Source organism: Moschus berezovskii, chromosome 4, assembly GCF_049115385.1.
Source record: "Moschus berezovskii isolate FMDL1 chromosome 4, NW_MosBer_1.0, whole genome shotgun sequence".
In the NCBI taxonomy this organism is placed as follows: domain Eukaryota; kingdom Metazoa; phylum Chordata; class Mammalia; order Artiodactyla; family Moschidae; genus Moschus; species Moschus berezovskii.
In genome coordinates this window covers 113,409,451-113,481,539 of record NC_142463.1, presented here as the reverse complement: position 1 = coordinate 113,481,539, position 72,089 = coordinate 113,409,451, and the positions used below count along the sequence as shown (strand labels likewise).

General features: G+C 39.4%; 1 protein-coding gene, 1 long non-coding RNA gene and 1 pseudogene across 2 annotated transcripts; 1 reads left to right on the top strand and 2 right to left on the bottom strand.

Moving 5' to 3' along the window:
* Positions 1–14,049: 14,049 nt before the first annotated feature.
* On the bottom strand, positions 14,050–21,987 carry LOC129541427 (olfactory receptor 10R2). The gene is made up of 2 exons (XM_088834960.1): positions 21,952–21,987; positions 14,050–14,997 (listed from the first exon to the last, which is right to left on the bottom strand). Exons 1-2 carry the CDS (start codon positions 21,973–21,975, stop codon positions 14,050–14,052), a joined length of 972 nt encoding a protein of 323 aa, XP_088691086.1. The 5' UTR covers positions 21,976–21,987.
* Positions 21,988–29,197: 7,210 nt separating this feature from the next.
* Positions 29,198–55,786, bottom strand: LOC148778220 (uncharacterized). The gene is made up of 3 exons (XR_016037331.1): positions 55,605–55,786; positions 54,894–54,941; positions 29,198–31,195 (listed from the first exon to the last, which is right to left on the bottom strand). It is a non-coding gene; the product is annotated as an uncharacterized LOC148778220 (long non-coding RNA).
* On the top strand, positions 55,467–55,567 carry LOC129541860 (U6 spliceosomal RNA; annotated as a pseudogene).
* Positions 55,787–72,089: the final 16,303 nt, after the last annotated feature.

Here is a 72,089-nt window from a genome sequence, read left to right as displayed (position 1 = left end):
TATATTGAAACTCAGGGCTATTTTCCTGTGTTGCTAGAGAATTTGCGTGGTATGTCTTGCTCTGGAACTTGTTGACCCTTGGGTGGTGCTTGGTTTTAGTGTAGGTATGGAGGCGTTTGATGAGCTCCTATCAATTAATGTTCCCTGCAGTCAGGAGTTCTCTGGTGTTCTCAGGATTTGGGCTTAAGCCTCTTGCCTCTGGTTTTTGGTCTTATTCTTGGAGTAGTCTCTAGACTTCTCTATCTGTCATTTCCAAGGTGGTTCCCTCTGTTTTAGCTTCTGTTTGCTGGTCTCTTCAGTGTCTAATTTCCACTCTGATACTAGGGGGCGGGTGGAGACTTTTTAAGGCTCAGTTGTTCAGTCCTGTTCTGGGAAGGGAGAAATGCTGCAGACAAATATCTCTAACCTATGTGGGGAGTGCTCGTAGTGTCTCAGCCACACCGGGTTTGCCCCCGCTCACAGCGCGTGTGTTGTCCCAGTCTACACTGCACAGGCTCTAGGTTGCTCTGCTGGGAACTGTCCGAGGCCGGCACTGGGTTGTATGCACTTCCTAGGCCTGAGCGTCTCAAGTTCAGTTTCTCGGGTACTCCACAAAGGCACAGATTTGGCTGGGTCTTCGTTTTGTGCCTTCCCCTGTCTGAGCAGCTCAGGTGACCAGATGTTTGGTGAGCGGGGTTGCTGTGACTTATATTCCCAGTCCCTGCCACTTGGTTTTCTGGGTGTACAACTGGCTCACCTTCTCAGGCGGATATCGACTGGCCCGAGCCCAAGAAGTCTTGATTAGCAACAAGCCTGCCTGCAGTTTGTATCGGATGCATTTCTGGGGCCGTGGTTTCCCCCTCTGGCTCTGGCTGACCTCCCTACCTGTCTCGGCGGGGGATGGGAGATGGGCCGACTGCAGCCAGCTCGTTCTGCTCAGCCCTTTGTTCTGTGAGTGGGGCTAGCGGAGTCTTAGGTTAGAGCTTTCCGCCTTTTGTGGGGAAGATATCCCAGTCTGCTTTGCTATCCCCTGTTAGATCTCTCAGATTGTTCTCGCGGCATTCAAGCCCAGTCCTTTCTCTAAGCAGTTCAGCCGTCTCCTCCCTGCCCAGCCCCCTCTTGCTAATGGCGTATGCAGGCATCTGCGCTGCTTCTCCACTGGGAGTTACCGCTTGGCAGGTAATCTGTGGGTTTTAATTATTTCTTTCTTTTTTCCTACCAGTTATGTGGCCCTCTGAGGTCCCAAGGCTTGCCACGGACTAGCCAGTGAGAGTGTTTCCTGGTGTTTGGAAATTTCTCTCTTTTTAAAGCCTCCCTTCCTGGGACGGAGCTCCGTCCTTACCTCTTTTGTCTCTCTTTTTATCTTTTATGTTTTTTCCTACCTCCTTTCGAAGACAATGGGCTGCTTTTCTGGGTGCCGGATGTCCTCTGCCAGCATTCAGAGTTTGTTTTGTGGACTTTACTCCACGTTCAAATGTTCTTTTGATGAATTTGTGGGGGAGAGAGTGGTCTCGCCGTCCTATTCCTCCGCCATCTTGTTCCTTCCCCCGCAATGTCTCTGCTTTTTAATATGTTGTCTAGGTTGGTCATAAGTTTCCTTCCAAAGAGTAAGCGTCTTTTCATTTCATGGCTATTTTTAATCACACTGCAGGTACATACATGGCCGAGAAAGCACTCTTACCCTTTTACTCAGTTGAAGTTTCACTCCAGCAATATGCCCAGGACCCCTGTCCTCACTGCCTCATGCTGTGATTAAGGCACTAACACTGCCCAACAGTCGTGGAAACTATTTCCCATATCTTGTCACACACACTCCTGGACACCATGACCCCCTTCCCATGCAATGACATAGAAGCCATTTCTGAGGATGACCTCATAAAGCACCACTGCTTCCTCCTCCCTTGCCACACTGTTTGGGGTCATACAAAGTGAAAATTTGCAAGGAAAGAGGACATGTTTAATGTGTGACCTCTTTGATCTGGAAAATTACTAAGTAAATTACTTTCTTAGTTTGGGCCATGCAATATTCATTGTAAAATAAGGATATGGGTGTCTTCTGCTCTACTAATCTATGTCTTCATTTATAGTAGATAAAGATGAGATTATTTTGGAACAGTATTGAGTAAAGTAGAAAGATAAACAGTTGTGTCATAATTATCTGGCAGTAAGTGATCTTCATAGCTCACTAAACTGCTCCTAAAATCTTTGTTCCTATTGTTCTCTCCACTACTAAATTGATGATGCTCATGGATCTCAATATAAGAAAATTTCAGATCAAATTCCACTCTTCCTTAAAGCTTCAAAAGTTCACAATTTACAACCAGCAAAAGTAGACATTCTGTGCTGGCCTTAAGATCCTCCATGAATGGTCCTCAAATTCTTCTCTTCTAACACCTGCTCCTCCAGTCAAGTTTCTAAATATGCAAAATATATTTATGCCACATTTTCTGTATTAGTTAGCTAGGGCTGCTGTAACAAAGTATTGTAGACCTGGCTAATTAAATAACAGAATTTATTTTTTCACAGCCTGAAAGCTAGAAATCCAATTCAAAATGTCATCAGCTTGGTTTATTCTGTGGCCTCTCTCCTTGACTTGTGGTTAGCTATATTCTCCTTGTGCCTTCAGTCATCTTTCCTCTGTAATTCTGTACTCAAACTTCCTCTTCTTATAGAGATACCAGTCATACTGGATTAGGGTCCACTCTAATGACCAAATTTTAGCTTCACTGCCTATTTAAAAACCTTGTTTTCCCAAAACAGTCATATTCTGAGGTACCAGTAGTTATGACTTCACCAAATGAATTTCAGAGGGACACAATCCAACCTATAACACAATTCTTCATTTTGAAATGTCCCAGGAGTGGGTGGGATGAACTGAGAAAGTAGTATTAAAACATGTACGTTACCGTATGTAAAATTAGATAGCCAGTGGGAATTTGCTGTATGATTCATGGAGCTCATATCCAGTGCTCTGTGACAACATAGAGCCATCAGTTGGGGTGGGAGGTAGGTTCAAGATGGAAGGGACATACATATACCTGTGGCTGATTCATGTTGATGTATGGCAGAAACCAACACAATAAAGCAATTGACTTCCAATTAGAAGAAAATACATTTAAAAAAAATTAAAAAGAGGCTATGAGGTTTGTATATTAAACATATTTCAATAAAAAGTTTCTTGCTAAAAAAATGTTCCCCCAATTCTATTAAACTAATTTTTATTTTTTAGATGCAGTGGAAAACAATACACTTTGCTCTCTTTTCAAAAGCAAATTTCTTAGCGGTTCCTTAGTACTTTTTTATTTAAAATATATTCGGTTGTTTAAATATAAATATCAAACTATCTAAATAACATATGGTCCTCAGAGTAAAATAATATCAATATGTAACAAAGATCCTGAAATGTCCTCTCTTCCTCAACTTTATTTCCTTGAATTTCCACTCTTTATATTTAAACTGATTATGAATATATACACATGCACACACAAAAACACATTACTTAGGGAGAGAAACATGATAGATGATAGGTAGGGAGATATATGATCTACTATCAATCTTTAAATTTTTCTACAATATTTATGAATCTTTTTAAAGCCTGTATTTACGACTGAATCAGACTTTTTTAACTGAGAGATAATTAACATACTATATTATTTCAGTTCAGTTCAGGTCAGTCCTTCAGTCATGTCTGACTCTTTGCGACCCTGTGGACTGCAGCATGCCAGGCCTCCCTGTCCATCAACAACTCCCAGAGTTTATTCAAACTCATGTCCATTGAGTCAGCAATGCCACCCAACCATCTCATCCTCTGTTGTCCCCTTCTCCTCCCACCTTCAATCTTTCCCAGCATCAGGGTCATTTCAAATGAGTCAAACTCTTCGTATCAGGTGGCCAAAGTATTGGAGTTTCAGATTCAACATCAGTCCTTCCAATGAATACTTAGGACTGATTTCCTTTAGGCTGGACTAGTTGGATCTCCTTGCAGTCCAAGGGAGTCTCAAGAGTCTTCTCCAATACCACAGTTCAAAAGCATCAATTCTTCGTTGCTCAGCTTTCTTTGTAGTCCAACTCTCACATCCAAATATGACTACTGGAAAAACCATAGCCTTGACTAGATGGACCTTTGTTGGCAAAATAATGTCTCTTCTTTTACATATGCTGTCTAGGTTGGTCATCGGAGAAGGCAATGGCAAGCCACTCCAGTACTCTTACCTGGAAAATCCCATGGACGTAGGAGCCTGGTAGGCTTCAGTCTATGGGGTCGCTACAAGTCAGACATGACTGAGCGACTTCACTTTCACTTTTCACTTTCACACATTGGAGAAGGAAATGGCAACCCACTCCAGTGTTCTTGCCTGGAGAATCCCAGGAACGGGGGAGCCTGGTGGGCTTCCGTCAATGGGGTCACACAGAGTCGGACACGACTGAAGTGACTTAGCAGCAGCAGGAGCAGCAGGTTGGTCATAACTTTCCTTCCAAGGAGTAAGCGTCTTTTAATTTCATGGCTTCAGTCACCATCTGCCGTGATTTTGGAGCCCCAAAAAATAAAGTCTGACACTGTTTCCACTGTTTCCCCATTTAGTTGCCATGAAGTGATGGGACTGGATTCCATGATCTTCATTTTCTGAATGTTGAGTTTTAAGCCAACTTTTTCACTCTCCTCTTTCACTTTCATCAAGAGGCTTTTGAGTTCCTCTTCACTTTCTGCCATAAAGGTGGTGTCATCTGCATATCTGAGGTTATTGATATTTCTCCCAGCAATCTTGATTCCAGCTTGTGCTTCTTCCAGCCCAGCACTTCTCATGATGTACTCTGCGTATAGGTTAAATAAGCAAAGTGACAATATACAGCCTTGACGTACTCCTGTTCCTATTTGGAATCAGTCTGTTGTTCCATGTCCAGTTCTAACTGTTGCTTCCTGACCTGCGTACAGATTTCTTAACAGGAAAGTCAGGTGGCCTGGTATTCCCATCTCTTTCAGAATTTTCCACAGTTTATTGTGATCCACACAGTCAAAGGCTTTTGCATAGTCAATAAAGCAGAAGTAGATGCTTTTCTGGAACTCTCATGCTTTTTCAATGATCCAGTGTATGTTGGCAATTTAATCTATAATATTTGCTCTTTTTAAATGTAGATTCAATGGATTTTAGTATATTCACAAAATTATGTCACCATCACTAATATTAATTCCAGAACATTTTCATTAGCCTAACAAGAAACCCCATAAGCATTAGCAGTCTCCTCTTCCCCCAGAAACCTCTACTCTACTTATTTGTCTCTATACATTTGCCTATTCTAAGCATGTTATACAAATGGAATTGTACAATATGTGGTCTTTTCTGTATGGGTCTTTTTAATCAGGATAAAGGTCATCTATTTTGTAGCATGTATCAGGGCTTTGTGACTTTTTATGACAACATTTAAGTAGTTCCCAAATTTTGGCTATTATCAAAATGTATGATGACTCTATGAACAATCATGTACAATGTATTGTGTAAACATATGTATTTAATTTTCTTGAGTATGTAATAGGAGTAGAATAACTGGATCATATGGTAATTTTACCTGCAACTTTTTGAGGAACTGTCAAAATTTTCACAACAGCTGCACTAATTTACATCTCCTCTAGAAATGTATGAGAAACCCAATTTCTCCATTTCCTTGCCAACACATGATATTTTCTCCATTATTAGGGTTATTAGTATGAATGCCTTCCTAGTAAATGTGAAGTGATATATTGTGGTTTTGATTTTCATTTCCTCACTCACTACTGCTATTGACTTTTGATTTTTTTCTATACGTAACTAGTGATTTGCATGTATTCTTTGGAGACTGCCTATTTAAATCTTTTACCCATTTTTAAAATTGTGATGTTTCCTTTCTCACACTGATAGCAACATCCCTCAGCTTGCATAAAACCTCTATCCTTTTACTCTCTGCCTTTTAAAATTTTAATCTCAAAATTAATGTTTTTGGATTTTGTATTCGTGAAGAAATTATAGTAGTCATACTCATTCTAATTCTCTTCTCCTTTAGCCTTTATACAACACTTGAATGGTTAACACATCATATTACAAAATTCAAAATTTCCAAATTTGATGATATTTACATTTTCCATTGTGATGTATATTTTCATGTATTTTCATTTCACTAATTATCACCCTTTCATTTCAGCTTTTGTTCAGTCTCTAAATCATGTCCGATTTTTGTGACCCCATGAACTGCAGCATGTCAGGCTTCCATGTCCTTCACCAAGTTTTCACAAACTCACGTTCATTGAGTCAGTGATGACATTCAATCATCTCATCCTCTGTTGCCCCTTCTTCTCTTGCCCTCAACCTTCCCCAGTATCAGGGTCTTTTCCATTGAGTTAGCTCTTCACATTAGGTGGCCAAAGTACTGAAGCTTCAGCTTTAGCATTAGTCCTTCCAATGAACACCAAGGACTGATCTCCTTTAGGATGGACTGGCTGGATCTTCTTGCAGTCCAAGGGACTTTCAAGAGTCTTCTCCAGCACTACAGTTCAAAAACACCAATTTTTTTGATGTCAGTCTTCTTTATGGTCCAATTCTTACATCTGTACCATGACTACTGGAAAAATCATAGCTTTTATTGTACAGACTTTGGTCAGCAATGTGATGTCTCTGCTTTTTAATATGCTGTCTAGGTTTGTCATAGCTTTTCTTCCAAGGAGCAAGCATCTTTTAATTTAATGGCTGCAGTCACCATTTTCAGTGGTTTTGGAGCCCAAGAAAATAAAATCTGTCACTGTTTTCAATTTTTCCACATTTATTTGCCATGAAGTGATGGGACAAGATGCCATAATCTTTGTTTTCTGAATGTTGAGCTTTGAGTCAACTTTTTCACTCTCCTCTTTCACCTTCATCAAGAGGCTCTTTAATTACTCTTCACTTTCTGTCATTAAAGTGGTATCATCTGCATATCTGAGATTATTGATATTCCTCTCAGCAGTCTTGATTCCAGCTTGTGAATCATCCCGCCCAGTAATTTGTATGATACATTCTGCTGCTGCTGATGCTAAGTCACTTCAGTCATGATACACTCTGAATATAAGTTAAATAAGCTGGGTGACAATATATAGGTTTGACATACTCCTTTCCCAATTTAGAATCAGTCCATTGTTCCATGTCTGGTTCTAACTGCTTCTTATCCTGCATACAGGTTTCTCAAGAGACAGGTAAGGTGGTCTGGTATTCCCATCTCTTAAAGAATTTTCCAGTTTGTTTTGAATGACACAAAGGCTTTAGCGTAATCAATGAAGCAGAACTAGATTTAAAAAAAAAAAAAATTCTCTTGGTTTTTCTATGATCCAGTGGATGCTGGCAATTTGTTCTCTTGTTCCTCTGCCTTTTCTAAATCCAACTTGTAGTTCTGGAAGTTCTCGTTCGTGTACTGCTGAAAACTAGCTTGAAAGATTTTGAATATTACCTTGTTAGCATCTGAAATGAGCACAATTGTATGGTAATTTGAACACTCTTTGGCATCACCTTTCTTCAGCTTAAAGAACTTCTTTCAGTATTTCAACATTTTTTGTAAGGCAGATCTAGTGATGATTTATGAACTCCGCCAGCTTCTGTTTATTTGGTAAAATCTTTATTTCACCTTTGTTTCTGAAAAATAACCCTGACAAACTCTTGGTTGGCTTTCTTTCTTTCTTTCTTTCTTTTTTTTTTCTTTTTTAATTCAGCACATTGAACATACCATCTTGCTCTCTTCTGGTCAGTAATTTCTTTTGAGAAATCAACTGATAGTCTAATGGGGGTTATTTTGTAGGTTGAAATCTTTATTTTCTTGCTGCTTTTTGGATTCTCTCTCTGCTTTTGATTTTTTGAAGTTTATTTAATGTGTCTTGCCAACCAAGGTCCATCTATCCAAGGCTATGGTTTTTCCTGTGGCCATATATGGATGTGATAGTTGGACTATGAAGAAAGCTGATCACCAAAGAATTGATGCTTTTGAACTGGTGCTGGAGAAGACTCTTCAGAGTCCCTTGGACTGCAAGGGGATCCAACCAGTCCATTCTAGAGGAGATCAATCCTGGGTGTTCATTGGAAGGACTGATGCTGAAGCTGAAACTCCAATACTTTGGCCACCTCATGCGACGAGTTGACTCACTGGAAAAGAATCTGATGCTAGGAGGGATTGGGGGTGGGAGGAGACAGGGACGACAGAGAATGAGATGGCTGGATGGCATCACCGACTCAATGGACATGACTCTGAGTGAACTCCGGGAGTTGGTGATGGACAGGGAGGCCTGGCGTGCTGTGATTCATGGGGTCGCAAAGAGTCGGATACTACTGAGCGACTGAACGGAACGGAACGGAACGGAACGGAGAGAACAACATTTTGAACTGAAATAATGAGGGGATGTAGCTTCATGAACTTGGGTATCTAAATCTCTTAAGACTTGAGAAGATCTCAGCTATCATTTATTTAAATAAACTTTTTTCCTCTTCCTCATATTCTTTCTAGAAATCCAGTAATTCTGATATTTGTTCTCTTGATGTCCATTAGATCATGCAAGCTTTCTTTGCTCTTTTCATACTTATTTATTTTTTGTTCTCTGACTGACTTATTTCAAAATTCCTATTCTCTTACTCACTGAGTCCATCTTCTGTTTGATCAGCCCTGCTATTGATGTCCTTTATTGCATTTTTAATTTCATTCACTAAATTCCTAAGCACCAGAATTTCTGCATGATTCTTTCTTTTTTAAAAAATTTATTTAATTGGAGGCTAATTACTTTACATTATTGTATTGGTTTTGTCATACATTGACATGAATCTGCCCCGGGTGCACATGTGTTCCCCATCTTGAACCCTCCTCCCACCTCCCTTCCCATCCCATCCCTTTGGTTCATCCCAGTACACCAGCCCCGAGCATCCTGTATCATGCATCAAACCTGGAATGGCGATTCGTTTCACATATGATAATTTGTGAATATATTTCAATGCCATTATCCCAAATCATCCCACCCTTGCCCTCTCCCACAAAGTCCAAAAGACTGTTCTACACATCTGTGTCTCTTTTGCTGTCTCGTATACAGGGTTATTGTTATCATCTTTCTAAATTCCATATATATGCATTAGTATACTGTATTGGTATTTTTCTTTCTGGCTTACTTCACTCTGTATAATAGGCTCCAGTTTCATCCACCTCATTAGAACTGATTCAAATGTATTCTTTTTAATGGCTGAATAATACTCCATTGTGTATATGTACCACAACTTTCTTATCCATTCGTCTGCAGATGGACATCTAGGTTGCTTCCATGTCCTGGTTGTAGCTCATCAAGTTTCTTCAAAAAAGTTATTTTGAATTATTTATTGGACAATTCACATATCTCTGTACCTTTGTGTATCTCTACACAATAATAGAGAATTATTGTGATCATTTGATCAAGTCATGTTTCCTTGACTCTTTGCATATCTTGAGATTGTACATTGCTGCTTTGGTACTTGAAGAAGTTGTCACCTCCCCATTCCTTACTAACTATCTTCAGGTGGAAGATACATTTGTTGGTCCTACTTATACACTGGACTTTCCTGACCTTGCATGGGAACATCTGCTCCATGGTCACTCATGTAGCAGAATTCTTCTTTTAACAGCTTTGTTGATATTTGTTCTCTTGATGTACCGTAAAAGTTGATCATCAAGTCAATGTATAGCAAAACTGATACAATATTGTAAAGTAAATTAAATAAATAAATTAATTTTAAAAAGTCAATCCTTTAAAGAGTCCAATTCAATGGCTTTTAGTATGTTCACATGGTTATACACCCATCACTACAATCAGTTTTAGAACATTTTATTAGCCTAAGAAATTAATCCACATCTTTAGCCTACATGCCCCTGTCTTCCCACCCAACTCTCATTCCTAGGCAATTACTAACCTACTTTCTGTTTCTATAAATTTGCCTATTCTGGACATGTTATATTAATGGAATCATATATGATGTTGTCCTTCATGATTGGCTTCTTTAACTTAGTGTGTTTTCCAGGTTCATCCAATATTGTAGTTTGTATCATCCATTGTGTTCTGTGTAGCAGAATTCTTAATTTTGCATGTCTTCTCTTGATCTTTTAACACATCTGATCAGATATTGGAAATCTTGTTTATTTTCCTGAAGGTGGTGCTATAGCCCAACTTTTTGCTTTCTCCCTTGCCCATAGACTCTGTTTTCTGCTTTCCTTCTCTATTTACCAGAGCTCGCTCTCACAGTCATTTCAGGATCGTTCAAAAGGAGCTGACTGAAAAGTCAGGGGAGATTTGGGCTTGGTACTTGGGTATTTGGGGTACCCTTGGGCCTGTTAGGGGAGATCTTCAAGTGAGGTTTTCCAAAAGCTTGTATGTGGATTTGCTGCTAGAGTCTTGAATACAGTCAATAGAAACCAGATCCCTTAAATGTGCTCTCATATTTGTATCTGCCTTTCCTGATCCCCTCTCTCCATCTTGTCATGAAAGTCTTGCCTGTACCCTGGGTGCTCTAGGAGAGAAAAACTTTCCTCCAGCAGCATCCCATACAGCTGGGGAACCTGGGCACTCAGTCATTTCACTCCCATTTTCCTCAGGAGAGTTGTTGCCAGTTAGTTCAGTTCCAAGCTGTGCCACCTAGAAGAGGGGTGGCACTGAAAAATTTATTCTTATATATTCAATGCAACTATTTTGTGGATTTTCTTTTTTGCTTCAACAGAGTGCTGGCATCTTTCCTCTGTGAATCAGGACTTCTACAAAGGCTCTTTTATCCTTGGCTATATGCCCAAGTCAGTGCTTTGCAGGTGCTCCCCAACTGCAACAAAGAGAGGCAAAAACCAATCCACAGACACCTGCCAGTTCCATAACCCATAATAAGGTTTATCTACCTTTTATCCAGTGCACAGGTGGGAAAAGCTCTCCCTGGGTCCTTTGGTGTGGATCCCCCAACTCCCCGAGAGGTACTTTTGTTCATGGATGGATACTAAATTTTAGCTGATGAAAGGTGACAAAAAGGAGGGACAATTTATGCAGTCATAATGTTCTTCTTCACTTCTTTCATGTATTTGCTTGAATGGCCCCTTCTTAATGAGATCTTCTTGTACACCCTGTTAAAATCATCACCACCAATACCTTTGCTCCCTTGCCTTACGTTTCCCCCATGGAACACAAGATCTTCTAACATACAATTTACTAATATGTCCTGCTTATTGTTTATGTTTCATTGTTCTGCAATAGAATATAAACTCCATGAAGACAAGATCCTTTATTTTTGCTTGCTAATGTATCCTGTAACTAAAATAGTGTCTAACACTTAGTAAGTGTTCAGTACATATTAATTTATTTTATTAAAAATGGATAGTTTTGGAATTATAGAAAGAAAAATATGTCTCCTTATATGCAAACAAATGTGTAACATGCTTGAAAGTCACGCATATTTTTTTGTGTTGTTATTTGATTTTTAATTGATTTGTATTGGAGTATATAGCTTATTCACAATGCTGTATTATATATATATAAATATATATACTATTTTTGCAGTCAAATTTAATGGAAATCTATTAATTTCATTTGTTTAGCATCCCATTTTTAGGGAATTTTGTTTGACTCTATGTAAACCAATTGGGGAAAGGAATTACAGAAAGTTATCCTTTTGACCACAAGTTTGGACTTGTTACCTCACTCAGGCAGACAATTTTCTCTAACTCAGGACTAAAAACATGAGTAAACAGAGAGAACAGAAAATCACTGAATGACAGTTCCCTAAAGAGATGATTTATAAGGTCCTATGGATAAAAGATTTGCAGCTGTTCTAGCTGCTTCAAAAACTCTGATCATCAAATCTTTCTTCATATACATGAAGTGAAGTGAAGTGAAGTCGCTCAGTCGTGTCCGACTCTTTGCGACCCCATGGACTGTAGCCCACCAGGCTCCTCCATCCATGGGATTCTCCAGGCAAGAATACTGGAGTGGGTTGCCATGAGCAGTCCACAAACCTTCCAAAGACTATCATTTTGTTTACTTAAGTTCATTAGATGCGGTGTGAAGAACTGTAAGAATATGAGATTTTGCACTCATTGCAAGCTAAGAAAATAGTCTTCTACAGCTTCAAAGATGATTAGGACTTTAGCCCAAAGACAAAGGATAGTTAATTTCTGGCAATAGCCAGAGTATCAAAATTTCTGTTGACTCTCAGTCCCCACAGGAAAATGTACATAGAGCAGTATGTATTACAAGAGAGGGACCCAGAGCATAGGTGACCAGCACAGGCCTAACTTTGCCTTCAACTCGATTAAACTTCGGGGAGGCTTCTTTCTGCCTCTAGACCCCTGATCTCCATTTTCTTAGAGCATGTGCTTTAAAAAATGTGCAATTGTAAATTACTTTTCTGTCCTTCCAATATATACATATTTTAAAATTCTCTAGTCCATTTTACAAACCAGAAATGTCTTTGTCAAGGACCTGGGAGCAACCATTTGAAATATGATCATTAAGGAAGACATTGTTCTTAATATCCCATTTTGCATGGGATGAAAGGAATCCAACATTGGTGAGTACCTTGCTACAAGCGCAAAATTGCATCTTGTATTAAAGCTATGAGATGCTTATTTTTCCTTTTGATAAAATCAGGTAGTAAACACAGATGGTATAAGGTTCTCCAGTACTTTTCCATTACCTCATCTCAGCCACTGAAAACTTTATCCCTATTGGTTGTGACAGAGTTGCCAAATTCAGACTTAGTTACAGTATTTCTCCATTATCAAAATAATCTTGAATAAAATCTTCCTTGTCTGTTTAATACAATTTTTGACTTGACATAATTTTTGGCACAATTTTTGACTTGACATAAAGAATAAGCAAAAAGCACATTTGTCTCCAGGGCTTCCCTGGTGACTCAATGGTAAAGAATCTTCCCCCAGTGCAGAAGCTGCAAGACCAGACAAGTGTTCAGTTCCTGGATTGGGAAGATCCCCTGCGGGAGGGCATGGCAACCTATTCTAGAATCCTTGCCTAGAGAACCCCATGGACAGAGGAACATGGAAGGCTACAGTCCATAGGATTGCAAAGAGTCAGACAGGACTGAAGCGACTCAGCAAGGCACTCTTGACTCCAAATGAAAACAATTTCTCTCTCGTCTAGAAACACTAAGAAAAAGATGAGTTAAATTTAAAAGTCATTCAGGAGGTCCACACTGAAAAGGATAACAGAAAATTAAACCCATAAAGCAGGATAGATAAAAACTTTTAAAAATCACTTTAGTGTCAGACTACTGCAAACAAAACTCACCCACATTTTATGAAAGTTGATCAAGGCATTAAGTATAAAGTCTACTTCTGGAGTTTTCTATTTAATTGCTGCAACTCCTGGACATATAGAATTTGATTTCCTAACGTCTACATACTCTGTAGTAGATGAGTATATCTATGAGTAGATGCAAGAAAGCCAATTAATTTATCCTGTCACTATTTTCAAATTACAAAACATAAAATCTGTGCCAGAAGGATATAAATAATTTCTCAAACAGGTAAAAAGGAACACTGTAATGTTCAAATGTATAATGTAGAAAGATTAAATGGTAATATAGAGTGAAATGATTTAGATAAGGTTGGCCATGAGCAAAGACTCTCAACGAATTGGGTCTGTGAATGGATTTAGATATGCTACTAACTCCTTAAATTGTAAGTCTTCCCCCACTCATATTCATGAGGTTAATTTCATGTTTGGATATTGCTTTCAAAAATACTGTCTGTTGCAATATGTGGACTAGAATGAGTAATGATTCACTATGGTCATAACACTGATCAGGCCAAATGAATGACTATTTTTACAGTCAGTAACATTCTAAACTCAATAAACGTCAAAGTAACATCTTATTCTAAAAGAAAAAATAGACATTAGTGTCACATAATTAACTCTATCTGAACTTTTCTATATTGCAATTGAGTTACAAAAGCTGAGAGAAGAAAATGTGCCAATTATTCTCAAAAAAACAGAAATGCTCAGTTAAAAAGATATGGAAATACATTCTTTGTTAGAGAGCTATATTTATTACAGAATTGAAATATAATAATATATCAATCAAACAATTTTAGGGATCCTTTTTTCCCCAACACTTTTCTAATAGCGACTTGAACGTCCTTGTTTCTTAGACTGTATACCATGGGGTTTAATAATGGAGTGACAATAGTGTATGTCACTGTTACCAACCTGTCCATGTTGGACACATAGTTTGCTGTTGGTCTCAAGTAGATATAGGATGCACAGCCGTAGTGAACAATGACAACAGTGAGATGAGACACACAGGTGGAAAAGGCCTTCCGTCTGCCTTCAGCAGAGGGAATCTTCAGGATAGTCCTCAGGATGCAGATATAAGAAACACAAATGAATAAAAATGGGACCACGAGTACAAGAACACCACAGATGAATATGACAAGTTCATGAGCATCTGTATTTGTGCAAGACAGACGAATAACTGGTGAGATGTCACAGAAGTAATGGTTGACTTTGTTGGCACTACAGAAAGGGAGGCTGAAAACTAAATATACTACTGTTAGTGAGGTCAAGAACCCACCAATCCCACAGAGGGCTCCCAATTTACCACACATCTGCCAACTCATAAGGACAGGGTAATGTAGAGGGTGACAGATGGCAGCATAACGATCATAGCCCATAACTCCCAATAACAAGCAATTGGTAATAGCAAAACCAAGGAAGAAGAACATTTGGATGGCACAACAGGTGAAGGAGATTGTCCTGGCCACAGAAAAGAGATTGATGAGCATCTTGGGTAGGATGACGAAGGCATAGCAGGTCTCTGATGTTGAGAGAATGCCGAGGAAGAAGTACATTGGCGTGTGGAGGCTTTTGTCCAGGCGGATGACACTAACAATCGTGACATTGCCACTGAGAATGACTAAGTACAGAAAAAGGAAAACCGCAAAGAGAACAAGCTGAATGTCACCAAGACTTGAAAAACCCAGTAAAAGGAACTCGGTGACCATGGTGAGGTTTTCTGCCAAGACCTGAAAACAAAAGGGAAGTAAATGCATTCAGGTACATAAATATACAAATCTAGGGTATGTAGGCTTGTATTCCTTTCTTGAAATGTTGGAAAGATCTTGACTTTTCTAGTTCCTAGGAGCCTCTCGTTCATTATCCTCCTCTCCCTTCTTCAAACCCAGGAAAAATATATCTCTTTTTCCAACTCTGATTCTGTCTTTCACTTTTAAGAACACTGTGTTTACATGGTGAAGTCCAAATAATATAAGCTAATCTCTCTAGCTGAAGGTCACAGGGTTAGCAATGTTAATTTTACCTCTAGCCTAAATCCTCCTTTTTCAAGTAACCTAAATTATTGGTGATAGAAGTGGTGCTGTAAAGAGCAATATTGCATAGGAACCTGGAATGTTAGGTCCATGAATCAAGGCAAATTGGAAATGATCAAACAGGAGATGGCAAGAGTGAACATAGACACTCCAGTAATCAGTGGATTAAAATGGACTGGAATGGGTGAATTTAACTCAGATGACCATTATATCTACTACTGTGAGCAGGAATCCCTTAGAAGAAATGGAGTAGCCATCATGGTCAACAAAAGAGTCCGAAATGCAGTACTTGGATGCAATCTTAAAAATGACAGAATGATTTCTGTTCGTTTCCAAGGCAAACCATTCAATATTACATTAATCCAGGCCTATGCCCCAACCAGTAACGCTGAAGAAGCCGAAGTTGAACGGTTCTATGAAGACCTACAAGACCTTTTAGAACTAACACCCAAAAAAGATGTCCTTTTCATTAAAGGGGACTGGAATGCAAAAGTAGGAAGTCAAGAAACACCTGGAGTAACAGGCAAATTTAGACTTGAAGCACGGAATGAAGCAGGGCAAAGGCTAATAGAGTTTTCTCAAGAGAATGCACTGGTCATAGCAAACACCCTCTTTCAACAACACAAGAGAAGACTCTACACATGGACATCACCAGATGGTCAACACCGAAATCAGATTGATTATATTCTTTGCAGCCAAAGATGGAGAAGCTCTATACAGTTAGCAAAAAGAAGACCAGGAGCTGACTGTGGCTCAGATCATGAACTCCTTATTGCCAAATTCAGACTGAAATTGAAGAAAGTAGGGAAAACCACTAGACCATTCAGATATGACCTAAATCAAATCCCTTATGATTATACAGTGGAAGTGAGAAATAGATTTAAGGGACTAGATCTGACAGATAGAGTGCCTGATGAACTCTGGACAGAGGTTCATGACATTGTACAGGAGACAGGGATCAAGACCATCCCCGAGAAAAGGAAATACAAAAAAGGAAAATGGCTGTCTGAGGAGGCCTTACAAACAGCTTTGAAAAGAAGAGAAGTGAAAAGCAAAGGAGAAAAGGAAAGATATAAGCATCTGAATGCAGAGTTCCAAAGAATAGCAAGGAGAGATAAGAAAGCCTTCCTCAGGGATCAATGCAAAGAAATAGAGGAAAACAACAGAATAGGAAAAACAAGAGATCTCTTCAAGAAAATTAGAGATTCCAAGGGAACATTTCATGCAAAGATGGGCTCGATAAAGGACAGAAATGGTATGGACCTAACAGAAGCAGAAGATATTAAGAAGAGGTGGCAAGAATACACAGAAGAACTGTATGAAAAAGGTCTTCACGACCAAGATAGTCATGATAACGTGATCAGTGACCTAGAGCCAGACATCTTGGAATGTGAAGTCAAGTGGGCCTTAGAAAGCATCACTACGAACAAAGCTAGTGGAGGTGATGGAATTCCAGTTGAGCTATTTCAAATCCTGAAAGATGGTGCTGTGAAAGTGCTGCACTCAATATGCCAGAAAATTTGGAAAACTCAGCGGTGGCCACAGGACTGGAAAAGGTCAGTCTTCATTCCAATCCCAAAGAAAGGGAATGCCAAAGAATGCTCAAACGACCGCACAATTGCACTCATCTCACACGCTAGTAAAGTCATGCTCAAAATTCTCCAAGCCAGGTTTCAGAAATATGTGAACCGTGAACTCCCAGATGTTCAAGCAGGTTTTAGAAAAGGCAGAGGCACCAGAGATCAAATTGCCAACATCCGCTGGATCATGGAGAAAGGAAGAGAGTTCCAGAAAAACATCTATTTCTGCTTCATTGACTATGCCAAAGCCTTTGACTGTGTGGATCACAACAAACTGTGGAAAATTCTGAAAAAGATGGGAATACCAGACCACCTGACTTGCCTCCTGAGAAACCTGTATGCAGATCAGGAAGCAACAGTCAGAACTGTCCATGGACCAACAGACTGGTTCCAAATAGGAAAAGGAGTGCGTCAAGGCTGTATATTGTCACCTTGCTTATTGAACTTCTATGCAGAGTACATCATGAGGAACGCTGGGCTGGAAGAAGCACAAGCTGGAATCAAGATTGCTGGGAGAAATATCAATAACCTCAGATATGCAGATGACACCACCCTTATGGCAGAAAGTGAAGAGGAACTCAAAAGCCTCTTGATGAAAGTGAAAGAGGAGAGTGAAAAGGTTGGCTTGAAGCTCAACATTCAGAAAACAAAGATCATGGCATCTGGCCTCATCACTTCATGGGAAATAGGTGGAAAAACAGTGGAAACAGTGTCAGACTTTATTTTTTTTGGTGGGGGGGCTCCAAAATCACTGCAGATGCTGATTGCAGCCATGAAATTAAAAGACGCTTGCTCCTTGGAAGGAAAGTTATGACCAACCTTGATAGTATATTAAAAAGCAGAGACATTACTTTGCCAACAAAGGTCCGTCTAGTCAAGGCTATGTTTTTTCCTGTGGTCATGTATGGATGTGAGAGTTGGACTGTGAAGAAAGCTGATCGCTGGAGAATTGATGCTTTTGAACTGTGGTGTTGGAGAAGACTCTTGAGAGTCCCTTATACTGCAAGGAGATCCAACCAGTCCATTCTAAAGATCAATCCTGGGTGTTCATTGGAAGGACTGATGCTAAAGCTGATACTGCAATACTTTGGCCACCTCATGCGACGAGTTGACTCACTGGAAAAGACTCTGATGCTGGGAATGGTTGGGGGCGGGAGGGGAAGGAGACAACAGAGAATGAGATGGCTGGATGGCATCACCGACTCTGTGGACATGAGTTTCAGTGAACTCCGGGAGTTGGTGATGGACAGGGAGGCCTAGCGTGCTGTGATTCATGGGGTCGCGGAGAGTCGGACACGACTGAGCGACTGAACTGAACTGAACTGAACTGATTTGCATGTTTCTGGGATTGATACATGGACATCTTTGAAAGGACATTATTCTTCCTCCTACAAGTTGATTACAAACTTACATTATACACCTTACAAACTGCAAATATGAAACAAAGAAAGTAAATCCTTTTTAATGGCATAAAACTAGCATCAAATTTAACAAAAGAGGAGCAACATCTATACACAGAAAAGCATCAAACATTGCTGAGAAAAATTAAAGATCCAAATAAATGAAAAGAAAACCATGTTCATGGATTAGAAAATTCGACATTATGAGATAATTATGAGAACGGTGATCCATATATTCATTACAGACTTTAAAAAATTGACAAAGAAATCACAAAATAAATATGGAAAGGAACTAGAATAACCAAAATAATTGTGAAAATGAACGGCAAAGATAGAAAATTTATACTTTCTGACTGCAAACTTTACCCTAATGATGGAGTAATCAAGAAAGCATGGTACTGGCATATAGATACACATATAGATAATGGTTAGAACTGAGAGCTCACAAATGTACACTTTAAAGGGTACCATTGTGAAAATGAAGAAAACATCGTACAGAAAAAATGCATTCACAAAACATGTATCTGATAAGGGATTTGAATCCAGGATATACATATAACTCTTACAATTAAAATAAGAGAAAGATGCAGTTTAAAAATGGGCAAACTCTTTAAGTAGACATTTCATCAAAGTGTATCAGTGGCTGCTGCTGCTATGTCACTTCAGTCGTGTCCGACTCTGTGTGACCCCATAGACGGAAGCCCACCAGGCTCCCCCGTCCCTGGGATTCTCCAGGCAAGAACACTGGAGTGGGTTGCCATTTCCTTCTCCAATGTGTGAAAGTGAAAAGTAAAAGTGAAAGTGAATTCGTTCAGTTGTGTCCGACCCTTAGCGACCCCTACCAGGCTGCTCCATCCATGGGATTTTCTAGGCAAGAGTACTGGAGTGTCTTGCCATTGCCTTCTCCAGTATCAGTGGCTAGGAGGTATACAAAGATACATTCAGCATCACTCGCCATTAGAGAACTGCAAATTAAAGCCACAAAAGTGATTACTGTTCATATGCACTAGGATGACTGTAATGAAAGCGATAGATACTAAGAGGTGCTGGTAAGGGGGCAGAGAGGCTGGAACCTTCACATTTTGCTGATGGAAGTGTAATATTATGCAGTCACTTTTGAAAAGATTTTCACAGTTTCTTCTAGTGATAAATATAAACTTAGCTAATGACATAGCAATTTTATTCTCAGGAATACAACAGAAGGAAGTCAATACTAACCACATAAATATTTTTTTGTGAGTGTTCTTAGTAGCATTATTGATAATAGCCAAAAGGAGAAAACTATTCAATTTACTGCATCCCAATATACGAAGAAATAAATTTATGGGCAGACAAAATCTGATATACCCATAAAATTGATTATTATATTCAGTAATAAAAGGAAGAACTCTGGTGCATTCCACAGCATAAATATCTTCAAAAATATTACGCTAAATGATAGTTCAGTTCAGTTCAGTTGCTCAGTCATGTCTGACTCTTTGCAACCCCATGAATAACAGCATGCCAGTATGTCTATCACCAACTCCCAGAGTTCACTCAAACTCATGTTCATCAAGTCAGTGATGCCATCCAGCCATCTCATTCTCTGTCATCCCCTTCTCCTCCCACCCCAAGTCCCTCCCAGCATCAGAGTCTTTTCCAGTGAGTCAACTCTTCGCATGAGGTGGGAGTCAAGTACGAAAGACTACACATTGGAAATTCTATGTGTATGAAATGTGTAGGAAAGGAAAATATATATCAGCAGAAAGAAAATTAGTTGTAACCTTGGGATGGGGACAGGATGGAATTTGGCTGCAAACAGATAAGAGGTTATCTTTTGGGATGATGAAAATGTCCTAAAACTTTATTGTGGTGATGACCACACAACTCTACTGATTTGTACAAATATAATAGGTGAATTTCATGGTATATTAAGCTATTTTTAAGACACTATTTTAAAGGAAACTGATATATTGGTGATTTAATTTTTATAAGTATATTTATTTTAATTACTAAATGGAAGCCTTTGGAACATTAGGATCCATTTAATTTTCATTATATGAGTCCTTCTCTGGGATGTTTCAGTGTTTCTGAAACACATTACAGATCTTAAAAAAAAAATCTTGTTAAGTAATTTTAAACATAATTTTTTTACATTTTTAGCAACTTAAATTTTTCCATGATAGTAAATTACCATGTTCAATTTTATCTCCAAACCACAATAAATATACAGTTAAAAAAATACAGAAAAGATGACTGTATACTTGCAATAGATGAGTGGGATAGAGGTTCTACTGCATTCAGTACAGAGGGAATGAGTTAGATTGTGAATTATGACTATTTAACATGCTCTCTCCTTTGAACAATCACAATACAGACATTCATGAAAAATAAGAAAACATTCTCCAGCTGATTCAAACCAATGACACCAAAAGACTCACTGTCTGTATTTATAAACATGATAACTATATTCTTAAGTAACCAGAACTGCTCCTACAAACTTTCATTTTCTTTTCCCTTTCCCTTTACTTCCTTAATAAATAGAAAAAATATTGTGTAAGTGTCCAACTCATACAATTTTCAAAAATTTCTTGTGGCTATTTCAAGAAAAAAAAAAAGCAAAAAAATTTAAAAGATTAGAAAAAAAGTATTATTTGATTGGAAAAAATGGAAAAATTAAGCTCAAAACTAAAAACAGTATATCAGAGAGCAGTAAATAACCAAAAATTTGACTGTATAAAATAAAACACATTGTCAACAAAAGCACAATCAGAAATATCAGAAAACAAATAATAAATTAAAAATTACCAAAATCATTTCAAAATATTAATATTAACAAAAATGTATTACAAACTGATGGAGAAAATAAACTTCTGGCATAGAAAATGGATTTAGTATATGTTTTATGAAAAAGAAATAACATGTATCGAATATATAAAAATTAGTTTTACATTATTTTCAGTGCAAGTTAAACTGAAAGATCATTGATACTCACCAAAGTATCAATAGTGATGTGGATTATATGATTAGTAAAAGTGCTAATGCTAATATGTTTAAAAATAAGCTTTAATTTTATGGAAAGAAGTTGGTCAAAATGTATCAAGGCCCTTGAATATATTCATTTATTTTTCTTCAATAATTCTGTTTGAAATCTATCAAAAATAGAATTTGATGTTTCTTCATCTGAAAAATGGCAAATGTGAGAATTAAATGTATGTGTAAATAAGTATGTGGAAAGTATGTTGAAAGTGCTTAAAATATCATGTACTACATAAGAAGCATGCTACTAATGGTGTGATTTTCTTTGACTATCGCTTTTTTGTTGTTGCTGTCTGGGGGGTTTTGTTTATTTTTCTGGGTTATTTCCTCACTAAATGAATCAGCTGTTCAAAGACAGTGATTTTGAAACTTTATGCTTATCCCATCTCTGAGGTTACAGAATCAAGTTAACGGTCAACACCAGTAGTTTTAATAACCAACAGTATAGATGAGAGAAATGAATGAAAGTATACAATGAATGAGTGACCTTTCTTTAGAGCGAATCTTCTGTTTTAGGCTGTGTGTGTACATGTGCACTTGCATGATAGGTGGGAATTAAAACCTTACAGGGCAAACCATGAGCATAGAATACACAACACAAGGGGCTGAGAGCTTTGTTGGAAAACAAAGTTGTTATTATTATTTTTTTTAACCTTTTCAGGCCCCTTTCTTTCCATATCTGGTGCTTTTTACAGGCCTGATTTTTCTCTAGAGGCAGAAGAGAAATCTGAAGAGAATCAGTGTTTCTGAAAATGAAAAATGTATATCATCATACTCTTTACTTTCAATATAATTTGCCTTTCCTCTCTCATAAAAGGACCCAATGAGGGAAATTAGGGGGAAAAAATCATTCAAGACAAGAACCTATAGCTTTTTACTTCCACCGCTTTTGACCTGAGGACACCAACTGGAACTGAACTTCTTCAAGAGTTACTTGGGCAGCAAGAATATAGGGTCCTGAGTATGGAAAGCAAGGCATTACAGACAGAGAGAAATCTTGGACAGGGTGGCAGGAACATGAGAGTAAACAGGGAAAGTGAGTATTGAAACAGCTCAGCTGGGAAGAAGTGGTGAATGAAGAGAAATTAAATATGTTACCAAGTACCTTTTACCCAAAACTTTATAATGATATGTTCCAATCCTTGGCAAAGATGGGGGGAAGGACTATTGATAAATTCAGTTCTCACTACATTCCAAATTTGTCTCTTCCATCTCCCAGATTCTATCCCAATATTTTTAATCATGTGGACACTGAGTATGCAGTGAGCCATGCTGTATCACATCAATGACTTTTTTAGTTTTGGGCAGATCCTCTGAACTCTCAGGAAAAAGGAAAACATCTCTTCAAGTTTCATTACCATAGCACTTCTTTCAATTTAACAAATATTTATTGAGTATACAGTAAGTCACAGTCACTCTATTAGATATTTGGAATACATCAGTGAATAAAACGATTCCAGCCCTTATTAAATATATATTCTAGAACTTCTCACATTTTAGATAATTATAGATAGTGACCTCACTTGCTCAGGAAAAATCAAGTTCTTAGAAAGCAGACACCATGTTGCTGTTCAGGTGACAAAGTTTATGTGCCAGGAAACATGTATTCACACGCATCCCTCTAACCCATCAGCATCAGAGTTTCTAGTAAATATCAAATATTCAAAATATATGTGGGAGAATAAATGATTAAGCAAATTAAGATATGAATGAATCATCACAGTCGATTCATATATATTTGTCAAGCAGCTGGTAAAAATATTAAATGAGCAAAGAAGCTGGAATAAAATTTATATTGTAAAATACTGTAAAATTTATGTTGCACTGGATATGAAGTAAAAAGGCAGAAATATTGTTCATATTTCAGCATTTTTTAAAGAAATAAGTAAAGTTTCCCAAATCTTTGAAATTTGAAATATTATGAGAATTAATGAACAGAAAAAGTAAAATTTTGCCCAGAATTACACATAAGAAGCCCTTATTAAGTATTTCCTTCTTTCTGAAGATCAATATTACAGATACCTCCTATAAACCTTCTGCAATATCATATCACTAATGTTTTCTTTTCTCCAAACCTCAGCATTCTCTTGTCTACCCATTCAGCAGCTTCCCCTATAACCACTCCCCAATCCTTATCTATCATGTATACAAAGACCATAGTTTTTTTAAAAATCCACATTTCTGAATTGAACATAAGATAAAAAGCACAAGTAGCTATTATCTAGGATCCAGTAGAGTTATATTCTGTAATCTACTTATTAAATAAGGAAGCCCAAGTCATAAATATGAAAGAGCTTCATGTTCTCCAAAATGTGAGTCCTGGGCTGCAGTGGAATGCACTTGTCCTGTTTTTTTATCATGGCCTTAAGAAAATGTCCAGATAATTTGCTGCAAACAGCCATTCCCATATTCCCATACAGATCTTCCTCCCATTCTCTCAAAATTGTTTAAACCAGTAACAAGACTCACCCCCACACTCCCAAGAACAATATCCATTGTGCTCCAACTGAATAGCCCTAACCCAGCTATAACCTGTGTTAGTATTATTAATAGGCATTTTTCTGACTATCAGCACTAGCGTATATTCCTCATTTGATGACTTCACTACTCAGCACCCTAGGGAGTAATTACTGCTTCACTCCTAAAACAGGTCCTGCCTTCCCTTCCTGTGACCCAAGGGGAAAACAGACCTTGAGGCTCTCTTGCCAAAACGTGAACCATGTAATAGTCCAGGAGAATGTGTCAGTCTCCTATTTGAGGCTCCTTAATGTGGTGGTTCCTGGAGAAGGAAATGGCAACCCACTCCAGTGTTCTTGCCTGGAGAATCCCAAGAACGGGGGAGCCTGGTGGGCTGCCGTATATGGGGTTGCACAGAGTCAGACGCGACTGAAGCAACTTAGCAGCAGCAGAAGCAGCAGTATGGTTGTTCATTAGAAATGTGGAGGCTGCTGGACATATTAGCAGAAAAGACCTAATAACTTCCACTCACACACTTGTTTTTCATCCGTTGGTCGGAAGGAAGAATTTCCTAAGCTTTCCATCTTGCCTTCTTGCCTCTTCCTCAAAGACGAGGAGTATTTTATTGAGTTGTATGGGATATATAATATTCTGGATATTAATCCTTTGTCAGTTATTAAAGCCCCTTTCAACAACCCCTTTTCCTGAAAAAAAAAAAATTTCCCTTTTTTTGTTCTTTGGATTTGCCTATGGCCCACCATAATTTCCATATCCCAAATTGCATTTGCTCTGGCTATTTGTGTGTGTGTGTGTATGATGAACTTAGCATCTCAATAAGTTAGTAAATGATTTAATAAATGGTTTAAGGGCAATACACTATTGATTTAATATTAAATTCTGCATTAATTCAAAATATATTCAATGCTGAATATTCATTAGAATATTTGTATCTTTCCAAATGAGTCAGTTCTTCACATCAGGTGGCCAAAGTATTGGAATTTCAGTATCAAACCTTCCAATGAATATTCAGGACAGATTTCCTTTAGGATTGACAGGGTGGATCTCCTGCAGTCCAAGGGACTCTCAAGAGTCTTCTGCAACACCACAGTTCAAAAGCATCAGTGCTTTGACACTCAGCTTTCTTTATGTTCCAAATCTCACATCCATACTTGACTACTGGAAAAACCACAGATTTAACTAGACAGACATTTATTGGCAAAGTAATGTCTCTGCTTTTAAATATGCTATCTAGATTGATCATAGCTTTTCTTTCAAGAAGCAAGTGTCTTTTAATTTCATGGCTGCAGTCACCATCTGCAGTGATTTGGAAGTCCAAAAAAAAAAAAAAAAAAAAAGTCTCTCACTGTTTCCATTGTTTCTCCATCTATTTGTCATGAAGTGGTGGGACCAGATTCCAAGATCTTAGTTTTCTGAATGTTGAGTTTTAAGCCAACTTTTTCAATCTCTTTTCTCACTTTCATCAAGAGGCTCTTTAGTTCTTCTTCACTTTGTGCCATAAGGGTGGTGTTATCTGATTATCTGAGGTTATTGATATTTCTCCTGGCTATCTTGATTCCAGCTTGTGCTTCATCCCACCTGGCATTTTGCATGATGTACTCTGCATAGAAGTTAAATAAACAGGCTGACAATATACAGCCTTGATGTACCCTCTTCCTGATTAGCAACCAGTCTGTTCTTCCATGTCCAGTTTTAACTTTTACTTCTTGACCTGCATACAGATTTCTCAGGAAGCAGATAAGGTCTGGTGTTTCCTTCTCTTGAAGAATTTTCCACAGTGTGCTGTGAGCCACAAGTAAACAGCTTTGGTATAGTCAATAAAGCAGAAGTAGACGTTTTTCTGGAACTCTCTTGCTTTCTCAATAATCCAATGAATGTTGGCAATTTGATCTTTGGTTCTTCTACCTTTTACAAATTCAGCTTGAACATCTGGAAGTTCTTGGTTCATGTACTGTTGAAGCCTGGTTTGGAGAATTTTGAGCATTCCTTTGCTAGAGTGTGAGATGAGTGCAATTGTGAGGTAGATTGAGCATTCTTTGGCATTGCCTTTCTTTGGCTTTGGAATGAAAACTGAGCTTTTCCAGTCCCATGGTCACTGCTGAGTTTTCCAAATTTGCTGGTATATTGAGTGCAGCACTTTCACAACATCATCTTTTAGGATTTGAAATAGTTCAACTGGAATTCCATCACCTCCATTAGCTTTGTTCGTAGTGATGCTTCCTAAAGCCCACTTGACTCTGCATTCCAGGATGTCTGGCTATAGGTGAGTGATCATACCTTTGTGGTTATCTGGGTCATGAATATCTTTTTCATTTAGTTCTTCTTTGTATTCTTGCCACCTCTTCTTAATCTCTTCTGCTTCTGTTAGATCTACACCATTATTGTGTAGATAATGTCCTTTATTGTGTCCATCTTTGCATGAAATATTCCCCTGGTATCTCTAATTTTCTTGAAGAGATCTCCAGTCTTTCCCATTCTACTGTTTTCCTCTATTTCTTTGCACTGACCACTGAGGAAGGCTTTCTTATCTCCTAGCTATTCTTTGGAACTTTGCATTCAAATGGGTATGTCTTTCCTTTTCTCCTTTTTCTTTTACTTCTCTTCTTTTCTCAGCTATTTATAAGGCCTCCTCAGACAACCAATTTGACTTTCTGCATTTCTTTTTCTTTGGGATAATATTGGTCACCTCCTGTACAAAGTCAGGAACCTCTCTCCATAGTTTTTCAGGCACTCTATCAGATCTAATCCCTTGAATCTATTTGTCACTTACACTGTATAATCATAAGGGATTTGATTTAGGTCATACCTGAATGGTCTAGTGGTTTTCCTTACTTTCTTCAATTTAAGTCTGCATTTTGCAATAAGGAGTTCATGATCTGAGCCATAGTCAGCTCCTGGTCTTGTTTTTGCTGATGGTATAGAACTTCTCCATCTTCAGCTGCAAAGAATATAATCAATCTGATTTCAGTATTGACCATCTGGTGATGTTTATGTGTAGAGTCTTTTCTTGTGTTGTTGGAAAATGGTGTTTGCAATGACCAGTGCATTCTCTTGGCAAAACTCTGCTAGCCTTTGACCTGCTTCATTTTGCACTCCAAAGTCAAATTTGCCTGTTGCACCAGGTATCTCTTTACTTCCTACTTTTGCATTCAAGTGACCTATAATGAAAAGACATCTTTTTTGTGTGTTAGTTCTAGAAGGTATTGTAGGTCTTCATAGAACTATTCAACTTCAGCTTCTTCAGCATTACTGGTTGGGGCATGGACATGAATTACTGTGATATTGAATGGTTTGCCTTGGAAACAAACAGATCATTCTGTCATTTTTGAGACTGCATCCAAGTACTGCATTTCAGAATCTTTTGTTGACCATGAGAGCTACTCCATTTCTTCTAAGGGATTCTTGCCCACAGTAGTAGGTGTAATGGTCATCTGAGTTAAATTCACCCATTCTAGTCCAGTTTAGTTCACTGATTCCTAAAACGTCAATATACACTCTTGCCATCTCCTGTTTGACTACTTCCAATTTACCTTGTTTCATTGACCTAATATTGTCTGAGGAGGCAATATTGTTCTTTACTGCATCGAATTTTACTTCCATCACCAGTCACATCCACAGATGGTGGTTGTTCTTTTTTGGCTCCATCCTTTCATTCTTTCTGGAGTTATTTCTTCACTGTTCTCTAGTAGCATATTGGGCCTCTACCGACCTGGGGAGTTCATCTTTCAGTGTCCTATATTTTTGCCTTTTCATATTGTTCATGGGGTTCTCAAGGCAAGAATACTGAAGTGGTTTGTCATTCCCTTCTCCAGTGGACCATGTTTTGTTTTGTCAGAACTCTCCACCATGACCTGTCCAACTTGGGTGGTCCTACATGGCATGGCTCATAGTTTTATTGAGTTAGACAAGGCTGTGGTCAATGTGATCAGTTTGATTAGTTTTCTGTGATTGTGGTTTTCATTTTGTCTGCCCTTTGATGGTTAAGGATAAGAGGCATATGGAAGCTTCCTGATGGGAGAAACTGACTAGGGGGAAAACTGGGTCTTGTTCTGATGGGCTGGGCCATTCTCAGTAAATCTTTAATCCAATTTTCTGTTGAAGGGTGGAGCTGTGTTCCCTCCCTGCTATTTACCTGAGACCAAACTATGGTGGAGGTAATGAAGATGATGGTGATCTCCTTCAAAAGATCCCAGGCATGTACTGCTACACTTACTGCCCCCAACCCTGCAGCAGGTCACTACCTACCCACGCCTCCACTGGAGACTCCTGGACACTCACAGGCAAGTCTGGTGCAGTCTCTTGTGGGGTCACTGCTCCTTTCTCCTGGGTCCTGGTGCACACACAGTTCTGTTTGTGCTCGCCAAGTGTTTGTTTCCTAGTCCTGTGTAAGTTCTGGTGGCTCTGTGGTGTAGTTAATGGAGACCTCCTCCAAGAGGGCTTATTCTATACCCAGGTCTGCTGCATCCAGAGTCCCTGTGGATGCGACAGGCTACTGCTGACCCATACATCCAAAGGAGACACACAAACATTCAAAGGCAGGTCTGGCTCAGTCTCTGTGGGGCTTCCTGGTTCACACAAAGGTTTGTTTGAGCCCTCCGTGCATCTCTGGCAGGCACAGTGTTTGATTCTGAACGTCATTTCGCTCCCCCTACCATCTTGCTGGGGCTTCTCCTTTGCCCCTGGATGTGGGGTATCTTGTTTGGTGGGATCCAACATTCTCCATTGACGGTTGTTCAGCAGCAAGTTACAATTTTGGAGTTCTCACAGGTGAAGATGAGTGTACTCCTTCTACTCTGCTACCTTGCAAGCAACCCACAGTATAGTCCATGGGGTCGCAAAGAGTCAGATACGACTGGACATCTTTCACTTAAGCATCTACATAGAAGGGGAACTCGATATTTGGACACCTCTGAAAAGAAAATCTTCCACTGAAAATCAGGGTAATATAAAAACAACTTTAGTAAGAAGAAGTTTAAACTAATCAATTATCAATCAATGCATTTAGAAAAAGACTTGGAAGTTATATTCACTGTCTTTGTACCACAAATGAGAATAAATTCTGTACCTAAAGAAATTCTCTAGAGAACAATGCTGTGAACATGATCCAGGCCAGAATACGGGAGTGGGTAGCCTTTCCCTTCTCTAGAGGATCGTCCTAACTCAGGGATTGAACCCAGGTCTCTCGTATTGCAGGCAGATTCTTTACTTGCTGAATCATAAGGGAAGCCTGAGAATACTGGAGTGGATAGTCTATTCCTTCTTCAGCGGATCTTCCTGACTCAGGAATCAAACCGGGGTCTCCTGCAATACAGGCGGATTTTTTTTTTTTTTTTTTTTTTTACCAACTGAGCTATCAGGAAAGCCCTGAAAGCAACTACAAACAGAGAAAGAAACAAAAAAGGCACAGAAACAATGACAGGTGATGAAAATTTTAATATGCATTGATTTCCCGATAAACACTTGCTCCAAAGAAAGGTCAGTATAGAAGACTTAGTCAAGAGACTCAGCAGATTTCAGAAACAAGCTCCTCAGAATTACTTTGCCAGTAGATCTGTATTTGCTATAAGAAAGAACCTATATTTCAGAACCAGAGTGTAGACTATATGTTACTTTTTCTTGCCACCTTCTTACACATGGCAACCTTGCCTCCAGTATAGCCCTGGCTTTCCCACTCCTGGGCAGTAGCTGTCAACAACTACTCCCCCAATCTGAGTCTTAAGACTTTTATTTATTATTCAATTAATTATGTGTTCAGTAGACAAAATCAGTGTAGCCATTTCAATCTCTTTTTGCATTTATATTAAGCACTAAAATATAACCGCATCCCCAGCTTCTTTCTATTCTTCAAGGTTTTATTGTTTGCCTTGATCTGCATCCCTCCCACAGAAAGCTTCAGTTTTTTATATCACAATTTTATACAATAGTTATAAAGTTCTATGCAATTTGAACATAAAATGTCAAATTTTCTTATCACTCACTGTACAGAAAGGTATTTTCCTTCTTAAATTTTATGGGAAAAATAATTCCCTTTTATATATATTGTCTGTATTTCCCTGAAACCTCCAGAGTAATGTAGACAGAATGTTGAGAAGACTGTTCCTACCTAGAAAAGAGGAAAATAATTATTTTCATGTTTTATTCTAATATTTATGTAAACCTAGGCTTTTACTAATATGGCATTTTTTATAAAATGTACAAGAAGTTATTGATAAATTAAGTAATTATTAAAAGATAGTAAAGATAAGAAATTGGTTATATCATGGCTTATATAGTATAAAATTTTAATTGAATAAATCATAAGTAAGCACCACTTTTAGTGTCATAATAATACCATTTCAAATTAACTTAAAATTCAGTTTGTAATACTTCGACAATGAACTACCTGGGAGCCAAGGTTTTTCTTTTTTCCCACAAAAATGACTGTATTCAAATTCTATTTCTGATGGAATCAGTATGGGGTTGCCATATAAAATACAGGATACCAAATTAATTTTACATTCAGGTAAACAAAACTGGCAGTTTTACCAAAAGAATGACCTAAATATTGAATGGGACATGCTTAGATTCAGTTCAGTTCAGTTCAGTCGCTCAGTCATGTCCGACTCTTTGAGACCCCATGAACCGCAGCAAATCAGGCCTCCCTGTCCATCACCAACTCCCAGAGTCCACCCAAACCCATGTCCATCGAGTTGATGTTGTCATCCAACCATCTCATCCTCTGTCGTCCCCTTTTCCTCCTGCCCTCAATCTTTCCCAGCATCAGGGTCTTTTCAAATGAATCAGCTCTTCTCATCAGGTGACCAAAGTATTGGAGTTTCAGCTTCAACATCAGTCCTTCCAATGAACACCCAGGAGTTATCTCTTTTAGGATGGACTGGTTGGATCTCCTTGCAGTCCAAGGGACTCTCAAGAGTCTTCTCCAACACCACAGTTCAAAAGCATCAATTCTTCGGTGCTCAGCTTTCTTTATAGTCCAACTCTCACATCCATACATGACTACTGGAAAAACCATAGCCTTGACTAGACGGACCTTTGTTGGCAAAGTAATGTCTTTGCTTTTTAATTTGTTGTCTAGATTGGTCATTACCTTCCTTCTAAGGAGTAAGAGTCTTTTAATTTCATGGCTGCAATCAGCATCTGCAGTGATTTTGGAGCCCAGAAAAATAAAGTCAGCCACTGTTTCCCCATCTATCCGCCATGAGGTGATGGGACCAGATGCCATGATCTTTGTTTTCTGCATGTTGAGCTTTAAGCCAACATTTTGACTCTCCTTTTTCACTTTCATCAAGAGGCTCTTTAGTTCTTCTTCACTTTCTGCCATAAGGGTGTTGTCATCTGTGTGTCTGAGGTTATTGATATTTCTCCTGGCAATCTTGATTCCAGCTTGTGCTTCCTCCAGCCCAGCATTTCTCATGACGTACTCTGCATATGAGTTAAATAAGCAGGGTGACAAAAAATTGTATTTGTAGCTTATCTGGAATTCAGATATACCTGAGCATCACCCTCTGTTCATATTTGTTAAATCTTATAATTCTAGACCACTGATATTCTACTAGTGCAGGGAAGAGTAGAAAACCCAAGTTCCCATGGCCCCATATGGGAAGCTGTCTTTCCTGTAATAACTTGTTCTACAAACTCAGTCAAATAGCCTGTGCATTCTACCGTTAGTGAGAATTCTGTCATGAATTTCAGTCAATAGTGTGAGTATATATGTCTCAATTATGGAATCAGTTAAACACTCCATGACTGACTCCAATATCTAGTTCTGACATGATTGTATTCACATGTTATGATTGAGAACTTAGTAAAGACTTAGTAAAGACACTCAGAGACTGAAAAGAAGGGGACGATGTTTTATGCAAGTAGAAAGAGCAAGACAGTGGAGGTAGCAGCACTCCTATTGAACAAAATAGACTTTGTACTCCTTGAAAAAGTTTAGGGCCAAATTAACCCTCAAACAGAAAGGAAAAGAAAGAGTATCTTAATTCCTGACCCACAACCATGCATACTCTTTCTTAAAACATGAGTGTTTACATAATTTATTGCATGTATCACAGTAAGATGAACACATCTGTCACTGAAATAGCACAGTCCTGATTCATATGCACAGCTATGATCCATAGAAACATTGTTTACGCTGTGTCTCTACATAGTATATTGTATGCACTGCAGTGTGGGAAACAGGCATTCACTTCAGTAACACTGCTGCTGCTGCTTCTAAGTCGCTTCAGTGTGTCCGACGCTGTGTGACCCCTTAGACGGCACCCCCCTGGCTCCCCAATCCCTGGGATTCTCCAGGCAAGAACACTGGAGTGGGTTGCCATTGCCTTCTCCAATGCATGAAAGTGAAAAGTGAAAAGTGAAGTCGTGTCCGACTCTTAGTGACCCCATGTCTGACTCAGGACTGCAGCCTACCGGGCTCCTCTGCCCATGGGATTCTCCAGGCAAGAGTACTGAAGTGGGTTGCCATTTCTTTCTCCATCAATAACACTACTCTGATGAAAACAATAAGCACCTTTAGAAACACCTTTAATGCATGTGTCATTTTTTTAAAACTGTGATAAAAAAAATTCAATAAAATCTAACTTTTGGTAAAGAATCACCTGCCAATGCCGGAGACAAGGGTTTGATCCCTGGGTCAGGAAGATACTGTGAAGAAGGAATTGGAAAATCACTGCAGTATTCTTGCTGGGAAATTCCATGGTCAGAGGAGCCTGGTGGGCTACAGTCCATGGGGTCATAAAGAGACAGACACAACTTAGCAACTAAACAACAATAGTTTTGTTATCTATAAGCACAATGTTACACAACAGATCCCTCCCTAGAAATTTTTGATCTTGCAAAACTAAAACATTCCGCTCATTGAACAGAATTTTCCCATTTCCCCCACCCTCTAGCACCTGACAATCATGATCTTATTTTCTGTTTCTATGAATTTGGGTATTTTAGATATCTCATATAAGTGAAATCATGCAGTATTTGTCCTTATTTTGCTAGTTTATTTCACTTAGTACAGTGTCCTCCAAGTTCATCAGGGTTGTTGCATTCTAGATGATCTATTTATTGTTGGAAGTGGGGTATTGAAGTCTCCTACTATTATCAGTTGCTGTGTGATTTTGCCTTCATATATTAATAATTGATTGATATATTTAGGTGCTTCAATGTTAGGTAAATAAATATCTACAATAGTTATAATCTCTTGATGAATTTTCCAGCTTATTATATAAAGACCTTCTTTATCTCTTGTTCCAATTTTTTTTAAATCTCTTTTGTCTGAAATAAGAAATAGCAACTTCTCCTCTTTCTTTCAAAGATTTTATTTATTTAACCTCAACTGTCATATTTATTGGTATAGTTATTCACAATATTTCCTCATCCTCTTTTTAAAATCTTCATGGAAAATGGAAATGCCGGTTCTTTCATTCTAGATTTCATAATTTGCATATTCTCTCTATAAATTTGACTGGATGTTTATCTGTGTTATTTATCTTTTGAACTCTATTTTGATTTAATTGATTTATATAACTCTTCACATTTTCATTCATTCATTTTTACCCTTTTCTTTAATATTTCCTTCTTTCACCTTCACTGGATTTAATATGCTCTTTCTTTCTACTTTCTTAAGGTGACAGTTTAAATCACTGATTTTAGATGCTCCTCCTTTCTAATAATTATGTAAGCTATAAATTTTCCTTTATGCACTGTTAGCTGCATGCTGCAATCTGCATATGTGTCTTTTCATTTTGTTTAATTCAAAATATTGTCCAATCTTTATTTCAACTTTTCTTTGAGCCATGAATTCTTTAGAAGTATTTCTTATTGCCAAATATATGATGATTTTCTCTCTCTCTCCTTTTTTTTTTTTAATTATTTCCTTGTTGTTAGGGAAATTAAATGGAAATCGTCTTGTTCAGGCTTCAGAGACAAGATAGCAAAGCATGTCTCTGACGTTGCTTATGACCTGCCTGAACACTGTCCTGACTACATGCCTGCTGTGAGTGAAAGCAGAGTGGCTCCATAGATAAGATAAGGGATGGATCTTGGAATTGTTGAGCCCCTGGAGGGGGTTTGTCCAACCACACCTGGACTTAACAACATTTCAAGATTTTCAGGATGTCGACTAAAAAAGATATACCACTTGAGAGTTGTGAATAAGTTTTATTTGGGGCAAAATGAGGACTGCAGCCTGGGAGATAGCTCTGAGAGACTGCTCCAAAGTGGCAGTGGGGAAAAGACAATATATATGGTTTTGGTGAAGGGGGAGTTCAATACCACGAAGCACTCATTTTACAAAAGGTTTTTTGTTAGTCATGAGGATCTGATATCACCGTGAAGCGATTTAGTGCTTCTCTAGATATGAGGAGATGCAAGGATGGAGATCATAAAATCTGTTTCTAAACACATCAGACTATGGTTTTTCCAGTGGTCATGTATGGATGTGAGAGTTGGACTGTGAAGAAAGCTGATCACCGAAGAATTGATGCTTTTGAACTGTGGTGTTGGAGAAGACTCTTGAGAGTCCCTTGGACTGCAAGGAGATCCAACCAGTCCATTCTAAAGGAGATCAATCCTGGGTGTTCATTGGAAGGACTGATGCTAAAACTGAAACTCCAATACTTTGGCCACCTCATGCGACGAGTTGACTCACTGGAAAAGACTCTGATGCTGGGAGGGATTGGGGGCGGGAGGAGAAGGGGACGACAGAGAATGAGATGGCTGGATGACATCACCGACTCAATGGACATGAGTCTGAGTGAACTCCGGGAGTTGGTGATGGACAGGGAGGGCTGGCGTGCTGTGATTCATGGGGTCGCAAAGAGTTGGACACGACTGAGCGACTGAACTGAACTGAACTGAAACACATCCAACTATCTAAAGACCTGCCCCACCAGATTCCCTGGAGCAGAGTGCCTCACTCCACCCTGAACTACCTCAGGGGTTGTTGAAGATCAACAGTTATAGCAGCATGGGGTTCAATCTCCGTAGAGGCAGATGACAAACGTCTTTGTTGTTCAGTCCTTGGCAATGTTCTTGGTAAGTACCAATTTGTAGTTGGCAAAGACAAAACAAATAGCACTGTAAAAAAAATAATAATAATAACTAAAAACCAATCACTCCTAGGAATCCCTAGGAGTGATGCACTACCTGGGACTTTTTCCCAACTGGGACTCCAGATTGCTATTACATGGGGACTTCCCAGTGTTGTTTGAGTCTGGATGTTGTCTACCCAATTTGGTGATGTGTTAATATCTACTGTTGGTTTCCCTGGTGGCTCAGACAGTAAAGAATCTGCCTGCAAAGCAGAGTCTGGCAGGCTATAGCCCATGAGGTTGCAAAGCATCAGACAGGACTGAGTGACTAACATCCCTAAATAATAAGTAATGTGTACTGTAACTCTTTACTGTTTCTATTTCTCTTTTTGTTTAATGATCATACACTGAAAGCAAGTTAGATAATTCTTCATTAAATATTGAAATTGCTTATTTGTGTATAGTAAGTGACTTTTTTTGTTAATGAATACTTTGAACTTGAAGTGAAAGTTAAAACTTTTGGCAAAACACTTGTTTAATTGAACTATGATCACAAACATTTTTCATATAATTTTCAATCATTGTAAATATACAAGATTTCATTTAATGGTCCCGAATTTGTTTTTTCTTGGTGAGTGTGAAAGGTCACGCCGACCGCAGGGAGAAAATACTGGACCGAGAGCGCCAGAGGTCCCCCGCCGGAAGGTCCCGAGGAAGGTCCGGGAGACAGCCATCCACCAATCAACGGCCCATTGTCAGGCAGACTGATGGACACAGAGGCGCCAAAACGCCGGCCAATCAAAAACCTTCACGAGGCCATATAGACCAACCAGCACCTCAGGGTCCGATCCTTACCCTATATGGAAAGGGTCTGCCACGTCCTCAGTCGCCGGGGTATAAAATTGTCGCCTGCCTTCCCGCAAGTTGCAGACTCCCGCTCCTCCCTGCTCGTGCCTGGGAGTTCTGCCCGAGAGCGATTGCCCAATAAAGCCTCTTGATCACCCTTCTGGCACTCTTTCTGTCTTGCCACGGCGCATTCTTACAGAGTGTTCCTTGTGCTCTTGAAAAATATACACTTTCTGCTATTGATGGATGGAATGTATATATCAACCAGGTCAAGTCTGTTGATAGTGTGGTCAAATCTTTCAGACCTCACAGTCTCTTCTTATCTCCTCCTGTAATCCTCTTGCATCTTGTAAAAACATTTGGCACCCTGTTATAAGTTTCTCAGTCATGTCCAACTCTGCAACCCCATGGACTGTAACCTACAGGCTCCTCCGTCCATGGGATTTTTCAGGCAAGAATACTGGAGTGGGTTGCCATTTCCTTCTCCAGGAGATCTATCCAAACCAGGGGTTGAACCCGGGTCTCCCACATTGTAGGCAGACACTTTACCATCTGAACTACCAGGAAAGTCCAGCAACAGCTAAATTATCTGAGCTTAACCCAGTATCTTGTCACTAAAGAGAAGTATATGGCTTCTCCACCACCACAGAAATATCACATACCCATAGATCCTATTTATGTACTCTCAGAAAGGACTTTTGATTTTTGGTTTTTATGCGTTTGTCTTGGTAATATGAAGCTACTATACCAGACGGACTTATTTTTTAAATAAGTAAAGAGTGTCAGAGAACTATGTTTCTAAAACAAAAGCAAGATGAAGCCAATGAGTGTTTCTTTTATTGTAGGTGTTTACTTTTAGTGCAATGTAATTTGGAGAATCTTCCCCCCAAAATTTGACATTAAATATCCCCCCCACACACACAATGTTTTCAAAGTACATTCTATATATAGGTCCACATTTCTGGTATAGGTCAATTCAGACACTTAATAGTTTCAGGCAGACTAATTTGAAAAGGTAACTATTATGTTTTCAGCTTCAGATTGATAGAAAATTTCTCATGAACTTGCAATTCATTTAAAGACTGCTGCTTGTAGTTGAAAGTTTAAATGAGACTCTAAAATTTACTCCCTGAGACACACTTGGGAGAAGGAAATGGCAACACACTCCAGTATTCTTGCCTGGAGAATCCCAGGGACAGAGGAGCCTGGTGAGCTGCCGTCTATGAGGTCGCACAGAGTCAGACACGACTGAAGCTACTTAGCAGTAGCAGCAGACCCAGTCACTGACCTCCCCTTAATTCCATCACAGATAATGCAATTATTGACAAAATTTCAGGCAAGTTTCAAAGAAGTGTGGAGGTAAAATCCATGGAAAGTAACTCTTTAGGTAGATATATTCCTAAGTATTTTGTTCTTTTTGTTGCAATGGTGAATGGAATTATTTCCTTAATTTCTTTTTCAATTTTCTCATTATTAGTGTATAAGAATGCAAGGGATTTCTGTGTGTTGATTTTATATCCTGAAACTTTACTATATTCATTGATTAACTCTAGTAATTTTCTGGTAGAGTCTTTAGGGTTTTCAGTGTAGAGGATCATGTCATCTGCAAACAGTGAGGGTTTTACTTCTTCTTTTCCAATTTGGATTCTTTTTATGTCTTTTTCTGCTCTGATTACCGTGGCCAAAACTTCCAAAACTACGTTGAATAGTAGTGGTGAGAGTGGGCACCCTTGTCTTGTTCCTGACTTTAGGGGAAACGCTTTCATTTTTTCACCGTTGAGGATAATGTTTGCTGTGGGTTTGTCATATATAGCTTTTATTATGTTGAGGAATGTTCCTTCTATTCCTGCCTTCTGGAGGGTTTTTAACATAAATGGATGTTGAATTTTGTCAAAGGCTTTCTCTGCATCTATTGAGATAATCTTATGGTTGTTATTTTTCATTTTGTTAATGTGGTGTATTACATTGATTGATTTGCGGATATTGAAGAATCCTTGCATCCCTGGGATAAAGCCCACTTGGTCATGATGTATGATCTTTTTAATATGTTGTTGGATTCTGATTGCTAGAATTTTGTTAAGGATTTTTGCATCTATGTTCATCAGTGATATTGGTCTGTAGTTTTCTTTTTTTTGTGTCATCTTTGTCAGGTTTTGGGATTAGTGTGATGGTGGCCTCATAGAATGTGTTTGGAAGTTTACCTTCCTCTGCAAATTTCTGGAAGAGTTTGAGTAGGATAGGTGTTAGCTCTTCTCTCAATTTTTGGTAGAATTCAGCTGTGAAGCCATCTGGACCTGGTCTTTTGTTTGCTGGAAGATTTCTGATTACAGTTTCAATTTCCGTGCTTGTGATTGGTCTGTTAAGATTTTCTATTTCTTCCTGGTTCAGTTTTGTCTTGATACATATTGGCTTCTTTTTTGTTTCAATCATGTATCGTTTAACTTCTTACTTAGGTTACATTGTGCTGCTACTGCTGCTGCTAAATCGCTTCAATCATGTCCGACCCTGTGTGACCTCATAGATGGTAGCCCACCAGGCTCCCCTGTCCCTGGGATTCTCCAGGCTCAAGAACACTGGAGTGGGTTGCCATTTCCTTCCCCATTACATTGTGCAGCCAGGGTTAATTTTCTTTCTTTCTTTAATTCTTTCTCAGTGTACACAGTAATCACTGAAAATGTCTCTTTATTGACCCCTTAAATCCACTCTCTACATCAGACCCAGTTAACTTTCCAAAATGAAAACATTATATTTCATCATTACCAAAAACTCTCCTCAGTGTCAAAAAATGAAATAAAATATCCCCAATGTAAGAAATGAATGAACTGGTCTTACGTTTATTTGTACACCATGCCATACATATACTGTTTAGGCTAAATGTAAGACTGGGTACTTTAAAACTCTAAAAGGAAAACAATAAGCAAAACACTTTTTGACAAAATCACAGCAATTTTTTTTTTTTTCAAACCATCTCACAAATAAAAAAAATAAATTAAAAATAGGAAGAAGACAAAAGAGACATTTCTCCAAAGAAGATGTGCAGAGGGGCAAGAGGTATATGAAAAGGTGTTCAGCATCACTGATCATTAGAGAAGTGCAAATCAAAAATGCAATGAGATATCACCTCAAAGCAGTTAGAATGATCATCATCAAAATGTCTGAAAAAGATAAATGGCGGACAGAGTGTGGAGAAAGTGGAGCCCTCCTACATTGTTGGTGGTACAGCCACTACGTAGAACAGTATGAAAGTTTCTTAACAACTAAAAATAGAGTTCCATATGGCCCAGAAATCCCACTCTTGGGCATATATCCAGAGAAAACCACCGTTTAGAAGAATACTCACACTTCAACGTTCACTGCAGCACTGTTTAAAATAGCCAAGACATGGAAGCAACTTAAATGTCCATCAACAGATTAAAACATAAAGAAAATGTGGTACATATATACAATGAAATATTGCTCATCCTTTAAAAAGAATGAAAATGCCATCTGCAGCAACATGGATGGGACATATCATACTAAGCGAAGTAAGATAGAAAGACAAATATCATATGATATCATTTATATTCAGTATCTATTACAAATGTTACCCATGAACTTATTTACAAAGCAGAAACAGACACACAGACATAGATAATGAACTTATGGTTACCAGGGGGCAAAGGTTGGAGGGAGGAATAGATTGGAAGTTTGGGAGTGACATGTACACACGGCCAAATTTAAAATAAAAAGCTTTTCCATGAAAAATAAATAATTTTTACTTTAACTTAGAAAGAGAGAGAAATGGATGAACTGGGTCATCAGCTTTCTTTACAGCTTGGCTGAAGGGACACCCCCTGGCAATGATTAAAATCAGAACTACTGTCCTTTCAGATCTCTGTTTCACACAATTTTATGCTTTCACATTTGTTGTTGGGGAGGAAGTGAAAACATGTTATTTCAACTCTAGACAAAGTTATATCTCTATCATTTGCTTCATCTCTTTCTTTTTTAAATTCTGATCTAACGCCTGTATAACTGGCATCACAGATCATCCTCGTACAGACATCTTGTGTAAAAAAGGGACTTGGGCATGATGTTTCTATGAAGTTGTGGAATAAAATTACATGAAATAAAATTTATCACTTTAATTCTGCAGTCTCTGAAACTTGAACTTTTTAGTGATTTCACCACATTGCTGATTTACTTACTTGCACAGTGGTAAATTTTAACACATGCTTGAGATTTTTTTCTAAAATGTCTAACGTATTTTTATGTTTCTTTCATAAAACCTTTCATTTCTTATGAGATCACATGTAAATAATGGAACATGGCATGCAAAGTCCTATATGTTCCACTCCTTATTTCCAGTCTTTTATATGACCATGCCCACCTCCTCATAATCTATATTACCTATGTCTCTTCTCAAGCTTCGTGAGGTAAAAGATCTATTTTCCCCAAAATTTATTATGTACCAAAGATTTTGGAAAATATAATGGAAGTCAGTAGTTTCAAACACAAAATTTAAAAAAAAAGAACTTTTCTTGCTTTATTATTATATCAACATACATGAAATTGCTCTGTTGAGTTTGAAATAAAATTTTCTAAAATATTTACTCTCAGTTTTCGTACTTATTTTTTTGCAGACATGTAACCAATGCTCCCTAGTCTCCTTCCGTTCTTTGGCATTGCTCTGTATTTCAGGTAATTCCAAATGAAACTGTGTAACTCAGATTGGAACTTTAACCTATGATCGTTTAACTGAGATCACACTTGGTCTCAGGCCTTAATGAAGCTCTGTTGCAGGGAAGAGCCATTTCTCACTCCATGTTGGGTCAGTTTCTTTGATTTTAACTTTTGTTTGTCATTTATTTTGTTATTATAGGCATACATAATAGGGAACCCTGCCCTTCTGCCTGAGTGCCTTTGTTCAACTCACAGGGGAATAACTTGACTCTGCCCACCTGTGACCAGCTGCAAGAAAGAAGAGATTAACACATCCCCTTCCTGAGACTGGCCAATCCAGGAGAGATCTGCAAGATAATGACTTTTTTGCTTTACTTCTTCAGCCCCTCCTCCATTCTTCTCTACAAACGAATCTGGCAGCAGACCCCAAGGAGATGGTTATTTTGAGACATTTGTCTGCCATCTTCTCAGTCAGCCTGCTTCCTGAATAAAGTATTCTTTGTCTCCGATCTATTGACCTACTGTGCAGAAGCAAAGAGAGCTTAGACTCAGTAACAACTCAGGTTCTTGATGTCTCATTGAAGAAAGAATTCAGTGAGGGACAAAATGATAGATAAGAGGTGGATTTATTTAGACAGAAGCAGACTGCATAGAGTGTGGGCCATCTCAGAGGGTGAAAGTAACCCCAGAGTATGGGATTGTCAGTTTTTATAGGGGCGAGTAATTTCATCTGCCAATGAGTGGGAGCAATATTCCAGCTATTTTGGGGAAGGGGTGTGAATTTCTATAAATTGGACCACTGCACACTTTTTGATCTTTATAGTTGACCTTGAAACTCTCATGGCACCTATTGCATTATTTAGCATGCTGATGTGTTACAGTGAGCCTATACTGAGGCTAAAGACAGAGGAAGTTGACTATCTGCTATCTTGGATCTTGTTCAGTTGCTAAGTCATGTCCAACTCTTTGCAACCTCATAGACTGCAACACTCCAGGCTCCTCTGTCCTCCACTAACTCCCAGAGTTTGCTCAAATTCATGTTCTTTGAGTTGGTGACACTAACTATTCCATCTTCTGTTGTCCGCTTCCCCTTTTGCCTTCAGTATTTCCCAACATGAGGATCTTTTCCAATGAGTCAGCTCTTCGCAGCAGGTGGCCAAAGTACTGGAGTTTCATCTTCAGCATCAGTCCTTCCAATGAATACACTGGGTTGATTTCCTTTAGGATTGACCTTTGTGATCTCCTTGCAGCCCCCTACTTCCACTTTTTCCCGTTCTATTTGCCATGAAGTGTTTGGACCAGATGCCATTATGTTACCTTTTTGAATGTTGAGTTTCAAGCCAACTTTTTCACTCTCCTCTTTCACCCTTAAAAAGAGGATCTTTAGTCCCTCTTTACTTTCTGCCACTAGAGTGGTATCATCTGCATATCTGAGTTTGCTATTTCTCCCAGCAATCTTGACTTCAGCTTGTGATTCATCAAGCCCAGCATATCGCATGATGTTCTGCATGTAAGTTAAATAAGCAGAGAGACAATATACAGTCTTGGTCCAATTTGGTTTTCATCAGTTTATGTCATGTCCTTGGGTTATGTCACTATTTTAAAGGACATGCCTTGCCCCCTTCCCCCCTGTTTCACAAATATTTAGAATTCCCACAACATTCAAAACTGAAATATTGTCTGTGCCTTTAACTCCTCAGTTTGAAGTCCAATGAGGCCCTTGTGTGTAGATGAGAATACTCATTAAAATTTTTACTGGCTTAAAGCCATTTCAGTAATAACATGGATACATTCAAATATCAAATCCTCACAATCCTTCTATATGTAGGCATTAAGTAAACAAATAATTACAAAGCCTAGAATATGTGAAGTTGAAAAATATCAGTGAAATACTAGGAAGGCAAGCCCTTAGAGGAAAACTTAATGGGACTTTATAAAAATTATATTTATTTATGTATTTCTCTTTTTTAAAAATAATAGTATTTTAATTTATATATCTTCCAAAATAAAAATAGAGTTAGAAAATGGTTAAAACTAAAAATATGAAAAAGGGTAAGAATTAAAGTAATGAAAATTAAGGTGAGTATATTTAGGAATAAAATTCTGATCATTTTACCCCCAAATTCTTAGGTCTTATCTTTTTAATTTTCTAAAAATATCATGTATTCCCAGAAATTGTAAATATATATATATATATATATAATCTGTGAAGAGCTTAATTACCTGAACTATTATACTATCATTGTAATATATTTATTTAGTAGGTAAATTGAAAGTGAAAGTATTAGTTGCACAGTCATGTCTGACCCTTTGTGACCCCATGGACTATAGCCTGCCAGCCTTCTTTGCCCATGGGATTCTCCAGGAAAGAATACTGCAGTGGGTTTCCATTCTCTTCTTCAGGGGATCTTCCCAACCCAGGGATCTAACCCTGGTCTCCTACATTGCAGGGAGATTCTTTATGATCTGAGCCACTAAGCCACCTGGTAAGCATTAGTAAAATTTATATATTGTGGGATTTATTACAGCTATTAAACAAAAGAACTTAGTATTTAATACAGTTAGTAGAGACATCTAAAATACATGTCTTTTAGGATAAAAACATTTAATTTTCTTAGCTAGTTCTCTTTTTTAAAATATTTGAGTAATTCATCATTTTGGAATATACTTCTGAACTTTGTGTTTGGTTATGGTGTGTGCTCACCTGTAATGATTAATTGTTAAGACTCCTTTTGCACCTGTTTACTGTGTAGATGATTACTGCTGGTAAACAATGCTTCCTTTACTTGATTCAATGTGTACTTTATCTGTGATTGCAGAACTTATTATCTTCTCTGTTTAGTCTTATCTGCTTGCACAGAGAGCCGTGCACTCAAAATGACACAATGTTTAATTGAACATTTACACATCTTTTGCTTTGTAATGGAATACCTTTATTTGATTTTGGGGGAATTGTTGTTCTTCAACTGAAGAGTATTGGTAACCTAGATTCTTCTTGACATGAAATGAAAGCAAAGCAATTACCTCTCCTAAAGGAATTTTCCTTCTTTTCTCTAAATGTAGAATCTAAGTTCTGAGACAATATGATATTTTAGTGGAGGTAAAGGTGCTACTACTAGTGCTTGGGGGCACTTTTAATAATGATCGAGTTTGAGAATACTTTTTAGGTCTTTTAACTGATTGAGTTATATTGCTACTATTATGTAAATAGCTAATTTGGCTGGTCAAATGAAACTTAAGGAAAAGTCATTAAGAGATTCTTTATGAAATACCAAGAGAAGTGAGAAAGTCATTTCCTAGGCAGGTTGATAAGAAGTCCAGGGGTCCCCAAGGAGAGAGGGGTTTGGAATTCTCAAGGAGAAAGAAAGGACATACTTTATTTTCCCTCTACATTCCTTAGGATTATATAACAATAATGTATCCTGCTTGAGGACAGTATCTGGAAAAAACCTTCTGATGTCTATGTCAGAAGCTTTCTCTATCCCTTTTATACATTAATAAAACTCTATTGCACAAAGGTTCTGAGTGATCAAGCCCCGTCTGACGCCCCGGATTGAATTCTTCTCCTCTGGAGGCCAAGAATCCTGGCGTCTTTTCGTGGTTCAGCAACAACCTTTCAGAAGCATAATAGCCAGAACTCTAACAGGCTTTGGGAGATTAAACAAAAGCAAAGCAACTTCTGGAATTGGATAACAAATGAGATTCAGAACAGAAAAATGAAACTTACCTCATGCCTTTTTGGAGTTTCCCTCCGAAAGACACTTGCTGCTGCTGCTGCTTCTAAGTCGCTTCAGTCGTGTCCGACTCTGTGTGACCCCATAGACGGCAGCCCACCAGGCTCCACCGTCCCTGGGATTCTCCAGGCAAGAACACTGGAGTGGGTTGCCATTTCCTTCTCCAATGTGTGAAAGTGAAAAGTGAAAGTGAAGTTGCTCAGTCGTGTCCGACTAGTAGCGACCCCATGGACTGCAGCCCACCAGGCTCCTCTGTCCATGCGATTTTTTAGGCAAGAGTACTGGAGTGGCTTGCCATTGCCTTCTCCGAAGGCTTGTTTAAATGCATTTGAGAGAAACAGGTAAGAATATAACACCTCACATTGTGTACCAGTAGCAGTGGAAGCTATGAAGCTACTTGAAGCAACCTTGTGAGCGGCAGACAGTTGGCAAGTGAAAGCAAAAACTGGAGCAAAGAAACAAATTAGATGTCGTGTGGTAACTGATGATTAAAATCTGGTTTGTGAAAATAGGTGAGGCATAGTTTAGTAAGGCTAACTTTTTACCCAAAACGGATCAGTGTCAATGTGATTTGGGTATAGATACAATTGTGACAAATTTTACAGTCATTCAATGGTGAGACCACGTATCAGTTGTATTTTAGAACTTTTCTTTTACCTAACAAGCACTACACACTAACTCAAAATTCTTCAATGGCTTTCAATGCCTGTGCAATGGCCTGTAAGTCACCTGTATGGTCCAACTCAAACTCAATGCCTCACCACCTACTATGTTTCTGAGAGGGTAACAGGCAGAAAGGCCAGGGGTCTCCAAACAGGAAACATGCTGCAAGTGTCAGACATTTTTTTTTCTCTCTCTCTTAAGTGGCAGGAGGAAGCAAACTGCAAATGTTAGATTTCCCCTTCTCTACACAAATTTAAAAAGAGGTTTCTCTTAAAATTCTGTGTCGCGATGACGACACCTGGCTCCACCTGAACTTAACTTTTCTCAAAGCTTGAGCTAACCAATGCATTTTTCTTATGGAAATATTTGTCTTAAGCTACGCATGTTTTTACCTTAGACTCTGTCTTTCTTCAAGTCAGTTCCCCTTAAGACTCAGAACTGATAAGGGCTCAATAAACCATATGTTTTACTCATATGTTGTTCTCCTAATCTATGTTAATGAAACTATATATTTACTTGGAAACCTGCCTCTCTTCAAGATTCATGTCAATCGTTTTATGGTCCAGGGTGACTCACCTGGTGCCAATTTTGAGGGGCCTGATGCCACTCTGAGTTTTGGGACACCACCTTTCTCTAATTAACAGCTTCCTGATAAGTATATAACATCTGGCTAAAGACTACCAGGGGGGCACTCTTTCTTCCCCCTTCTGCTGTCTACGTCAGAAGCTTTATCTCTTTTATACTTTAATAAAACTATATTACACAAAAGCTCTGAGTGATCAAGCCTTGTCACTGGTCCCAGATTGAATTCCTCTCCTCTGGAGGCCAAGAATCCTGGCGTCTTTCATGGCTCATCAACAACCTTTCATTCCCCTTCACTTACCCCAATCTAGCTCTGCTGAAGTTCTTACAGATTTTAGAATGCTATTAATCCTTTAATTTCAGTTGCTTTGATTTTCATACTCTTCTCCCAGATACTGCACAGTATGTTCTTGCTCTTGTTTTAGGTATCTTCTCAAAAATCATCCTCTCAGAATGGTTCCTTCTGTTCACAATCTCTTAAAGAATATCTCACCCTTCTCCTTGATCCACTTCTCCTGATTCAGTCCTTAATTACAGCATGTGTCATTACCTTACATATGATATTTTTATTTACTTATTGTCTGTCTTCCCTACCCTCTACTATCATGCAAGTGCTGTGTGTGTAAAGGTATTTATTCTTGTGTCTCTGCTATATATCACTACCCATCATAGCATCTATCACATGGTAGATGTCCCGTAATTATTTGCTCACTGTGTAATGTACTGCTGAAAGCTTGGATTTGGAAGCAAAACTTCCCCAATACTACTATTTGTGTGACCTATGTCTCTTCATTTATAATATGGCAATAACCGTATCTACCTCAGAATTGTTACAAGAACCACATGAATTAATACACATAAAGTGTGTAAAGCATGTTTGAGCTACAGAAGGCTTCACTTAAATGTTGTTTACTATTCAGTCAGCTTTAATCATAAATCGGTGTTTCTCTTATTGGCTATAATAACTAAGTTGATGCTCGATATACGGTCATCATATTACAGAAAGTGGGATAGGTGATTTTTATTACATTTTTGGAAGTGGTGCTCAGAATTGGAATAGGATCATGGAAAGGGAAATGGACATTGAAGAGATAAAACAAGACTCACCTCTGTCTTTTAAACCATGAGTTAACTACAACCAATATGACTAGAGTAATTATTATAGTCAAATAGATCAGTATCATAAGGAAGGAATATCCACCTAGTTGGGAATTAAACAGGGAACTCAATCAATCTATAAAGTGCTATTTCTTCTACCATAGTTATTGCTTCTCATTTCACAGTGGTGGGACCTCAGAATGTTGATGTCTTTTCTAGAGCCCTCATTTCAATTCCTCCTGAGTCTATATCGCTGGTCTACCCCATTCCTCTCTTTTTCATCAAATCACTGAGTCTTTCTTTCTTTCCTCTCTAGTACTTCCAATTCTCACTTGCATTTTTTGAAATTTAACTGCTGCAATCCTCCACCCTCAAATTGCCAGAATCTGTTGGATCATCAGAAAAGCAAGCGAGTTCCAGAAAAACATCTACTTCACCTTATTGACTATGCCAAAGCCTTTGACTGTGTAGATCACAACAAACTGGAAAATTCTTCAAGAGATGGGAATACCAGACCACCTGACCTGCCTCCTGAGAAATCTGAATGCAGGTCAAGAAGCAACAGTTAGAACGGGACATGGAACTACAGACTGGTTGCAAATCAGGAAAGGAATATGTCAAGGCTGTATACTGTCACCCTGCTTATTTAGCTTCTATATGGAGTACATCATGTGAAATGCAAGGCTGGATGAAGCACAATCTGGAATCAAGATTGCCAGGAGAAATATCAATAACCTCAGATACGCAGATGACACCACCCTTATGTCAGACAAGTGAAGAAGAACTAAAGAGCCTCTTGATGAAAGTGAAAGAGGAGAGTGAAAAAGTAGGCTTAAAACTCAGCATTCAAAAAATGAAGATCATGGCATCTGGTCCCATCACTTCATGCCAAATAGATGGGGAAACAATGGAAACAGTGAGAGATTTTATTTTGGGGGGCTCCAAAATCACTGCAGTTGGTGGTTGCAGCCATGAAATTAAAAGATGTTTGCTCCTTGGAAAAAAAGCTATGACCAACCAAGACAGACATTACTTTGCCAACAAAGGTCCATCTAGTCAAAGCTATGGTTTGTCCAGTAGTCATGTACGGATGTGATAACTGGACTGTAGAGAAAGCTGAGCATGGAAGAATCAATGCTTTGGAACTGTGGTGTTGGAGAAGACTCTTGAGAGTCCCCTGGACTTCAAGGAGATCAAATCAGTCAGTCCTAAAGGAAATAAGTCTTGAATGTTCATTGAAAGGACTGATACTGAAACTGAAGCTAAAATACTTTGGCCACCAGATGAGAAGAACTGACTCATTAGAAAAGACCCTGATTCTGGAAAAGATTGAAGGAGGTAGGAGAAGGGAACAACAAAAGATGAGATGGGTGGATGACATCACCAACTTGATGGACTTGAGTTTGAACAGGCTGTGGGAGTTGGTGATGGACAGGGAAGCCTGGCATGCTGCAGTCCCTGTGGTCATAAAGAGTCTGATACGACTCAGTGATTGAACTAAATTGATGCTCCACCCTTCTTTATGTGGATTCCCCCACCTGTATCCTCTTGTACATAGCATTCTGGCCATTACTTAAGCTCCTCATTCATTAGTTCTTGCACTATGAGAAGATTATTACCTCCCAGCTGAGTTCCAGTTCTTTCTCATCCCATGCAAGCTGCTAAGTTGCTTCAGTCACATCTGACTCTTTGTGACCCTCATGGCTGTAAACTGCCAGGCTCCTCCATCCATGGGATTCCCCTTGCAAAAATACTGGAGTGAGTTGTGGTGCCTTACTCCAGGGAATCTTCCCAACCCAGCGATCAAATCTGAGTCTCTTAAGTCTCTTACATTGGCAAGTTGTTTTGGCCATTAGCACCACCTGGGAAGCCCAATGTCAAGGCCTTCTAAAGTGCTGTGTTTCACTCCACAACACAGGACATCTGCCTCCAAAGCCACCATATCCAGGGTTATTCAGAGGTATGATATCCTATCAGCATTGGGCACAATGTCACTTTCCTGAGTACTAGGCTGCCTCTGCTCACCTTTCATCTATATCACGCACACAGATTTTGGGTAGAATCCTGAGACTTGGAACATCAGGAGCAGACAGCCAGGCTCAGGACTAGGGCCTTTGGGCACCCAAGACTTTGGCTTCACTAGAGAGGAGAAAAGAGGAGAAGTGGAGTTTAGAAGGATACCCTAGGCCGTGGACTTCCCAGGTGACACTAGTGGTAAAGAACTCACCTGCCAATGCAGGAGAGATAAGAGATACAGTATTGATCCCTGGGTCAGGAAGATGCCCTGGAGTAGGAATGGCAACCCACTCCAGTATTTCTTGCCTGGAAAATTCCATGAAAGAGGAGCTTGTTGGGCTAGAGTCCATGGGGCCGCAAAGAGAGGGACACCACTGAGCGACTGAGCACACACACAACGATAGGTCATAGTTCAGTGACTTTGCATCCCTTAGCAGTTTGGAGAAGGCAATGGCAAGCCACTCCAGTACTCTTGCCTAGAAAATCCCATGGACGGAGGAGCCTGGTAGGCTGCAGTCCGTGGGGTCGCTACGAGTCAGACATGACTGAGCGACTTCACTTTCACTTTTCACTTTCACACATTGGAGAAGGAAATGGCAACCCACTCCATTGTTCTTGCCTGGAGAATCCCAGGGACAGGGGAGCCTGGTGGGCTGCCGTCTATGAGGTCACACAGAGTCGGACACGACTGAAGTGACTTAGCAGTAGCAGCAGTTTGATTAATCATTTCTTTCTCTTTCCTTGGAAGCAATTCTAAACCCACAAATCTCATTCTCTAGCTTTCTTATTGTGCATTTCAAAGGAATGATAAAGTGTGGAAGATTTAAATGCAAAAGTAAAACACTAGGAATAGGAGGGGAGAAAGAGTTGGACTCACCCTGTCATTCCAGGTCTGACTTCCTTGTTTCAAGGAGGCATGCCAGAAACTGAGGGTAAATGTCACTGAGAAGGTTTTTCATGATTTCTTTAATAATTAAGTAATGGCTGAGTACCCTACACACATTTTGGACTCAACTCCTTGCTTCTGCAGGAATTTTCTTGAAAACTCAAAAGTCTTGTCTTTGACATGCCCCATTTAAGAAACTTTCTGGGGCCTCCTTGGAGTGCATGAAACAGCTGAATGATACCTGGAGCTTGAAGTGGTCTGTAGGATGCCCAAGACACCATCCTAGAAGTTATTCTGCAACTCACAGCCAGCCTGAGCTCTGGGTGTGCATGCAGATGTGGTTGGAAAAGTTAGAGATCCAGAGCACATGGAAGGAGAGGAGCACTTCCACAGTCAGATTATGGGATCCTAGAACCTAGGGAGTTGAGAGAAGGTATAATGGAAGAGGGGCTTTCCTGGTGGCCCAGTGGTAAAGAATCTGTCTGCAATGCAGGAGACTTGGCTTCAATCTCTGGGTTGGGAAGTTCCTCTGGAGGGGGGCAAGGAAATCCACTCAAGTACTCTTGTCTAGAGAATTCCATGAACAGAGGGGCCTGGCAAGCTACAGTCCATAGGGTCACACAGATTTGGACATGACTAAAGCTACTAAAAGACTCTGATGCTGGAAGGGATTGGGGACGACAGAGAATGAGATGGCTGGATGGTATCACCGACTCGATGGACATGAGTTTGAGTGAACTCCGGGAGTTGGTGATGGACAGGGAGGCCTGGCATGCTGTGATTCATGCGGTCGCAAAGAGTTGGACACGACTGAGCGACTGAACTGAACTGAACTGAACCGAAAGCGACTAAGCAGAAACAGCAACATATAACTGGATGAACATAGCCCCACCTATGAGAGGAATGATAGAGATAGTTACACAGGTTACACATATTCCCAAACCGCCTCCCACTGGGCCAGAATCCTCTCTCCAAAATCAGAGAGATTAACTGAGATTGCACCAAGGATACTTTGCCTGGAACTAGTCTGGTGTGCAGATTCCAAGGGCATCCTATAGGTTCATTACTCCCTTCCCCCTGGTCCTCCCCAGAAGCTCTCCACCCTGTAGTGCCCAGCCACAGGTATCTTTCCACCTGAGATCAGCTTACCCAGTGTTCTTGCCCCATGATGGAGAAGTCCCTTGAAGAGTAGAGGCAGCAGGAGCAGCACTGAAGCTCTGTTAGGTGAAGGATGCCTCCACAGGCAAGCTGCCCTCAGAACTCAGACATAGTTCCTCTCTCAACCCTCTTGCCTTGTCTTCTGACTTCCCTAGGCACACCAACACACAAACTTCTCCCTCTGCCCACTTTCCTGCCAGAGAAACCCTACAGATTCTAGCAGTCATAGGCCTCCCACATGATCTCTCACTAGCTCTTCATTTCTCCCATTATCTGGTTTCCAGATTTTCTTCTTCCCCTGTCTTCAATCTCCTGATCCCTGTTGCACTGTGGCGTTAGTCACTCAGCTGTGTCCGATTCTTTGTGATCCCATGGACCATAGCCCACCAGCCTCTTCTGTCCATGGAGTTCTCCAGGCAAGAGTACTAGAGTGGGTTGCCAGGGTATCTTCCAACCCAGGGATTAAACCTAGGTCTCCTGCACTGCAGGCAGATTCTCTGCCATCTGAGCCACCATGGAAGCCCTCTATTGCACCCAGTCCTGGCGTATGACAACATCTGTAGTTTGTGCCCTGGTTGGAATACTTAGGAGCTTTTGGCATTAGAGAAATCATGTCCACACTTGTTTTCTCAATATCCTCATCTGTGAGAAGTGATGGAAGGTGATCAGTGATGCCCAGTGGCCTTTCCTGCAGCCACCGCACCCTTTATACCTCTGTGGTCTCCTCCTGTTGTGTACTTCCTGGCTCCCTTTTCCCCTCTTCTTGGTTGTCCCTGTCTTTCTCTACTAACTCATTACTTTTCCACTGCTCTCACTTTTTCTGCTTGTTCTCCAGTCCCCTAGAGTGTGCGTAGGGGAATTAATTGTTGAGTCAAGTCTTTACTTTTGTTTCTTTCATTGATGTTTGCTATGACGCAGCCAAGAGGAGCTACCCGACTCCTGAGGCCAGGGCCGGCGGCCGAGAGAAGCTTCCCCACGTCCAATAGGCGGTGGCTGTGAGGGCACAGGAGGGCCGAGAGGACCTACTCCACGTTCAAGGTCAAGAGGAGGGGCCTTGAGGAGATACCCCTCATCCAAGGTAAGGTGCAGCGGCTGCGTTTTCTTGGAGCAGCTGTGAAGAGATAGCCCACGCCCAAGGTAAGAGAAACCCAAATAAGACGGTAGGTATTGCGAGGGGGCATCAGAGGGCAGACAAACTGAAATCATAATCACAGGAAACTAGTCGATCTGATCACATGGACCACAGCCGAATGTGGTCCACTGGAGAAGGGAATGGCCAACCACTTCAGTATACTTGCCTTGAGAATCCCATGAACAGTATCAAAGGGCAAAATAATAGGATACTGAATGAGGAATCCCCAGGTCGGTAGGTGCCCAGTATGCTACTGGAGATCAGTGAAGAAATAACTCTAGAAGGAATAAAGGGATGGAGCAAAAGCAAAACCAATACCCAGTTGTGGATGTGACCGGTGATAGAAACAAGGTCCGGTGCTATAAAGAGTAATATTGCATAGGAACCTGGAATGTTAGGTCCATGAATCAAGGCAAATTGGAAGTGGTCAAACAGGTGATGGCAAGAGTGAACACAGACATTCTAGGAATCAGTGAATTAAAATGGACTGGAATGGGTGAATTTAACTCAGATGACCATTATATCTACTACTTTGGGCAGGAATCCCTTAGAAGAAATGGAGTAGCCATCATGGTCAACAAAAAGAGTCCGAAATGCAGTACTTGGATGCAATCTTCAAAATGACAGAATGATTTCTGTTCGTTTCCAAGGCAAACCATTCAATATTACAGCAATCCAGGCCTATGCCCCAACCAGTAATGCTGAAGAAGCTGAAGTTGAACGGTTCTATGAAGACCTACAAGACTTTTTAGAACTAACACCCAAAAAAGATGTCCTTTTCATTATAGGGGACTGGAATGCAAAAGTAGGAAGTCAAGAAACACCTGGAGTAACAGGCAAATTTGGCCTTGGAGCACGGAATGAAGCAGGGCAAAGGCTAATAAAGTTTTCTCAAGAGAACGCACTGGTCATAGCAAACACCCTCTTACAACAACACAAGAGAAGACTGGACACATGGACATCAACAGAAGGTCGACACCGAAATATTCTTAACAGCCAAAGATGGAGAAGCTCTATACAGTTAGCAAAAAGAAGACCAGGAGCTGACTGTGGCTCAGATCATAAAGTCCTTATTGCCAAATTCAGATTGAAACTGAAGAAAGTAGGGAAAACCACTAGACCATTCAGATATGACCTAAATCAAATCCCTTATGATTATACAGTAGAAATGATAAATAGTTTTAAGGAACTACATCTGATAGATAGAGTGCCTGATGAACTCTGGACAGAGGTTCGTGACATTGTACAGGAGACAGGGACCAAGACCATCCCCATGGGAAAGAAATGCAAAAAAGCAAAATGGCTGTCTGAGGAGGCCTTACAAATAGATGTCAAAATAAGAGAAGTGAAAAGCAAAGGAGAAAAGGAAAGATATAAGCATCTGAATGCAGAGTTCCAAAGAACAGCAAGGAGAGATAAGAAAGCCTTCCTCAGCGATCAATGCAAAGAAATAGAGGAAAACAACAGAGGAGGAAAAACAAGAGATGTCTTCAAGAAAATTAGAGATTCCAAAGGAACATTTCTTGCAAAGATGGGCTCAATAAAGGACAGAAATGGTATGGACCTAACAGACGCAGAAGATATTAAGAAGAGGTGGCAAGAATACACAGAAGAACTGTACAATAAAGATCTTCACTACCAAGATAGACACGATAACGTGATCACTGACCTAGAGCCAGACATCTTGGAATGTGAAGTCAAGTGGGCCTTAGAAAGCATCAGTACGAACAAAGCTAGTGGAGGTGATGGAATTCCAGTTGAGCTATTTCAAATCCTGAAAGATGATGCTGTGAAAGTGCTGCACTCAATATGCCAGCAAATTTGGAAAACTCAGCAGTGGCCACAGGACGGGAAAAGGTCAGTCTTCATTCCAATCCCAAAGAAAGGCAATGCCAAAGAATGCTCAAACGACCGCACAATTGCACTCATCTCACACGCTAGTAAAGTCATGCTCAAAATTCTCCAAGCCAGGCTTCAGCAATATGTGAACCGTGAAATCCCAGATGTTCAAGCAGGTTTTAGAAAGGAAGAGGAACGGGAGATCAAATTGCCAACATCCGCTGGATCATGGAGAAAGCAAAACAGTTCCAGAAAAACATCTATTTCTGCTTCATTGACTATGCCAAAGCCTTTGACTGTGTGGATCACAATAAACTGTGGAACATTCTGAAAGAGATGGGAATACCAGAACACCTGACCTGCCTCTTGAGAAACCTGTATGCAGGTCAAGAAACAAGAGTCAGAACTGGACGTGGAACAACAGACTGGTTCCAAAAGAAGAGGAGTACGTCAAGGTTGTTTATTATCACCCTGCTTATTTAACTTATATGCAGAGTACATCATGAGGAACGCTGGGCTGGAAGAAGCACAAGCTGGAATCAAGATTGCTGGGAGAAATATCAATAACCTCAGATATGCAGATGACACTACCCTTATGGCAGAAAGCAAAGAGGAACTCAAAAGCCTCTTGATGAAAGTGAAAAAGGAGAGTGAAAAGGTTGGCTTGAAGCTCAATATTCAGAAAACTAAGGTCATGGCATCTGGTCCCATTACTTCATGGTAAATAGATGGAAAAACAGTGGAAACAGTGTCAGACTTTATTTTTTTTTTGGGCTCCAAAACCACTGCAGATGCTGATTGCAGCCATGAAATTAAAAGAAGCTTACCCCTTGGAAGGAAAGTTATGACCAACCTAGATAGTATATTAAAAAGCAGAGACATTACTTTGCCAACCAAGGTCCGTCTAGTCAAGGCTATGGTTTTTCCCATGGTCATGTATGGATGTGAGAGTTGGACTGTGAAGAAAGCTGATCGCCGAAGAATTGATGCTTTTGAACTGTGGTATTGGAGAAGACTCTTGAGAGTCCCTTGAACTGCAAGGAGATCCAACCAGTCCATTCTAAAGGAGATCAATCCTGGGTGTTCATTGGAAGGACTGATGCTAAAGCTGAAACTGCAGTACTTTGGCCACCTCATGGGACGAGTTGACTCACTGGAAAAGTCTCTGATGCTGGGAAAGGTTGGGAGTGGGAGGAGAAGTGGACGACGAAGAATGAGATAGCTGGATGGCATCACCGACTCTGTGGACATGAGTTTGAGTGTACTCCGGGAGTTGGTGATGGACAGGGAGGCCTGGCGTGCTGTGATACATGGGGTCGCGGAGAGTTGGACACGACTGAGCGACTGAACTGAACTGAAATGAACTGAACTGCACTGCACTGAACTGAACTGATGGCAACCTGAAGGCAGTTGAAACATCATTCCATTGTTTGGCTTACATCTATTCATTCAATTGACATTAGTTACGACTTACCTGGTACTGAGAAATTTGCCAGACACTAAGATTCCAGAGACAGAGTTTCTTTGGAGAAAACAAAAGAAAATCTTACCTAAAAGTTCAACTTACTCTACATCCAGAAAACAAAAATTAATTATCAGAATTATTTTAAAATTTCTGCATTCTATCTCATCTTGGTATTATTTCTGAATTCCATGACCAAATAAATAAATAATGTAAAAACAAAACCCTGAAATGTTTAAGACAAAATTATGGGTTCTTACAAAAGATGAGAATACACTTGCTTCAGATACTCTAGAGCAATGCTGTTGAAAAATACTCAGGCTTTTGAAGTATTGACATCATCCTAAAATACTTTATTTAGGCAAATTTTATCCTCCAATAAGGGCAAAATAATCCATATTTGAACATCCAGAAATTCAAAGAATGTACCATGTAACACCTTTATGAAACAAATTATCTGAATAAAACCAAAAATTAGCCGGAATAAAGAAGCCAAGAAATATTGCAAACCATTTTGGAATAAAATTATTTGAAAAATAAATTAACTCTAAACAGTCGTTTGAAATGAGCTTGTAAAATTTCTATTTGCTTCAAAGGCACATATACAAAAACTGGAACAATACAGAGAAGATTAGCATGAAGCCTGTGCAAGAATTACATGCATATTCATGAAGTTTCATATTTTTAGACTAAAGAGGGAAGCTTACAGAAATACAATCTTACCTCAAGAAAAATTTCTTTTCTTACCCTTAAACCTAAAGCACCTAGAGAAGGAAGAACAATAAAACCTAAAATTAGTACAAGGAGAGAAATCAAAAGTTGAAAGTAGAATGAAATAGAGTTCCAGGAAACAATTGTGAAGATCAGTTCAGTTCAGTTCAGTCGCTCAGTCGTGTCCGACTCTTTGTGACCCCATGAATCAAGCACGCCAGACCTCCCTGTCCATTACCAACTCCCAGAGTTCACCCAAACTCATGTCCATCGAGTCGGTGATGCCATCCAGCCATCTCATTCTCCGTCATCCTCTTCTCCTCCTGCCCCAATCCTTCCAGCATCAGAGTCTTTTCCAGTGAGTCAACTCGTCGCATGAGGTGGCCAGAGTATTGGAGTTTCAGCTTTAGCATCAATCCTTCCAATGAACACCAAGGACTGATCTCCTTTAGAATGGACTGGTTGGATCTCCTTACAGTCCAAGGGACTCTCAAGAGTCTTCTCTAACACCACAGTTCAAAAGCATCAATTCTTCGGCGATCAGCTTTCTTCACAGTCCAACTCTCACATCCATACATGACCATGGGAAAAACCATAGCCTTGACTAGATGGACCTTTGTTGGCAAAGTAATGTCTCTGCTTTTTAATATAATATCTTGATGGTCATAACTTTCCTTCCAAGGAGTAAGCTTCTTTTAATTTCATGGCTGCAATCAGCATCTCCAGTGGTTTTGGAGCCCCCCAAAATAAAGTCTGACACTGCATCCACTGTTTCGCCCTCTATTTGCCATGAAGTGATGGGACCAGATGCCATGATCTTTGTTTTCTGAATGTTGAGCTTCAAGCCAACCTTTTCACTCTCCTTTTTCACTTTCATTAAGAGGCTTTTGAGTTCCTCTTCACTTTCTTCCATAAGGGTAGTGTCATCTGCACATCTGAGGTTATTGATATTTCTCCCAACAATCTTGATTCCAGCTTGTGCTTCTTCCAGCCCAGCGTTCCTCATGATGTACTCTGCATATAAGTTAAATAAGCAGGGTGATAATAAACAACCTTGACGTACTCCTCTTCCTATTTGGAACCAGTCTGTTGTTCCACGTCCAGTTCTGACTCTTGTTTCTTGACCTGCATACAGGTTTCTCAAGAGGCAGGTCAGGTGGTCTGGTATTCCCATCTCTTTCAGAATGTTCCACAGTTTATTGTGATCCACACAGTCAAAGGCTTTGGTATAGTCATTGAAGCAGAAATAGATGTTTTTCTGGAACTGTTTTGCTTTCTCCATGATCCAGCGGATGTTGGCAATTTGATCTCCCGTTCCTCTTCCTTTCTAAAACCTGCTTGAACATCTGGGATTTCACGGTTCACATATTGCTGAAGCCTGGCTTGGAGAATTTTGAGCATGATTTTACTAGGGTGTGAGATAAGTGCAATTGTGCAGTAGTTTGAGCATTCTTTGGCATTGCCTTTCTTTGGGATTGGAATGAAGACTGACCTTTTCCCGTCCTGTGGCCACTGCTGAGTTTTCCAAATTTGCTGGCATATTGAGTGCAGCACTTTCACAGCATCATCTTTCAGGATTTGAAATAGCTCAACTGGAATTCCATCACCTCCACTAGCTTTGTTCATAGTGATGCTTTCTAAGGCCCACTTGACTTCACATTCCAAGATGTCTGGCTCTAGGTCAGTGATCACGTTATCGTGACTATCTTGGTCGTGATGATCCTTTTCGTACAGTTTTTCTGTGTATTCTTGCCACCTCTTCTTAATATCTTCTGCTTCTGTTAGGTCCATACCATTTCTGTCCTTTATCGAGCCCATCTTTGCATGAAGTGTTCCCTTGGAATCTCTAATTTTCTTGAAGACATCTCTTGTTTTTCCTATTCTGTTGTTTTCCTGTATTTCTTTGCACTGATCCCTGAAGAAGGCTTTCTAATCTCTCCTTGCTATTCCTTGGAACTCTGCATTCAAATGCTTATATCTTTCCTTTTCTCCTTTGTTTTTTGCTTCTCTTCTTTTCACAGCTGTCTGTAAGGCCTCCTCAGACAGCCATTTTGCTTTTTTGCATTTCTTTTCCATGGGGATGGTCTTGGTCCCTGTCTCATGTGCAATGTCACGAACCTCCGTCCATAGTTCATCAGGCACTCTATCTATCAGATCTAGTCCCTTAAATCTATTTCTCACTTCTACTGTATAATCATAAGGGATTTGACTTAGGCCATAAGTGAATGGTCTAGTGATTTTCCTTAGTTTCTTTAATATAAGTCTGAATTTTGCAATAAGGAGTTCATGATCTGAGCCACAGTCAGCTCCTGGTCTTCTTTTTGCTAACGGTATAGGGCTTCTCCATCTTTAACTTCAAAGATTATAATCAATCTGATTTCGGTGTTGGCCATCTGGTGATGTCCATGTGTCGAGTCTTCTCTTGTGTTGTTGGAAGAGGGTGTTTGCTATGACCAGTGCATTCTCTTGGCATACTCTATTAGCCTTTGCCCTGCTTCATTCCGTGCTCCAAGGCCAAATTTGCCTGTTACTCCAGGTGTTTCTTGACTTCCTACTTTTGCATTCCAGTCCCCTATAATGAAAAGGACATCTTTTTTGGGTGTTAGCTCTAAAACGTCTTGTAGGTCTTCATAGAACTGTTCAACTTCAGCTTCTTCAGCATTACTGGTTGGGGCATAGGCCTGGATTGCTGTAATATTGAATGGTTTGCCTTGGAAACGAACAGAAATCATTCTGTCATTTTGAAGATTGCATCCAAGTACTGCATTTCGGACTCTTTTTGTTGACCATGATGGCTACTCCATTTCTTCTAAGGGATTCCTGCCCACAGTAGTAGATATAATGGTCATCTGAGTTAAATTCACCCATTCCAATCCATTTTAGTTCACTGATTCCTAGAATGTCGACGTTCACTCTTGCCATCTCCTGTTTGACCACTTCCAATTTGCTTTGATTCATGGACCTAACATTCCAGGTTCCTATGCAATATTGCTCTTTACAGCATCGGACCTTTCTTCTATCACCAGTCACATTCACAACTGGGTATCGGTTTTGCTTTTGCTCCATCCCTTCATTCCTTCTAGAGTTATTTCTTCACTGATCTCCAGTAGCATACTGGGCAACTACTGACCTGGGGAATTCCTCATTCAGTATCCTATCATTTTGCCCTTTGGACGACAGAGAATGAGATGGCTGGATGGCATCACAGACTCGATGGACATGAGTTTGAGTGAACTCTGGGAGTTGGTGATGGACAGGGAGGCCTGCCGTGCTTTGATTCATGGGGACGCAAAGAGTTGGACAAGACTGACTGAGTGAACTGAACTGAACTGAACTGTTCATGGGGTTCTCAAGGCAAGTATACTGAAGTGGTTTGCCATTCCCTTCTCCAGTGGACTACATTCGACTGTGTTCCATGTGATCATATAGACTAGTTTCTTGTGATTATGATTTCAGTGTGTCTGCCCTCTGATGCCCGCTCGCAATACCTACTGTCTTATTTGGATTTCTCTTACCTTGGGCGTGGGATATCTCTTCACAGCTGCATCAGCAAAGCGCAGCCGCTGCACCTTACCTTGGACGAGGGGTATCTCCTCAAGGCCGCCCCTCCTAACCTTGAACGTGGAGTAGCTCCTCTCAGCCCTCCTGCACCTGCGCAGCCACCACCTATTGGATGTAGGGTAGCTCCTCTTGGCCACTGGCCCTGGCCTCAGACGTGGGGTAGCTCCTCTTGGCCGCACTTCTTTGCGTGGTCGGTTGCTCCTGGGCCGGCGTCTCCCGCGTCTGCGCCGCTGGGGCCGGTGTCTCTCTTGTCTCACTTAAAAGCTGATTCTTTGCGAAGATAAAGAAAACTGATAAACCTTTAGTGAGACTCACCAAGGGGTGTGTGGGGTGGGGGGAGGAAGTGAGGTCAAATCAATAAAATTAGAAATGAAAAAGAAGTTACAATGGACACCACAGAAATGCAAAATATCATAAGTGACTACTACAAGCAACGACGTGTCAATAAACCAGAAAACATAGAAGAAATGAACAAATTATTAGAAAAGTACAACCTTCCAAGACAGAACTGGTAAGGAAGAGAAAATATGAACAATTCAGTAACAAGTACTAAAACTGAAACTATGAACGAAAACTCCCAACAAACAAAACTCCAGGTCAAGATAGTATCACAGTTGAAATCTATGAAACATTTAGAAAAGAGTTAACACTATCTTTTCAAATGTTTCCAAAAAATTTCAGAGAAAGGAACACTCCCAAGCTCATTCTATGAGGCCACCATAACTCTGATACCAAAACCAGACAAAGATATCAGCAAAAGAAAAGGATGTGCCAATATCACAGATAAACATAGAAGGAGAAATCCTCAACAAAATACTATAGACTGACTCCAACAACACGTTAAAATGATTGCACACTCTAATCAAGTGGGATTTAATCAGGGATCCAAGGATTTTTTAACGTATGCAAATCAACCAATGTTATACATCATAGTAGCAAATTGAAGAATGAAAACTATATGATCACCTCAATCAGTTCAGTTCAGTTGCTGTCATGTTCAACTCTTTGTGACCCCATGGACTGCAGCACGCCAGGCTTCCCTGTCCATCACCAACTCCTGGATCTTGGTCAATCTCATGTCCATCGAGTCAGTGATGCCATCCAACCATCTCATCTTCTGTCATCCCCTTCTATTTCTGTCTTCAATCTTTCCCAGCATCAGGGTCTTTGCCAATGAGTCAGTTCTTCCCATTAGGTAACCAAAGTTTTGGATCTTCAGTTTCAGTATCAGTCCTCCCAATGAATATTCAGGACTGATATCCTTTAGGATTTACTGGTTTGATCTCCTTGCACTCCAAGAGATTCTCAAGAGTCTTCTCCAACACCACAGTTCAAAAGCATGAATTCAAAAGCCTCAGTTTAGTGCTCAGCTTTGTTTATAGTCCAATTCTCACATCCATACATGACTACTGGAAAAACCATAGCTTTGACTAGATGGACCTTTGTTGGTCAAGTAATGTCTCTGCTTTTTAATATGTTGTCTAGGTTGACCATAACTTTTCTTCTAAGAAACAATCATCTTTTAATTTCATGACTGTAGACATCATCTGCAGTAATTTTGGAGCCCCCCAAAATAAAGTCTGTCAATGTTTCCATTGTTTCCCCATCTATTTGCAATGAAATGATAGGACCAGATGACATGATCTTCATTTTTTGAATGCTGAGTTTTAAACCTACTTTTTCACTCTCCTCTTTCACTTTCATCAAGAGGCTCTTTAGTTCTTCTTTGCTTTTCTAACATAAGGATGGTGTCATCTACATATCTGAGGTTATTGATATTTCTCCTGGCAATCTTGATTCCAGCTTGTGCTTCTTCCAGCCCAGCATTTCACATTTGTACTCTCGCCGAAGAATTGATGCTTTTGAACTGTGGTGTTGGAGAAGACTCTCGAGAGTCCCTTGTACTGCAAGGAGATCCAACCAGTCCATTCTAAAGGAGATCAATCCTGGGTGTTCATTGGAAGGACTGATGCTAAAGCTGAAAGTGCAATACTTTGGTCACCTCATGCGACAAGTTGACTCACTGGAGAAGACTCTGATGCTGGGAAAGGTTGGGGGCAGGAGGAGAAGGGGACGACAGAGAATGAGATGGCTGGATGGCATCACCGACTCTGTGGACATGAGTTTGAGTGAACTCCGGGAGTTGGTGATGGACAGGGAAGCCTGGCGTGCTGTGATTCATGGGGTCGCGGAGAGTCGGACACGACTGAGCGACTGAACTGAACTGAACTGAACTGAACTCTGCATAGAAGTTAAATAAGCAGGATGACAATATACAGCCTTGTCATACCCCTTTCCTCATTTGCAACCAGTCCAGTTCTAATCGTTGCTTCTTGACCTGCATTCAGATTTCTCAAGAGGCAGGTCAGGTGGTCTGGTATTTCCATCTCTTGAAGAATTTTCCAGTTTGTTGTGATCCACAAGTCAAAGGCTTTAGCGTAGTCAAGAAAGCAGAAGTAGGTGTCTTTTGGAACTCTCTTGCTTTTTTAATGATCCAATGGATGTTGGCAATTTGGTCTCTGCTTCCTCTGCCTTTTCTAAATCCAACTTGAACATCTGAAAGTTCACAGTTCACATACTGTTGAAGGCTGGCTTGAAGAATTTTGAGCATTATTTTGTTAGAGTGTGAGATGAGTGCAATTGTAAGGTAGTTTAAGCATTCTTTGGCATTGCTCTTCTTTGAGATTGGAATGAAAACTGACATTTTCCAGTCCTGTGGCCACTGCTGAGTTTTCCAAGTTTGCTGGCATATTGAGTGCAGCACTTTCATAGCATCATATTTTAGGATTTGAAATGACCCAACTGGAATTCCATCACCTCCACTAGCTTTGTTTGTAGTGATGCTTCCCAAGGCCCATGTGACTTCAGATTCCAGGATGTCTGGCTCTAGGTGAGTGATGACACCATTGTGGTTATTTGAGTCATGAAGATCTTTTTTGTACAGTTCTTCTGTGTATTTTTGCCACCTCTTCTTACTCTTTTCTGCTTCTGTTAGGTCTATACCATTTCTGTCCTTTATTGTGCCCATCTTTGCATGAAATGTTCCCTTGGTATCTCTAATTTTCTTGAAGAGATCTCGTCTTTCTTCCCATCATCTCAATAGATGCAAAAAAAGCTTTTGATAAAATTCAATTACCCATTTATGATAAAACTGTAGAGAATGTAGGCATAGTGGGAACACACATCAGCATAATAAAGGTCAAATATGACAAGTTCACAGCAGACATCATTCTCAACATGAAAAACTGAAAACATTTCCTCTAAGATCAGGAATAAGGCAAGGATATCCACTTGCCATTTTTATTCAACATAATTTTGGAACTACTAGTGACAGAAATAAGAGAAGAAAAAGTAAGAAAAGGGAATCCAAACTGGAAAAAAAGTAAAACCATCACTGCAGATGAAATGACGCTATATATAGAAAATCCTAAAGATGCTACCAGAAGACCACTAGATCCCATCAATGAATCTGAAAATGTTTCAGGTTACAAACTTAGTACACAGAGATCTCTTGCACTCCTATACATTAACAATAAAAAGATCAGAATTCGAAATTAAGAAAACAATCTCATTTACCATCTCATTAAAAAGAATAAAATGCCTAGGAATAAGCCTACCTAATGAGGCAAAAGATCTGTAATCAGAAAACTATAAGATACTGATAAAATAAATAATAGATAACAAATGGAGAAATACATCAATGTTATTGAATTAGAGGAATCAATATTGTCAAAATAACTATACTACCCAAAGTAATCTACAGATTTCAGATTCAATCTCTATCAAAATACCAATGGCACTGAATGTTCACAGAACTAGAGCGAAAAATCTTAAAATTATTATAGATACACAAAAGACCCAAAATAACCAAAACAATCTTGAAAAAGAAAAATAGATCTGGAGGAAGCAGGTTACCTCTCTTTAGACTATATTTTAAAACTATAATCATCAAAACAGTATGATGCTGGCACAGAAAACAGAAACATAAATCAGTGGACAGCCCATATAAAAACCCACCCACCTCTTGCTTAATGTAAGCAAAAGAAGGCAGTCTCCTCAATAAGTGGTCATGAAAAAATTTGGACAGTCATATGTAAAAGAATGAAGTTAGAACACTTCCTAAAACCAAAACTAAAAAATAAACTCAAAATGGATTAAAGGCCTAAATGTAAGCCCATATACTATAAAATTCTTAGAGGAAAACATAGGCAGGGTACTCTCTGACATAAATCATAGCAAGATCTTTTTTGATTCACCTATTAGAATAATGAAAATAAAAACAAAATAAGCAAATGAGACCTAATTAAGCTCAAAAGCTTTTATACAGCAAACGAAGTCATAAACAAAATAAAAAGATAACCTGTAGAATGTGAGAAAAGAGGTGCAAATGAAGTAACCGACAAGGGATTAATCTCCAAAATATACAAACATCTCATGCACTTCAATATAAAAAAATAAAAGCAACCCAATCAAAAGATGGGCAGAATACCTAAAGAAATATTTCTCCAAAGTAGACATACAAATGGCCAAAAAGCTCATGAAAAAATACTCAACATCACTAATTAGATAGATTCAAATCCAAACTACAAAGAGGTATCACCTCATAGCAATCAGAATGGTCACCATCAAAAAAAACCTACAAAAAATAAGTGCTGATGAGGTGTGGAGAAAAGGGAACCCTCCTACAATGTTGGTGGTAATGTAAATTGGTACAGCCACTCTGGAGAAGAGTATGAAGTATCCTTAAAAAAAAACTAAAATAGAGCTACCATATTATCCAGCAATCCTTGGGCATAAATCTGGAGAAAACCTAAATTCAAAAAGACATGCATCTCAGTGTTCATTGCAACACTATGCACAATAGCCAGGACATAGAAGCAACCTAACTGTCCATCAATAGAGGAATGGATTAAGAAGATGTGGTACATATATACAAGGAAATATTGCTCAGTCAGCAAAATAACAAATGATGCCATTTGCAGTGACAGACATGGACGGACATAGAGACTGTCATACTGAATGAAGTAAGTTCGAGTAAAACAGTAAAACAACCATATCAAGGCGCTGGAAATGAAGCAAAAGTATATCACAAATTAAGAAGTGGGGTAAGTACAGCGGTGAGTCTAACCTGAGCTTCTCCCAACTTTTTCCCACGTGGAGTGCCTTCAGGGTTGTTCTACTAGGGAAGGAAAAACCACGAAAATCAGAAGCTTCCATGCTGAAAGTGGATAATTTGATTTAGAGAGAAGCAGGGAAAACAGCCAAACCCAAAGGCATCACTGAAAATAATAAAAACTCAAAGGAAAACAAATGAAAAAGGTTAACTTCCCAGATTTCCTGAAGTTTTAACACTGGATAGAGAAGCAGACCAGCAGACCAACCAGAACATTTGAGGAAGATCTTATAAAAAGGATGACCATAATGGTTGTGGGTAATCTGCATCATATTCCTTCTTGTCTGGAAGGATGCACACAGGAGCAAGGCTGCATGCAGCCTCACAGGAAACCAGAAAGAAGCAACCCCAGCTTTCTGCAGGTCTGTGGGTGAAGATGAGGTTTGTGCACATGCTGCAAGAGAAACAAGAAGTAGAGGGGAAAGTGAAAACCAGGGCTGACTTGCACACTTTCTGAAATGTGAATACTCTCCCCAACTCAAACAAAAGATCTACTGGCAAAGGATAGAAGCTTAATTGACTCAAAGTGTTTGAGCACCACCTTATTAAGCTATGCTCACACAGGAGTGATCCCTAAGAAACCAGGATGAAAAAGAAAAACAAAAGCTACAAAAAAAAAAAAAAAATTATCAGAGACTCCTGTGGCTGCATACTATGGAAGAAGCGTCAGACTGACAGGTTACACCAGCCAAGTCACTAAAGAAACATACAAAGAAGGAAACAACAGCAGCAGTATAATCAATTAACAAAGCTCATTTTTAAAAATTAAAGTATGACAATAATGATGCATCAAATAGAAAGTATCTTTAAAGAAATGGAAAATATTGAGAAAAAAAAACTAAATGGAAATTCTCGAATTGAAAGTAAAATAAATTCCTGATAAGACACAAGATAAATATATAAATTTCATATATATTTATAAAATCAATTTTATTTATATGTCCCAAAAGCAAATAATCAAAAATGAAATTGGGAAAGCAATTTCATTCACAGAATTCTTAAAAGCAATAAAATCTATTAAAAAAAGTTTACCAAAGGAAATGTAAGACATGTACATTGGAAACTAAAGGAGATTGTTGAAATTCATAACCTAAATATTAGTAAATGGGGAAAAATTTCATACATTCACAGCAGAATCAAAAATAATGAGAAAAAGGAACAAAGTTAACAAAAATGTTCACCCGTATTCATTTTGCCTCTGTTGTGTTGGTCAAATATTTTGTTTGGATTTTTCCATAGCATTGTATGGAAAACCTCAAATGAACATTTTGGCCAACGCAATACACATGTCATAAATAGCTCATCTTGTTTTCCCTGCCAATAATGCATTCTTCATGTTTATATTGATCTGCTTTTGCTGAACATCATTTTGGATAAATGGTATTCAATGGAAAGTTTTATTTTAGTATTACATTGATTTAGTATTTTGATATTTTGTTTCGATATATTGCTGAATTATGTTCCTTTTAAGTTAATTTCTCTATTGTTTAATTTTCCTGTAAAGTAAATCATATCTCACGAAAATAAAGTCTTTTATATCTTTTTTATATTTACTCACTGGACTAGAATGTACCATGTTAGTACCACTTTGAACAGCAAGGGCAATAGCAGAGACCATAGTCTTTTCTCTAACTGCAATTGTGTGTGTTACTCACTCCATTGTGTCCGACTCTTTACGACCTCGTGGACTATAGCCCGCCAGGCTCCTCTGTCCAAGAAATTCTCCAGGCAAGAATACTGGAGTGCGTTGCCAGTTCCTGCACCAGAGGATCTTCCTGACCCAGGCTTGAACCCAGATCTGCTGCATCACAGGCAGATGCTTTACCATCTGAGCTACTAGGGAAGCCAATGTGACTTCAGTAAATCTTTTAAGACGCACCCTCAGCTGTTTAACTCTCCTGAAAATGGACAGCAGTGCTAGTATATATAAGATGAATAAAAGGACCGAGGTCCTCTGATCTCTGCAACAACACTCCTCTTACCTCAGATAAACTAAGATATGACAAATTGCCACAGGCTCATCATGGAAATCTGAAAGCTGTGTTTGCATTTCTCTCTCTTTTCTCTTCCATGTCTCCTCCTTCTTTGTTTAAATATCACTGAGAAAAATTTGCAGTGTAAACTAAGGAGAAAGATGTGTCTGAAGGCTTTGCTAAGTGCACAATAAATATTGGCTCACTCTCCTGCGTGAATTGTAATGGTAAATCTTCAAATTTTTGATCCTATGAATAAATACCATAGATTGGTTGTGTGAAGAAAGCTGATTGCCGAAGAATTGATGCTTTTGAACTATGGTGTTGGAGAAGACTCTTGAGAGTCCCTTGTACCGCAAGGAGATCCAACCAGTCCATTCTAAGGGAGATCGATCCTGGGTGTTCATTGGAAGGACTGATGCTAAAGCTGAAATTGCAATATTTTGGCCACCTCATGCGACGAGTTGACTCACTGGAAAAGCTGGGAAAGGTTGGGGGCGGGAGGAGAAGGGGACGACAGAGAATGAGATGGCTGGATGGCATCACCGACTCTGTGGACATGGGTTTGAGTGTACTCCGGGAGTTGGTGATGGACAGGGAGGCCTGGCGTGCTGTGATTCATGGGGTTGCAAAGAGTCGGACACGACTGAGCGACTGAACTGAACTGAACTGAAACTAAACAATACAAAGGAAGTTTTCTTTAATTCCAAAACAACTAAGATTTTTTTCTCATCAATGAACATATAATTTTATTGAGAGTTTTATTTGGCAAGTAGTGAAATGATCAGATGTTTCATTTTTGCCCCTTTAATCTGTTAATGTAGATGATCACATAAATGGATTTTTTAATTTTAAGTTGTTCTTGTAATCCTAGTAAAAATGATATTGGTATACCTAAGTTTTCTTCAATTCCTAGGTGAAATTGAATAATAGCTACTGGGTGTTTGGTTTATCTGTTTATTTTGTCTTTAAGTGTTCTTGTTGGGTTGCTGAGTTCTTCATGTTGTGATACTCTAGACTCATAAAATGACTTCAATAGTTTTCCATTATTTTGTTTATCTTGAAACTGGGCATCATTAAATGCCTAACGTCTTTTGGATTAGTTAGCAAGTTTACCACCAGTTTAAATTTTTATGGCAACTGATATCCTTAAAATTTATTTTTCTTATGAGTCTTATTTGACTCATTTATAATTTTCAATAAAAATTTCCATCTCACTTTTATTTCAAATGACCTAAATGAGGTTGTACATAGTTTTCTCCTATTTTCATTCTTAATTATATCCATTGCTGCTGCTGCTGCTGCTGCTAAGTCACTTCAGTCGTGTCCAACTTTGTGCAACCCCATAGACGGCAGCCCACCAGGCTCTGCTGTCCCTGGGATTCTACAGGCAAGAACACTGGAGTGCGTTGCCATTTCTTTCTCCAATGCATGAAAGTAAAAAGTGAAAGTGAAGTCGCTCAGTCATGTCTTACTCTTAGCGACCCCATGTACTGCAGTCCACCAGGCTCCTGCATCCATGGGATTTCCAGGCAAGAGTACTGGAGTGGGGTGCCATTGCCTTCTCTGGAATTATATCCATTAGCACCCACTTATTAAACCCCAGTGTTCTTTATTTGTGCAGTATCTTTTTATCATTCCTTCTAGTTTACTTTTACATTTTATTTTTTTCAGAAAAGCTGTTTCTAATTTGGTAGTTTCTATCATAAATGTTTCAATTTCTATTTTAAAGATGTAGCCATTTACTTACTTCCTTTCTTCCTCATATTTTGATTTATTTTATGGTTCTTTTACTTGCTTCCTGAGTGTATATCTAAGTTACATATTTTCAATATTTCTTTTCCTCTACAAATACATTTTAAGATATAAAATGCTTATAATTCTACTTGGTTTCATAACACCATTGTGGATTATAGACAAGGATAGATATTGCAAAGAATACATACTACCCTACAAAAAATATATAGTCAAAAGATTCAAAACATACTACAAGAAACCATACTACCTTGAAAAATTTTTAAATAATTTATAAGTAAAATTAAGCAAAAAAAAAAAAAGAAGAAGAAAAGAATTTGATTATTACACAAGAAACACAGCTACATAGGTGAAAATAACCAAACATCAGTTTTCAATTTTGAGGTTACTGAAACTGCAGGTCTCAACAATGAATTAACTGAGAAAAGCAGAAAGAAATTTCTGATAGCAACCCCAAAATAATTAACAAAATCATAAAAGACTTATTCTAAATTCATGAGGAATGCTGGGCTGGAAGAAGCACAAGCTGGAATCAAGATTGCTGGGAGAAATATCAATAACCTCAGATATGAAGATGACACCACCCTTATGGCAGAAAATGAAGAAGAATTAAAAAGCTTCTTGATGAAAGTGAAAGAGGAGAGTGAAAAAGTTGGCTTGAAGCTCAACATTCAGAAATCTAAGATCATGGCATCTGGTCCCATCACTTCATGGGAAATAGATGGGGAAACAGTGGAAACAGTGGCAGACTTTATTTTGGGGGGCTCCAAAATCACTGCGGATGCTGATTGCAGCCATGAAATGAAAAGACGCTTTCTCCTTAGAAGGAAAGTTATGACCAACCTAGATAGAATATTAAAAAGCAGAGACATTACTTTGCCAACAAAAGTCCATCTAGTCAAGGCAATGGTTTTTCCCGTGGGCATGTATGGATGTGAGAGTTGGACTGTGAAGAAAGCTGATCGCCGAAGAATTGATGTTTTTGAACTGTGGTGTTGGAGAAGACTCTTGAGAGTCCCTTGGACTGCAAGGAGATCCAACCAGTCCATTCTAAAGGAGATCAATCCTGGGTGTTCATTGGAAGGACTGATGCTAAAGCTGAAACTCCAATACTTTGGCCATCTCATGCGAAGAGTTCAGTTCAGTTCAGTTCAGTCAGTCAGTCGTGTCTGACTCTCCACAACCCCATGAATCACAGCACGCCAGGCCTCCCTGTCCATCACCAACTCCCGGAGTTCACTCAAACTCATGTCCACAGAGTCGGTGATGCCATCCAGCCATCTCATTCTCGGTCGTCCCCTTCTCCTCCCACCCTCAACCTTTCCCAGCATCAGAGTCTTTTCCAGTGAGTCAACTCGTCGCATGAGGTGGCCAAAGTATTGTGAAGAATTGACTCACTGGAAAAGACTCTGATGCTGGGAGGGATTGGGACAGGAGGAGACGGGGACGACAAAGAATGAGATGGCTGGATGGCATCACCGACTCTATGGACATGAGTTTAAGTGAACTCCGGGAGTTGGTGATGGACAGGGAGGCCTGGCCTGCTGTGATTCATAGGGTGGCAAAGAGTCGGACATGACTGAGCGACTGAACTGAACTGAACTGAAATTCAAACTATGCAGAAGATAAATTCTAAAGGAAAAGTACCTAATGGTGGTTTTAATTTTTTGATACATATTATGGTATGACTACTCCCTTCTTGCTCCACAAAATTTCATTTGAGCCTAACCCGTTTTGACTAAGGGGCTTCCCAGGTAGCTTTAGTGGTAAAGAACCCACCTGCCAATGCAGGTGTCTCAGAGATGTGGGTTCGATCCCTGGATTGGAAAGATCCCCTGGAGGAGGGCATGGCAACCCACTCCAATATTCTTGTCTGGAGAATCCCTTGGGCAGAGGTACCTGCCAGGTTACAGTCCATAAGGCCATACAGAGTTGGACATGAATGAAACAACTAAGTATGCACACAAGAATTTTTACTAAAAGTACTTACCGTTTGTGACCAGTCTCTTTTAAGAAGAAATCCCCCTTCCTCTGCTGCATTCTGGGACTGTCCCACAATTACAGTCACAGATCCCTATTTTGTTAACCTTTTTACCAAAACTGAAAATTAACTGGAAACATATGACAAGAAGATGTAGCTTTAGACAATGTAAGCTTCCTGAGTATGAAAATGGTGGTGGGAAATCACCTAAAACTGATTTTTTTAATATATTTGTATAAATGTAGAGAAGTGTTCAATTTGCTACTATTGAAAACTCTGTAATCATCAGGTGACATTCCTGTATTTCCTCCAAAGAAGTCTGATTTATAATTTAATGATACTAGATTAAGCAGTGCCAATTTAATAAAATGTTAACGAAGGTATAAAGTAACATTAATTCCTATTATAACTACAAGCATTCAATAGTCAACTAACAGAATTTCATCTTTCAATTTGAACATATTGTTCTTTCTTCAAAAGTGCAGAAAAAAGGAGAGAAGACATCCAGACTGTTAAATATGATCAAACAGTTGGACTGTTTCTAACTTCATTCACCTATTCAGCAGTTCTTTAATCTTCCAAGTCCACCCACAGTCAATTCCTTCCTGTAGCTGATTTTCAGGAGGTTTATATATTTCATCTCTTTTCCTTCCAAATCTAATTCTAAATTTCAGTGGCATTTTCTCTCTGACTTCTCATTCTTTTTCAAGGAGATTTCCATTTAGATAACAGTTTCACTCCTGTGAATTTATGAAGCCAATGTTGTTCCAGGTAGCCACAGTAACAGGGTATGAAAAGGCTTCTTTCCATAGGTTGCTCTTAACATTGCCCTTACATACTATTGGATTATCTTCAGAATCTTCAAAATCTTAAATAATTATTTCTAAGAGCACTTTTGTGATGCTTTCTTGATCTTGCCAATGAGTACATTTCAGTCAGTTCAGTTCAGTTCAGTCGCTTAGTCGTGTCTGACTCTTTGCGACCCCATGAACCACAGCACTCCAGGCCTCCCTGTCCATCACCAACTCCCGTAGTTCACTCAAACTCATGTCCATCGAGTCGGTGATGCCATCCAGCCATCTCATTCTCTGTCGTCCCCGTCTCCTCCTGCCCCCAATCCCTCCTAGCATCAGAGTCTTTTCCAGTGAGTCAACTCGTCACATGAGGTGGCCAAAGTATTGGAGTTTCAGCTTTAGCATAAGTTCTTCCAATGAACACCCAGGATTGATCTCTTTTAGAATGGACTGGTTGGATTTCCTTGCAGTCCAAGGGACTCTCAAGTGTCTTCTCCAGCACCACAGTTCAAAAGCATCAATTCTGCGACGATCAGCCTTCTTCACAGTCCAACTCTCACATCCATACATGACCACGGGAAAAACCATACATTTAGCACCTACTTTTTGAAAACCTGTGAACAAGTTTCCTGGCCCTACCTTCTGGGGCCTCAATCATTGAGTGTCATGGGCCCTTACAGTCATAGCTAAACCGACCTGAAATGAGTCCACATGTTCAAAAGTAGTATACAGTATGCTCTGAGGCCTTCAAAGTGCTAATTCCAAATGAAAATCCATATCTTTCTCCTCACTTGTGAGTTATGCTAACTACATCTTAGAATATTGCTATATAACAAAATTATCTGCATGATGGAAATATTCTTTTCTGTGATTTAATGGTACAATGTTTAGTTTACTTTTGGAAAGAACAATCCTAGTGTTTAAACTGAAAATAATAGCTTTCCAATTCTATCTACATCACTATGGCTTTTTGTGTTTTAAATTTGTCCAGCTCACAGATAAGCTGGACTTTCCCTTCATGTCTGAATCCTGTAGACATTGTTGAGCCCAGGTTGAACACATTTAAATGCTGTCTACAAGGCTTCATTTAAGGAGTCTGAAATCTCCATCACAACACCCTACCTTTCTTTACCTACACTACCTAGTCCATGAAAGCTTTATTCTATGGCTGCTGCTGCTGCTGCTGCTAAGTCACTTCAGTCGTGTCCGACTCTGTGTGACCCCATAGACGGAAGCCCACCAGGCTCCCCTGTCCCTGGG

Bases quoted from the DNA above. Each gene is read 5' to 3' on its own strand.
- LOC129541427 (XM_088834960.1), bottom strand. From the start codon at position 21,975: ATGGAAAGAAAGGGGCCTGAAAAG. The intron at 14,998-21,951 runs GTTAAAAAAAAT...TTTTGTTTTCAG, and splicing joins AAAGAAAGGGGCCTGAAAAG to GTCTTGGCAGAAAACCTCAC.